We start from the raw sequence: 71149 nt of genomic DNA, 5'->3' as shown, positions 1-71149 counted from the left end.
GTGAAATATTCATCGCGTGACACACATATCAGGGCCCTTGGCAAGAAAGATCTGCCATCATAAGCAGCAGCCTAAGATGTTGATGTGCTTGTTCCCCAAGATGTACTCATTTTGCCTGAGAAATTAGACAATACTCCATCCTCCAGGTGGATTTTCTTGGGTTGGGCTGCAGGTCTCCATCCTTCCCACCCTCCCAAGCCTGAGATCCTGTTAAGATCTCAGTCTTTGAAAGCCTTGATTTGAAGAAAGCCTTTACTGATGGATGCAAGAATGTTTATAGTTGAAACTGCCAGCTTGGAAATACACACGGCGTGTGACCGAGCTTATCTATAGGTGATTCCACTTTCAGACCAAAGGTGCAACCAGCAGGGAGAAAAGGAAGTACTGTAATAATAATAATAATAATAATAATAATAATAATAATAATAATAATATATTATTTATACCCCGCCCATCTGGCTGGGTTTCCCCAGCCACTCTGGGCGGCTCCCAACAGAAAAATAAAACACAGTAATCTATTAAACATTAAAAGCCTCCCTAAACAGGGCTGCCTTCAGATGTCTTCTAAAAGTCTGGTAGTTGTTTTCCTCTTTGACATCTGTTGGGAGGGCGTTCCACAGGGCAGGCACCACCACTGAGAAGGCCCTCTGCCTAGTTCCCTGCAACTTGGCTTCTCACAATGAGGGAACCGCCAGAAGGCCCTCGGTGCTGGACCTCAGTGTCCGGGCAGAATGATGGAGGTGGAGACGCTCCTTCAGGTATACTGGACCGAGGCCATTTGTTGTATGGGGGAAACAACAGTCTTATAACACCTTAAACATTGAAACATACACACCCACTTTGTTTATGCTGCAACAGACTACTAGAAAATGAATATACAAACATGTCCAAAAGTTCTGTGTACATTGGACTGGTGGAAGCTTCTGTCACTCCACTACATCTTGGGAGGGGGGAATGAATGAATGAAGAAAACCAGCACCTTGAGCAGAATACAAGAAACAATAAAAGGCAGCAAAAAAAAAAAAAAAAACCTCAAGTTGTAGATGTCCTCCAGTGATACTGTTTAGGAGAGCAAGTGAAAAAGCAACAACCCCTCAATTAATCTATGCAGGAACTCAAAGCATTCATCCTAAGTAGGTTTACCCATCCGACGGAGAGCTGCTAATGAGGAAATTCCAGAGCCTGGGTGAAAGGGCGGTGTGTCCCATTTCGCTGCTTGAAGCAGAATGGGAAGCCCTGCCCTGCTGCCCTGCCCTGCCTGTGCGTAATGGTGGAGAAGGCTTTGATTTGCATTCACCTACTTGTGAAGACTTTGAATCCGTAGGAATGGAGAGCAAGGCCTGAGTCGGTGATCTAAGAGAGCAAGGAGGTTAATATGGGGGAAATGAAAGGGGGCTTTAGGGTCGCGAGGTCCTAAGGCCATTTGCGCTACCGCAGAATCCTATACATGTCAACCTGCTGAAGTAACGCTTGTTGGCTTTAATGGGAATACTCTACCAGGTACATGTGTATAGGATTGTAGCCTTAGCGTTTCAATAGGTTAGTCCTAGCAACTTGGCTTTTTATCAGTATTAGTTACTTCTGTTTATTTGCATTGCTTGATTTTTTTAAAAAATTGATCTGATCTTATTTATTTTTCTTGTCATTTTATGTTTAATTGGAGCTGTAAGCCTCTTTGAGGGCTAGTGTAGTGGAAAACCAAGATAGACCTCTTATAAACAATGATTTCCAAGCACTGTAGTGTCACCGAAGGCGAAGAGATGCTGAACTCTTGTCTTGAGATTTTTCAAGACAGCAATACCCACTGAGTCTTCTGGCTCCCTTTCAACTGTATGGGCTTATGGAGCCTGAGACTTGGGTATGTTGCAATACTGTAACTACAGGTGTTGGAGCAAATATCTTCTAGTAAGCAGGTTTCGGTTTGCTCTCTTGCAGACTTCCAGTGCCTCCCTTGGTAAGTCACAGAGGGATTAACCTGCAACCTCTAAATGGAAGTAATTACATTTCCTACCTCCACAGTTTGATGACATGATAATTGTATTGAAGAAGACAATGAAGTACTCCATTGCTAAGGGTTTCAGGGAGTGTATAAATGATTATTAAATTTCACAGGTGTGGTGCAAAAAAGAAAGAGATCAATAAAAACAATAACTATGCAAACATAGAGGAAACTCACAGGAGGAATGAATGAACTTTGCCTGAATGAACAGGTTCAAGCTGGCATTTTTTTTGTTGTCGTCTGGGTCACAGAGTGGGAAACATGGAATCTGGAAAGCTGACATTATTTAGTGAGCCAATTGCATTTATTTCAAGAAAGGAAGCAGCCAGGGGTGTTGCTAGGTTCTTGGAGTACAGGCCCTGACATATATTTACATAAAACTGTATAAGTATTGTCATAAATTTTGAGGGGGAAAACTCAAGTCTGGTTCTTCCAGTCAGGGCTTGCTCTGTGCCAGAGGTAGCCAATGTGGGAGCCATCCAGTTGTCACACAACTACAACTCCCATCATCCCTTACCTGTTAATTGTACTCCAGCAACCTTCGCTTCTGAGCTGTGGAGTGCCAACAAGATTTTCCTGGGTATTCTATATATGCATTGGGCCCTTTGTGCTATTCTCAATTTGTTGGCAATGCCTGTATTAAAGTATTGCCCAGTGTTTAACAGATCTCTCCCCTTCTCTCCCTCATTCACACACCCAATCACAATCACCACCCGTATCCACGTCATGGATGCTTTAGCTGTGATTCCTGCATTGCAGGGGGTTTGACTGGATGACCCTGGGGGTCCCTTCCAACTCTATTATTCTATCTGCTTCCTCACTCCATCTATCGGTCTATCTGTATGTACTTAGCTGTCCCCTGTCGCCAGTCAGTACCATCCATACACAATATTCATCAACCACATAATCTGTGCCCCAAATAGAAAGCAAATTAAGAGAGTGGGCGACCGAGGTCTCAATGAGACAGGTGGGGTTGGTCACCCTGTAAGCAAATTTCTAAACAAAGGGGGGAGGGGAAGTGGAGGAGAACCAGGATCCTTTGAATATCCTCTAACAAGTGAAGTGGGTGTTGATTCAGGCAGGAAAAGCTAATTTGTGCCCAGAGACTGGCAACTGAGGCAATTCTGTGTGTCCCACCACATTTTTAATCACAAAAAAGGTTTTCCCCACTCACAATGAGAAGATAGATAGAAAGATTTTGCCACCTGTGTACCTGGCATTCCACTAACAGTGGTTTTTGTGGATAGGCAGCGTTGTTTACCTGACCTCCTGTTGCTGGCATCATTGAGCTTTACTGGGAGGGTGAGGTGGTGTGGAGGTTGGCATGCTGTAATTTCACAGGCTGAGGAAATTTGCTGCTCCTGCCCCTCTCCTTCCCAGGAAGGCACAGCAACTCGGATGATGGGAGGTCAGGCAAATGCACTCCCCTCACCATGCTGACCATGGCAGGCTTCCACTAAACCCTACAGCCCACCAGCTGGTGGAACCCAAGTGCGGGAATTCACTCTAAGCAAAGGGAAGTGAGAAGAAGCTAAAGGATACAAGGAATCATGAAGGATGGACAGTGGTGTTGAGCTTGGAGACAGTTCTGAACACTACACCATTGGAGCTCCAATCTGTGATGCTTAAACCAGTGCATAAGAATGGTTTAGATATCATAATTAACCTATGCACTTTTGGTGTCCCTTTGTAACATTCATGTTGGTATGAGTGGGCGGTTTAAATTAGCCAGGGCCTGTACAATTAACATCTGTATTAGCTGTATTCTTCACTGTAAACATGAAAAAGGGGAAATGGTATCTTGGCTGTTGCCTTGCAACTGTTGGGCAAATATTGAAGAAACAAGAATGATTGATTTATGTTCACAGTCTTTGTTTCACTGGGCTCCTGCTACACCAGAGTGTGCCTTTGAGAAATCACCACATTATGTGCTCATATTCTCAGCGATAGCTCTGCAGGAATGGACCTTGATTCCTCCTTAAAACTCAAGCAAGCACAGTCACTTAGGCCCTTTAAATAGGTCTGCACTCTTTCCTGGTTAATATATTTTGGGGCTGTTCCACTAGAGCAGTGCTGCTGGGAGCCCTTTTTAAGCCTGATGGCCACATCGCTTTGTAGACAATCTTTCAAGGGGCCACATGGTGGGCAGTGACCAGAGACAAAAGTGAGCAGAGCAACGGTTGCAGCTCTTGCCACTATTCAGTAATTGCAGTGTTGTTTTAGTTGGATTGTTTTATCATGCATTTTAATTACGGGTGTTAAATGTTTGTCGTAACAGGTTTTTACACCAATTAGAAGCCTTTTTTCCTTCATTAAGCAACTTAGAAATGGAGCTCCGCTGTACTCTGCGATGCTCATGATAATGACTTAGATATCATAATTAACTAAGGTGTATTTGACGCAGAGAATTTAGAAAGGTTAAATATTAATTCCAGCCACACAAAAGTTAGCGGTTTCTACACAAACACACACACACACCTCCATCCTCTCTGCAGGCAAGCGAGAGGCATTTTCACAGTTGCTGCTTGGCAAATTCCAGCCTTACAAAAGTGCACTGTGTCAGGGGCAGGGGGGAATAGAGCAGGGCTGTTGGGAAGGTGGCCTGGGGAGAGTTCTGGTCTTGGGGTTCCCCACCCCTGCACGAGGGTCTCTGTGGGTTTTGTGGTTTGTCTCTGTTGGTTTTTAGGTTTTAGTATTATTATGACATGCATCTTTTCAAAGGTGTTTATATTGCATTTGGATTCGGATCTTTATGCAAGTTGCAATCTGCTTTGTGGAGCATGGTCTCCAGAAGCAGATCATAAATCCATTAAACAAATACAGTGGAACCTCGGTTTATGAACACATCGGTTTATGAATTTTCGGTTTACGAACACCGCAGACCCATCTGGAACGGATTAATTCACTTTCCATTACTTTCAATGGGAAAGTTCGCTTCAGTTTATGAACGCTTCAGTTTATGAACAGACTTCCGGAACCAATTACACCCATGCTTCGGGTTAAGTACGCTTCAGGTTGAGTACTCCGCAGACCCATCTGGAATGGATTAATCCACTTTCCATTACTTTCAATGGGAAAGTTCGCTTCAGTTTATGAACACTTGAGTTTAAGTACTCCGCAGACCGCCTGGAACAGATTAATTCACTTTCCATTACTTTCAATGGGAAAGTTTGCTTCAGTTTATGAACACTTCAGTTTAATGAACAGACTTCCGGAACCAATTGTGTTCATAAACCGAGGTACCACTGTACAGTCCTTGTTGCTTTAATCCTAGCCCCAGTGCTTTGCAATAGATAGGCTGGCTTTTACTCCAAAGAGTAAGGGACGGTGGAACCCCATGCAGCATAGAATCTTATTTCATCCCCAGGTTATGACTTCTTACACTTCCTCTTTTGCAGTCCAGAGCAAAGTCTGGAGTGTGAGAAACTCCCGAGGAAATGTTTTGTACCTCAGCCCCTTGGGTTTCAACATTTTCTTATATGCCCAATGTTACTCAGTGACTTTATGAAGAAAATCAGGAAACTGGTTTGAGATCTGCTGAGTAAGTGGTTTTTTTAATTCTATTCAAATTTATCTCCTAAGATGTCCCACAAGATACTATCCTTTCCACTGGATGCTTCCCTATCTCTTGCCATTGCACTGATGCAAACTGCAGCTAACACAGTTATGCAGTGGAGAGTGCCATGCCTAACAATTAAAATTATTGGGCAACAGCCTATAAAGTTATATGGCAGACCATTAAAAATGGTAGTATATTCCTTGGGAACTCCCAGCAGTTATGTCTCCAGCTGACCAACCAGGATCTAACAAGACGATTCTATTTTATTTTCACATGGTACGTTGTGCAAGAAGACAGACTGATGGCATCTCCGTCCTTCAATCTCAAAATGGCATAGCTGACAGCCAAGTAGAGCAGTCCTTGCCTTTCCAACGGTAGAAGAGGAACATTTGCGTGTGTTGCTTGCAAAGGATGTATTCTTTGATACACACCTGTAGATCTGGGCTATCTTTGTTTTAGCAATACACCTGCTCAAATGAGCTTTTCTGAGGTTCAACAAGATGTGGTGTATAGAGATTTGGACTCGGACAAGATCTGAATCATAGATTCTGGTTAGCTTAGAGTTCTGGTTAGAACTCTAAGAAGTTCCCTGGGCTACCCTGAGCTGGTCTCTCTTCTTTCCACAGGGTTGCTGAGAGAATAAAATGGAGAAACCTTTTCTCTGAGGGCTTCAGAGGAAGAGTGGGTTATAAATGCAACACATCTTTCTATATTATGCTTGCACTAGCCTACCATCGTACAGTCCCCATTGGAGTATTTGTAGTGCCATATCACCATAGCTGCCAAGTTTTCCCTTTTCTCGCGAGGAAGCCTATTCAGCATAAGGGAAAATCCCTTAAAAAAAGGGATAACTTGGCAGCTATGCATATCACAGACCCGGATTTGCACAAAGTCAGGTTGGGGTAGGGGAACAAAATGGGGGGTGGACACTGAGAGGAGAAAAGTGATTTAAAACAGGATTCCTCAACTTCGGCCCTCCAGATGTTTTGATACTACAATTCCTATCATCCCTGACCACTGGTCCTGTTAACTAGGGATCATGGGAGTTATAGGCCAAAAACACCTGGAGGGTCGAGGTTGAGGAAGCCTGGTTTAAATCAATGAGAGAGGTCTGAAGAGTTTCGGAAGGCAGGAACTGCCACCTTATTGAATTCCTCCCATGGATTTCAGGAGCATTGGACTCCTTTGGATTTTGGCTGCACGATGTAGAAAGCACCCAGAAAAATCATCTTTCCAAGGGCACAAGACACTCTGTTGTGTTTTGACTTTGAATGAAAAAACTAGGGGCTCATCCACATTTCCCCTTATCCCACTGCTTTGCCCTGGGGAAAACCATTCTTGAAGGCTCAATCAGAGCAAACAGCAGTCAGGTTTTCTGCAGTTTGCCATTTGTTCCGATTTAAAGCTAAAGAGTGAATTTTCTCTTGGAAAAGAGTGGTGCAAGGGATAAACCACTCAAGCCCTTGCTTTCTACGTATGGGACCAGTCAAAGTATAGATACGCTGTAGCACTGCACAGTAGGCTGGGTCATAAAAAACTTTTTCCCAGAAATGTTTCCTCCCTTGATCTTATATCAGGCGTATGGTATAAACATAGTCAAATTTCAAATTTGGGACAAATCGGTTAATATTTAGACCCTGCTCCCACAGACTGAAATTTTGCCTCACTACGAGTGATGAAAACATAGGAATTTGACTCATTCATTCTCAGTATGTTAAATTGTGAATTAATAAACATAAATATTAGATTTTATGTAGAGCAATAATAGTTGCGTACTATTATTTTCTGCAATATTTATTTATTTAAGACCCAATCTACTGCACAGGATATCCTTCCAGCAGAGCACAGATCTTGAGAAAGTTTGTGTTTGTGCCTGTATATGTTTTTGTTTTTGAGATGCTGGTTGGGAAGGTTAAGGACAAACTTGACAAGGGGTAATTAAAGCATAAATTAAAATGGAAGCAAGCAATTAGCCTTTTCTCTCTCTCCTTCCTCTCCTTTATGGAGAAATATGCAGCCGCTCAAGAAATGGCAGGTAGTTGAGGTCTCATTGGCCCTGCAGTTTACTGTGTGGCCACACACACACACACACACACACATTAAGAGGAAGGGTCAGAGATCTGGCATCCACCATAAAAATATTGCCAGCAGCACCCCTGTTAGCTGCTCAGAGCCAAATTACATATTTAAACACCGGTAAACCAACCCATGATAGACTCCCCCCCCCCTTTATGTCATGAGAAGGTGTGATGGGCAGGGAGGTAGAGGTAGGTGCTTATAATCCTTTCCCTTGGTTGCATCCAGCTAAATTTCATGCAGAGCAGTCCCACTGGACTGAAAGTTAGTCATGGCCATTAAATTCAATGGTTCTGCTCTGAGTAGGACTAAGGTTGACTACAACCCTCTGCTTGTAGCCTCAGACGGCTCTCCAGTCTACCCTGGGTGGGAGGAGTCCAACTGTGTGTGTTAGAGAGAGAGAAACCATGTGGGAAGCAATTTTGAATGGAGAAGCAGAGGGCAAGACAAATCCACAAGGTCTGATTCCTCACGGTGAACCAGGGGCGCTCCTTGTCCCAAACATCCAAAAATCTTATAGCATCTCGAAGACTACCACCTTTATTTTTGCGTGCATTTCTGTGGTGGCAATGAATAAGCCAACCATTCAGGTGTCATCATCACACTCTTGGGCACCTAGGTATGGTCTTTGTGTGGCGATGACCCTCCTTCCCATGAAATAAGACACAAGACACACTGTATAGATTTTAAATGGGCGAAAAGGCCACGACCTTATTGGTTTCGGATGTTGAGCGGTATTAGCTTAGGCATTGGAACCTAACCACTATATCTGACTGCAACCCGTGTGTTGCAGTCTGTGAGAAGTTAACTACCAGCAAGGTGCCCAGTGATGTACAGCTACCGGAACCCCCTCTGGGGCTACCGTTTGGGCGTGCATTACGGCCCTGACCTCCGCAGGCTCAGGACAAGCTCCGCCCCCGGAAACCTTTAACGGAATACTTCTCCACTCTCTGGGCAGATGATGACATAATCTGCCCCGCTTTTATTCATTTATGCAAATTTCCAATGCCTAACCGCCACTCGAGCCTCCTAAGGCTCGCCGCCAATACCCTCACACCCGCAACCGATGTCTTATTCCCCTAATTATATCGCCTAACCAAATGTCATTTCCTAGTGGTGATAGGTGTACCCCGTCATTGCGATAAAGGGCTGCTTCACTGTGTTTTATATCGGGATGCGAGATTATCTGACCCTCTAGCGACAGCACCCTGCGAACCACGGAGGAATTAAGGAGCCTCCTTGTTTTGTTCAGAACATTGGGGGCAGTGCCCATCACGCCAAATGCGCCTCTCCAGCAAAGAGGACCACAGCAACGTCATCCCAGGGAAGGAAACCAACAGCCTCTCAAAGTCCTCAAATATTTTCCATTTCAAGTCCACCGCATTGCTGTAGGCCAAATCATTTCCCCCAATCTGTATGACCAAGACATGGGGGGGGGGGTCCCAGTGAAGCAGCCCTGTCTTGGACAGCTGGCAGGAGTTCACTCCACCGCATACCCCATCTCGCAATCCATGACACATTGACGCTTTCCGTGAGGGGGAAGTGGGCAAAGAGGCCGAGTTCCCGCCTCCACCCCGTTTAAAAGGAGTGAAGCCCCGCCCCCTGGCCGACCTTACTGGTCGGCCCGGGCGTGACGTAGGCGGGAACTCCCTAGACGCGAGGGGGCTGGCTCCCAGCCCCATCGTGAGAGTACAGTTGGGTCCCGCCCACAACACCACCTCCGTTGGGATGCGGAAGTGGTTTTGTGCCTCTGCTGGGTGATCTGATTTGGGGCAGTAAGCATTTTAGATTAGGGTACAGGGTGTCTATAAGCAAGGACAAGCCTACCATCCAAGGCTTGTCGGGGTGTAATGCCATTGCCTAGACGGGCTGTGGATGATCGGTGACATGTTGGAGTGGTTTTAACTGGGAGGTGCAGGTGAGCCCTGCTGGTGCTCTGTCACCACTTGTCAGCTCTGTCAATCGGAGAATTAAAGCTCCAATTCGACAGCTTTCTGGGCTTATCACAGTGAATGAACTGTAACACTTACCTGAATAAGTGCATTGTGATTCCATGTGAATAGAATTTTCAACAGTTCATATACCATCTGTAATGCTCCGTGACTTGTGATGAGTCAAGTATCACATTGTTCTACCTTTTTTCTCCCTAACATTAGGGATGGGCAAATCTCTCTATGTTAAGTTTCTCTCAGTGTTCAGTCATAAGTGCTGTTTCCCACGTTTCTGCATCAGTTTGAATTTTTTTGTCATAACCCAAATACATTTTTTTCCCCGCATGCAGTTTTGACTGATTTGCCTATTTTGGCAAGTTATTGCCCCAATAGAACGTGCGTTTGTATGCTGTTTTTACTAACTTTTGCATTTATGCACACTTTCCTCCAGTTTATGCATTTTTTGCGCTCATCATTTGGCTGGTAAACTGCACAGCAAAATTCAGAGAAGTTCAAATGTCCAAGGGAGGTTGTGCTTCTGTTCACATATAGTTTCGAGAAGGTAGATTAATCTTTGAATGCAAACTGAAGCAAATCTCCTTCCCATCCTTAAGCCTTTCCCTCCCAGAGTACCTTACACGATAATGTATTGCTGCTTTTTCATTCTCTTAAAGAAGGCAGTTTTTCCTGCATTCCTGCCGTATCCAGGCAGATTGAAGCATATTGGGTTTTGGATTGCTTTTTCAGTGGTTACCACCCATCTTTGTCCCACTTAAATGCGAACTGTGCTGCATTTAAAATGGTAAACTCCTTGGGGCAGAGCCTTTCTGCAAAGTGACATGCACACTGATAGAGCTATATAGATAACTGTGATAAAAGAAAGATGGGATATAACATTTTAAAATAAAGAATAAATGTAGAATGAATAAATGGTTGCTGCGAGTGAGGGGAGAAAAACATCAAGCATGCCACCTTGAGCTCCTTGGAGGAAGAGCTGGATAAAAATGTTAGAAAGCCCACAAGAGGCCTTGCAAGCTACAAGTTCTTTCCTGCTTAGCTGAATATTGTCATTTGTTTGGCGTTTCAAATTGAGGTAGTGTCTTTTTCTCTACCCAACCTCCCGTCCCTTTGAGAAATCTGAAAGTCAGATTTGATGTTGCATTTATTTCCAAGAAGAAATGCCCATATGTGTGGTGCAATTGTGGGTGTGTATTTTTTTTTAAATGTGAACTCTGCATGTCAGAAGGTTAATTTTGGAACCCTCTGAAAGGAACCATCTGCCATCGAGTTTCAGAAAAGGGAGTGATGGGGATATCTCAGCCAGGGGATTATTTCCCCTGCAGGGCAAAAGAATGTCAAGGAAACCTGCCATGCCCTGCCATTCAGGCAAGGCTCATAGAGAACGCTAGTTGACAGAAGGGTGATGCAGGTAATCTGGGGTCGCCAGGAGTTCACTGTCAGGCTGCAGGTTCTTCTCCAGCTCTTTGGGGTGTGTTTCAGGGAAGGTCAGTTTCTGGCACAGAGTAAGAGGGAGGGTGCCAAGCACACCTAAGCTCAAGAATACAATATAAAAAAAATGACTACTTTCTTTCCTCCACTCCCCTGTCACCCAGCCAACTCTCCGAACGGATAAAAAGGTAGATTTTCCTCCCTCCTGCCAGAGGGGCTCAGCTTCATTCATTACTGGGAACTCTTCCTTGGAACATCACTGCTTACACTACCAGCAAGACAACCTCTCCTCTAGCCATGTCTCGCCAGTCCTGTGCCCGGAGCATTGGAGGAGGGTTTCCGAACAAGGGTTTCAGTTCCAGCTCTGTCTGCTTTGGGGGTGGAAACAAAGTCAGCTTCAACACTGCTTCCATGTCCCGTGGATGTTCTGTCCGTAGCGGAGGCGGAGGCGGAGGCTTTGGCAGCAGGAGCCTGCATAACATGGGGGGCAGCAAGAGAATCTCCTTTGGTGGATATGGTGGCGGTGGCTTTGGCGGGGGTCTCAGTGGCGCCTGTGGCCAAGGGGGTGGGGGCTTTGGAGCTGGTGGTGGCCTTGGTGGTGGCCTTGGCGGTGGCTTTGGCGGTGCAAGTTTCCCTGGACTTGCAATCTGCCCTCCATTCCCAGGATGCCCACCTGGAGGCATCAAAGAGGTGACCATCAACCAGCACCTCCTGCAGCCCCTCCACCTGGAGATAGACCCGGAGATCCAAAAAGTGAGGACAGAAGAAAGGGAGCAGATCAAGACCCTCAACAACAAGTTTGCCTCCTTCATCGACAAGGTGAAATGATTTTAGAGAGCATCTAACTTGCATGTAGCTCCAAGACTTTCTCTTTCTCTTTCCTTTTTGTTTTTCAGTATGAAGGCCTTTTGTCTTGTGTATTGTGTCTATCAGATCTGGTCTGATTTGTATTTTTTAAAACAATAACAATGAATTTCAAGGCTGAAAAATGATGAAGCCATTTAAAAAGTGTTGGTTTGCCAGTTTTGTTATGATTCTTTCTAATTTGCCTTGTTACAAAATCTCAAATCAAGAGGTTTTATATTTAACTTGCATACTTCATGGAGGTGTGGTCAAATGTGAGTCCCCAAGGGTATGCCAGTCCTGATTCTCTTAAAAATCTGTACCAAAGTAATTGCCATGGCTCCCTACAAAGGATTCTGGTTACTGCAGTTTGGTGAAGCAGATGCTTATTCTCAGAGAGCCTTCCCCATTGCAGAACTATACTTCTCAGGATGCCCTAGGCCAGGGTATGACCTGACTGTTAAACCTGTGCAAGTATGTACTATTGACATGCCCATTTGCATAATGTTGTCAGTACTAATCAATAAGCAGTGAAATATAACCTGGGGAAAGGTGGGCATACGTCGTCGTCCCCCGGACAATCCTGGACCAATACCCAGAAACTACCATGTTGATCCTGTAGTGACCCTTCTCTAACATACAGATAGGAAAGGGGAGAAGCTATTTTGAATCCCACTAAACTGAGGGTGTTAGATGTGCATTGAATGTACAGCTGACCTGCATCATACGTGCATCGGTGATGCAACAAATCCTTGTGCCTTCTTCTTTCCTTTTCTGGTCTTCTCCTCATTGCATCCCTCAGCCACCTATTGTGACTCAAGGGTCTTGGGGAGCCTTAAAAAGTAGTGGCTGCAGTACAGAACATGCAACTGGAAGGTCTCCCTGCTTGTGGGAAATGCAAAGGAAACTCTAGAATGATGGAAGGAGATGCATAAGTGGTTTTAGGAGAACTTATGGGTGTGGTTTTCTGGCAAAGCAACATCAGCAGGCAAGTTTGGACTAATGACCATGTCCAGTACAGTCATACTTCAGTTTAAGTACGCTTCAGTTTGAGTACTTTCAGTTTAAGTACTCTGCGGACCCATCTGGAACAGATTAATCCACTTTCCATTACTTTCAATGGGAAAGTTCACTTCAGGTTAAGTACGCTTCAGGTTAAGTATGGACTTCCAGAACCAATTACACTCATATTTTGAGTTAAGTACGCTTCAGGTTGAGTACTCCACGGACCCGTCTGGAACTGATTAATCCACTTTCCATTACTTTCAATGGGAAAGTTTGCTTCAGGTTAAGTACGCTTCAGGTTAAGTACAGACTTCCGGAACCAATTGTGTACTTAAACCGAGGTACCACTGTACTCCATAAGAGGACACAGGTCAAAATCCAGCACCTGTTGCTGTGGTTTCAGTTATCCAGGAGTTGAGCAATGTGAAGATTACCCGGATGCTTTTAAAAGCCCAGAAGGTGATGGTCACACCCTCATCATGATTTGCTGTATGCAAGCACATCATGCTTGCTGTATGTGCATCCATTGATTCTGCATTATCCCAAAGTTAAAAAAGCTAGCTTGTTCTTCTGGTTAAAGATATGCTAAAACAGCTTGACTTGTTTCCTATAATATATTACCTACATTTCAAAATTAAGCTTAACCAACTGCAACCTTTGAAATAGCAGGATGTGCATTATACCACTGCCAACCTTGGACAACCTGGTTCCTTCCAGATGTCCTGGACTACAACTCCCAGGACATCTGGGTGGGAGTATTAATTTAGAGCATCTGGAGGATATCAGCTTGGTGATGGCTTCTCTACACATGCACATATTATGTTAATACACAGCAGTCCCTTCTGACACTGTTGGTTAGAGCATGGTGCTGATAATGCCAAGGTTGCAGGTTCAATCCCCGTATGGGACAGCTGCAGTTGGACTAGATGGTCCTCAGGGTTCCTTCCAGCTCTACAATTCTATGATTCTTTTATTTAACTTCAAAGAAGCAGAGAAGAGAAAGCTTGCTCTATAGAAATTCACATTAGCATCATTTTTATAAAAAGGAACCCCAAACTCTTCAAAAAACCAAAAACAGGGACAGAACAGGAATAGCGATTTACCCCAGGAACTGCCCTCCCCTTTAAAGGCAATTAGAGTACATTAAAATAACCCTTTCTTTCTCTACCCTTATTCTTTGTTTGGTTCAGGTCCGTTTCCTAGAGCAGCAGAATAAGGTTCTTGAGACCAAATGGAAACTCTTACAAGAGCAGGGCCAAGGGACTGGCATTGGTCAAAAGAATCTTGATCAGTTCTTTGAGGCTTATATCAACAACCTCAGGAAGCAGCTTGAGTGTCTTCAGAATGAGAGGAGAGGCCTGGAATCAGAGCTGAAGAACTTCCAAGATCTTGTGGAGGATTACAAGAACAAGTAAGGGATTATAGAATCAAAATAATTGGGTATCAATAAATGATCTTCCCCGCCGGTGCAATTGAGGGTGGATGGGCCAGGCCAGGACCAGACTACCTATTTGAAAAACCAGACAAGGCCTTTTGATGATGCTAGGATGACAGAAAATAGAAATATTAACTATTTATTTATTTAAAATAAAAGCATATATACCCACAATTAGACAGAAGGCCTCAGATGTGTGTGTGTGTTTGGTTTGCCTCTTAGCTTGGGCACTCAACACTGAATGTTCAGTGCCAGTAAGAAGTCACAATTTAATTGTGGCATCATGCCTCTGGTGGGACCTAACTTCCTCTTGAATTTGAATTCAACCCTGGTAGAAATCTGATGGATTTGGAAAGGGATTATTCTATTTTATGCTCTCAAATCCTCTGTGAGACTGTCCCTAGAGCATTCATTCAAGCTCATGTGATTGTATCTTTTTGGGGCTCTTTGCACCTTTATAATTATTGCAGCTAAGGTGAAAAACTATGGCTGACTTCCAATAACTCCTAACGTTGAAATATATGATTTTACAAATTGTTTTGCTTTTCATTGCTCAAGACCCAATGAAGTCCAGTAACATGATTACACTACACTATAATTGGGCAGGGAATACCGTGGGCTTCAGATGTTGTACACTAGAACCTCCATATTCCCTAACCATTGGCCATGCTAGCTGAGGCTGATGGGAACTGTAGTTCAAAAAATCAGGAGGGCACCAGACTGGCTATGTCTGCTGTAAATCCTAGCAAAAATGGTGACCCACAGCTTGAATTCTGACAAACAGGTCCATTGGGCAGCCCTAAGGTATGCATTTGGTGGCACTTGAAAATAGGTACTGTAAATTAATAAACTCTTGAGCCAGGAAAGTATGTTGTAAATCAGGGTGGTGTTCAACAGAATCTTTGTTTGCTTGATGCCAAAGAATGTAGAATGCCTCTTGGCAGAGGACAGTGTCAGAAGAATGGGAACAATGAAGAATGTTCTATGAGTTATAAACCTAGGCTATCAAGTAACCCGCAAAATTGGGGATTGATCATTCCCTTTCACTTGCAGGCCAAGCAATTTCACAAGGCCTTTGATTGTTAAGAAAATCTAGAAAGAAGAAGGCAGGTCTAGATGTCCTTTGCTCAACCCCAACCCCACCTGATCTAGATTTTCTATAAAGAAAAGTCCAGACCAAGATTTTTTAATCAAACAATTCTGTGGAATAAAAAAAGCAATATTTCACATATTACTTCTATTTTATTATTTTCTGCTGCATCCAAGATTTAAGGTTCTTAAAAGAAATCGGACCCCCCCCTTTTTTACTAGAAATTGGGGAGTGTAGATAGATGTTGGAAAAGACACACAAAATTGTGCCAAAGTATTTATACCTGATGTTCTTTCTTTGCATTGACCAGATATGAGGAAGAAATTAACAAGCGCACGGCAGCAGAGAATGACTTTGTGCTCTTGAAAAAGGTAAGTGTACCACTCTTTTTGGCTCCTTTGCAGTGGTTCGGAGGTGCAAGATATGTGTGTGTGTTTGTCTCCATCATTGTGTGCGAAATACAAACGTTTCTCTGTCCTTTCCTTCAGGATGTGGATGCTGCTTACATGAACAAAGTAGAATTGCAGGCGAAACTGGACTCCTTGACAGATGAAATCAACTTCTTGAGATGCCTGTACGAAGCTGTAAGTGGTCTTGCTGAGTTTTTGCGGCCTCCTGGGAGAACACTAGAGTGATGCGAATTTGGGGGCTCTTGATTTATAGCAGGGAAGTGGGATGGAATGCTGGGTGGAGTTAAGAGTGAGTGACAGGTAGAGAGTCATTTTGGAAATGACAGTTGGAGGAAGAGATACAGAAGTGAGGGATGGAGATTAGAGAGGTAATGGAAGCATATGTATAAGAGTTGGGACTGCTGTTATGAAAGTTAGGCTACTCTAAAATGTTAGATTAGGAAATTATTCTGTGTCTGATGACTACCTGTTTTGGGTGTCACATTGCTTAATTGTGTTTTAGGGGTGTGCACAGGCCCTAAGTTTCCCCTTCTACCTGTGCCCTTGTAAAAAATACAGTCTGCCTTGAGTCACCCTGTGCTGTCTCCGCTTCGATCTGTAATTCATCTTCTGAGCTGCTGTCTAAAATGAAGCTCACAGTTTTCCCATTCACTATAATGGGAACTCTTTTATGCCCTTCATTGTTCTGCAGAAGGTTCAAAAGTGCATTGCATCCTCTCCATAAGACATCCTTGCAATGCATAAATCCACATGCACGCAACATCATCTGCTGTTATGACAGCAACTTGACTACTATAGTACTGTATATTATAACAGCTAATTTTCATGTCCAACTTTTGGGATGCCAGAAAGTTCTATGCATAGCTTTTAGAAGGACAGACCTTTTGCAGGTGTGCCAATATGGACTACCACAGCCATTAGTCACTTTTAGAAAATAATAATAATAGACAAATGCCTCTACCAAGGGGAGAGGTAAGTTATAAATCAACATTTATGGTGAAAAAACATGATGTGACCATGGCGCTGTCTACATATTTATTGATTTATTTAAGGTAGATGTACTCTACACATTAGCCAAATGAACTCCCATGGCAGCTTACAAAAATCAGTAAATCGATTTCTTTGGCAGGAATTGAGCCAGATGCAGCAGACTGTTTCTGACACCTCAGTTGTCCTCCAAATGGACAACAACCGGAATCTGGATTTGGACAGCATCATTGCAGAGGTCAAAGCTCAGTATGAGGAAATTGCTCAGAAAAGCCGAGCAGAAGCAGAGTCTTGGTACCAGTGCAAGGTGAGTTCTCAGGCCTATCAAGCCTTGCCAGTCTCAAATGACCTCCTTGAGCAAAAACCAAATCCAAACAAACAAAGAGACTCTTGTTGTTCATTAGTGGCAAAGGCCAAATGCACACAAGGCAATGTATTAAACTAGGAGTTATCTGACTTCAGCGCCGTGTGCTTTGCTTTATTTTACGGTAACTATAGAATTGCCATGGTTTTCCAATATGTTTTACATTTGCAAAGCAAGAGCGCGGGTTCAATATCTCTTGCCAGTTGAGCCATAACAACCCTGAATGAAGTGGTCCTGAGTATGCTTATGAACATACAATGTCTTCTTCTTCGGTGATCACTTGTAGCCGAGTAAGAATGTCTTCCATGAACAAGGTTTTTAACAATGAGTCCGTAAGTGACTGTGGAGGCCAGTTCTGGATCTACACGTCCTTCCACAGTGGGGACGTTGGCTTCCGCAGTTGATCACGGTGTGGATTTGCCAAGCGTGCCTTCCTCTTAGCACGTTTCTCCCTTGCGTCCTGAGTTTGAGGGTCTTCAAAGCCCCTTACACCTTTGGTAAAGGCTGTCTCCAATCGGAGTGCTCGCAGTCAAATGTTTCCCAATTTGCTGGAACAGACTAAGGCCACACAATCCAGCATTATTTACAAAGAAGCCCAGCAAACAGCAGTTGCAACATAGGAAGCTCCCTTATACTTGCTCTGACCATTGGCTCATCTGATTGAGTATTATCTATACAGAGTGGCAGCGACTCTCTCAGGCTTACAGCAGGGGTGGAGAACTTGTGGCTCTCCAGATGCTATTAGACTCCAACTTTCACGAGACCCAGCCAGCAGAGCCAGTGCTGTAGTCAAACAACATTTGGATGGTCACAGGTTCCCCACGCCTGGTTCATAGACTTCCCCAGCCCTAAATGTAGATCCTGGGATTGAACTTAGGGACCTTCCATATCCAAAGTATATGTTCTATCACTGAGCTATTGCTCTTCCCCAAGGTGCTATGTTGTCCACTGGAAACTGGCTAGTAACCTACCAGCATTGCTTCAAAATCACTTGTAGGTAAGCTTTTAATCAGGCTAGTCCACCAAGCACTGCAAAAAAAACACTCCTTTTTTGGGGGGGGGGAGACAACCTTGGAAGGATGTCAGAGGGTTTGGCAGAACCTGAGCCATTGCTCAACTGGGTTTTTGTTCGAAGAAGATTTATCTTCTTTGACATAACACAATTTAACCCCTTTCTTCTTTCTATATACCAGTACGAGGAGCTGCAGCAAACAGCTGGGAAACACGGTGACAGTCTCCGTGACACCAAGGCCGAGATCTCTGAACTGAACCGGATGATTCAGAGGATACGATCTGAAATAGAGAATGTGAAGAAGCAGGTAGGGCTGGAGGAATATATGCAAGATTAACCCAAGGGTGGAGGGGGGGGCAGAGATTTTTATTGGAATTTCACAATCTGGTCATCTTTAGTCCTGTTCTGTTGCCTGAACTGCAGCAATTCATTTAGTAACACAACTAACGGCAAGCCAAGAGATATCAGGCTGAAGTAGGATGGCCTCTTTGATTGGATGTTACCTCCTGACCTTGCACTTCAAAATAAAAATAAAAAAGGCACTCACAAATGGTTCCCAGTGACTGTAGGGGGCTGCTGCATCCAGGAGGAATGGTGCTGCTGGTATTAAAAATAAAAATGATATTTCAATAATCAGTTTTTTGGATGTCTCTCTTGCCTTTCAGTGTGAGAAGCTGCAGGCTTCCATTGCAGAAGCTGAGGAACGTGGTGAGCTGGCCCTCAAGGACGCCAGGGACAAATTGAATGAACTGGAGGGGGCCCTGCAGAAGGCCAAGGAAGAAATGACCCGTCTCTTGAGGGAGTACCAGGAGCTGATGAATGTCAAGCTGGCACTTGATATTGAAATTGCCACCTACAGGAAATTGCTGGAAGGAGAGGAGAGCAGGTGAGTGTGATGCACAGGAAGGAGATGCGTATTTGGGCTTTGCCGAAGAGAAGACAAAAAAAGAAAGAAAATCAAACTGGAGCTTCCTCTTGGGGGCAGGGGGGCGGGGAGGGAAGGCCATGAAATGTTTGACTGAGTCTCCAGCAGTTAAATTCTAAAAAGGTGAGGTGCCAAGCCTGAAGCCCACTAGGCCTGTCCACGAGATCAGAAATGTAAGGGTGGGCATTGCAATGTATACCCATTGGCGAGGAACATAGGTGCCACAAGTTCTGGATTGAAAGATCCAGGATCAGCAGCGCCGCAGCACTGGAAGTTGCTTCTACGCACTTCCGGACATGGATAGAAGCGACTTCCGATGCCGCTGTGCCCATTTCCAAAATGTCCGCAACTCCAGAAGTCGCTTCTACGCATTTCCGGACATGCGTAGAAGCGGCTCCTGGCACTGCAGACATTTTGGAAATGGGCACAGCGGCATTGGAAGTCGCTTCCATGCATGTCCGGAAGTGCGTAGAAGCGACTTCCGGTGCCGGCGTGGCACCAGAAGAACATGGCAGGAGCTCTGTAATCCGGGGGGAATACAGGGTATTTTGCCATTCGGGACACCTGCGGGAAATGGTAAGAAAATACGGGGGTTTCCCGGGGAAAACGGGGTACTTGGCAGCTATGGCGAGGAAAGCATGTACTGCAGTGATGGGGGATTGTAGGATCTACAAACGTTGCTGGGCTACAACTCCCACCATCCCTGATGGTTCTCCATGCTGAGAACTGTAGTCCAGCAACATCTGGAGGGCCATTGTTTGCCCATCCCTGTGGTACTGCATTACAGTGGTACCTCGGGTTAAGAACTTAATTTGTTCTGGAGGTCCGTTCTTAACCTGAAACTGTTCTTAACCTGAGGTACCACTTTAGCTAATGGGGCCTCCTCCTGCTGCCGCACCTCCGCCGCACGATTTCTGTTCTCATCCCGAAGCAAAGTTCTTAACCCGAGGTACTATTTCTGGGTTAGCGGAGTCTGTAACCTGAAGCGCCTGTAACCTGAAGCGTCTGTAACCCGAGGTACCACTGTATTGTTCAGTATTTTGTGTATGAATGCCCAATTGGATCTCATCTCTTGCCTAAACACCAGGTTTTTCCTCTCCTTCACAGGATGTCTGGAGAGTGTCAGAGCACCGTGAGCATCTGTAAGTAGTGACTCTGTACTCAACTTTTAAAATTAGTGGCACTATCCTATAACCAGCTGCTCTGGAAAATGGCATGCGCTGGCACCACTGTGTCTTGATGTGGTTTTGACAACAGTAGTCATAGTAAATATGCACCAAGCTCTTAAGCACCGTAAATATGGACATAGAAGGAAAGTTGTGGAGGCAGAATGTGGAATCAGGGCTGTGGAAGATCCCCCCTTGCACTATCCTGAACACCACCACAAATGCAACTGTGTTGGTGAAACTCCAGTGTGCTGTAGCAACATGCCAGAAGGAGGTTGAAACTCAAGAAAGTCAGGGATGATGGGAGTTGTTGTCCAACAACACCTGGAGAGCCACAGGTTCCCTGTCCCTGATTTTAAATGTTACAAAAATACCATGTGGGAACAACCTTTGTATGTGATGCTGGGTTTGCATTGCTTCATGCTCATGGGTTGATAACATTTGTAACTCATTCAAAGCAAGCCAATAAACTTCATGGCTGAATAGGGATCGTTTGGAACCCAGCATCCCTTTAGTGCAAGGATGGAGAACTTGTGGCCCTCCAGCTGCTGCTGGACTGTAACGCCCATCATTCTTGACGATTGGCCATGCAGGCAAGGACTGATGGCATCTGGAGTTCAGCAACATTTGGAAGGCCACAGGTTCCCTGCTTTAGTTCGAGTTCAGTGCTTAAGCCCTTACACGCCACACACTTTCTCAAATGACTCTCATTACATGGATGACTCCTTGGCCCTGGAAGTTTCACTTGTCTTATTTTAAGATGCAAAGTAGCTGGAAGTTCTTTCTTTCCCTTTCTTTCTTTCTTTTACAACGACTTGCCATCTCTTCAGGCAATGGCTTGCATGCTCCACTGGTGCATTCCTTGGACAGAATGCCCTGGGACAGAGACAAAGTAGTGCCACCCCCATGCTCAGTGCTAGAGAACTACATTCCAGGCATTAATTGGCCTTATTAGTCCATAAAACCACCGCAATGCTAACTATGCTTGTGTTCCTTTCCAGCTATGGTTGGCTCCTCCTCTACTACTTCTGGCGGTGGATATGGTGGCGGATTTGGAGGTGGATTTGGAGGTGGAATGTGCTATGGAGGAGGATCTGGTGGCCTTGGTGGATTCAGCTCTGGAAGCGGAAGAGGTGTTTGCAGCATAGGAGGTGGAGGAGCTTGCTCTGTCGGCGGAGGATATGGAGGAGGATATAGTTCCGGAGGCACCATTGTGAAAAAAACCACCACATCCTCTCATTCCATCAAGTCTTCAAGCAGGAAATAAGAAGCAACAGGTGCAGGGATGACAACATCAGCATGGATGAAAGAACCGTTTTTCTGAAGACTTCTGCAAAGCCACCCTGAACAGAATCTTGGCGCCTTTCAGAAAAAATGGACTGTGCCCCTTATGGCCATTATGGCTGCTCTTCCAGGATATTTTTTAAGTCTTGCATTGTTTGGGTGGGATACAGACTCAATTAGCTGAACTTCAGTACCATTGAGTTCTGTGAGACCTGTCATTGCTAACTTGTCTCATTTATGTCAGTGGGACCTTAGTTCATCTAACGTAGTCGGTATCCAACCCAACCCAAACTTAGTCTGTAGCCCACCCTTTGTTGTTGACACATTTCATGCCCCTAACATAATTAGGTCTAGTCAACAGATGTGTAATATGCGAAGGCTGTGTTTGCATGAACAAGGGCAAACAGTATTAGGTAGTTCTATAGAGGTTATTCTAGGCAATGTGTGCATTGTCTTTGCACCATTCACACATCTTTTATGTAGAGCAGCACCCTCTGTCCTAGATAGCCCAGAATTCTCACTGGCTGTGCTTCAACTGAGGATACACTTTTATCTCTTTGGTGGATTGAAACACCGGGGGCAGGCTTCACTCTGGATAGGTACGGTTCACACGAGAAAACAATTCTAGGAGTCAGGTTATTTGAGTCTCATAACGTTTAAAGAGTACTGCTGTTTTGTCTACATTCTAACTCCTCTGAATGAAACCTGATGGAGAAAGAATGTGAATTACATCAAAAACTGCTTATGTGAGCACAGCCTTCATGTTTTGCTCATTCAATCAAATCAGTGCTATTTTTCTAGAAAAAAGAGGTGCTGGAACTCACCACAAGCACCTCCCTCATTCTCTTAAATGGCAATGGCGCCCACCTGAGAGGTGCCAGAACTGAGTTCTGGAGAGTTCTGGCTGGAAAAAAAAGCCCTGATACAAATGAATATCTTTCCAGCTACTCTCCTGTGATTACCTGCCTGTGGTTTTGCTGAGTAATAATGGTTACTTACTTAAATGAATATGCAAAATACCAGCAGCTAAAAGGTAGGGGCATGTGATCTTGCCAAAGTCACACTCCTTTAAGTCCCATTGACTCCAATGAGAGAGCTTAAGCAGAGGCTTAAGTCATTCCTATTGAAAGCAAGACGGCTTATCCAGATTTAACTTTAGCCGCTTTGTGCTCCACATTCTGTCTTTCTTTTTGTAATGGTCTTGAAAATCTTTTTGTTTTGGTGGTGATTCCTTTTCTCTCGCGTGTGATCACTTGCAGCTCATTAAACTCTAAGTGAAGAGAACAATGGTGTCTTCTGGATTTTTGCCAAGAGCTTTTATGCTGGGATAATAATCATGAAAGCCTTATGATGGAGGATAAGGCTATCAATGACTACAGTGGTGCCTTGACCATAGCTGCCAAGTTTTCCCTTTTCTCACGAGGAAGCCTATTCAGCATAAGGGAAAATCCCTTTTAAAAAGGGATAACTTGGCAGCTATGGCCTTGACTTATGAAGACGATCCATTCCGCGGCGCTCTTCATAAGTCGAAGCCTTTGGTTGTTGAAGTGCCCATTGTACGCATGCGTGAAACGCAATTTTGCGCATGCACAGAATGGGCGCGTGGCAAAAAGACTTCCAGGTTTGCTGACTTCATAAGTCGAAACCTTTGAAAGTCGAGGCATTCGTATGTCGAGGTACCACTGTAGTAGCCATGAAGACTCTCTTCTGCCTCCATTGTGAGAGATAATGTGTCTCTATATACCAGTAAGAGGCAATTACAAGAGAGGAAAGTGTTCTTGCACTCAGGTCCCATAAGCAACTGTGAGAACAGTCCCTCTCTCTCTCTGTGTGTGTCTCCATTCTGCGCTGAAACAGAATATGGGGTTGGGGTCCATTCCCATTGCAGGTGTGAACTTCACAGCCAAAACTTCCAGTAACAGGCCAAGAAAGGCAGAGGGAGGTGGAGAAAGGGCTTTAGAGGAGGATGGCAGAATGGGAGGCTTTGGAGAAGGAGGAGGAGGAGGAGAGTTTGGATTGGATATTCCGCTTTATCACTACCCTAAGGAGTCTCAAAGCGCGGCTAACATTCTCATTTCCCTTCCTCCCCCACAACAAACACTCTGTGAGGTGAGTGAGGCTGAGAGACTTCAGAGAAGTGTGACTAGCCCAAGGTAACCCAGCAGCTGCATGTGGAGGAGCGGGGAAGCAAACCTGGTTCACCAGATTACGAGTCTACCGCTCTAAACCACTACACCACACTGGCTCTGGAGGGAGAGGGCAGGGAAGTGGAGGCAGATGTAAAACTGGGAGGGCAGGCAAGGAATTGATGGTGGAGGGGACGGGGCAAGATAGACTGAAAGGGACTGACACATGGCTCAGAGCTTGACAACTGGAGCATCCTCTAATCTGGAGTATATATAGACCACAAGCATTGGACCTGGGCCTGTCTGTGACTCCAGATTCCTTGATGCCCTTTAATCACCCTGTTCAAAAAAAGGTGCAAATTAGGTAGTTTCTCATTAAAATGCAATAATAACAATAATATTCAAATTTTCCCCTCTATTCCTAATTTTCAGAACCCTCTCAAACATCAGTTTCCAGGATTCTTTGAGAATAGCAATGAAAGTTAAACTTGTGGAAAACTTTGTAGTGTAAATGGCCCCCAAAGTTGAAGGGCATTTCCATTCAAATGGTGTTTGTCTGCCATGTCATGTGATCAATTATATGGGGTGGGACTTACCTGCTCCCCACATACTTTATTCAAGGTGGCACCCCTGGTCGAACACCTGAGATTGCAGCAGCATGACTGAAGTAGAGTCATGTACACAGGATTGCGTATGCGTATGCAAGTGAGACCTTCCCTTAAGTGGGGTGGTAAAACCTCATGCTGATTCACCTTCTGCTGAGACGGCCAAATGAACGGCTAGTGTCTCGCCTGAGTTTTGTAACTTTATGCTCCCAAGCGCTTCACCACCACCCACAAGGAGCAATGAAAGATGTGCTGCTTCCCTCATGGAACTCCTCCCACTGGCTTTGCAAACCTAGATTTCAGTTTCCTTTTACACCAGGTACACAATGTTCTTGCTCTGTTAGATAATGAGATAGAAGCAAGAAAAATGGGACAGTGACAAACCACTGGATTTTCTCTTAGCAGAACTATGGAATAGAGCAAGGCTCAGCAAACTTTTTCAGCAGGGGGCCAGTCCGCTGTCCCTCAAACCTTGTGGGGGGGCCAGACTATATTTCATGAAGTGTACACTAGTTGCGATAATATTATGGGTCTTCTTCATTTTCTCCCACGTGAGCAACAATGGAGGACTGGGATTGAATTGACTGCCCCACTCACAACTTTCACATGTACATTGGCTTTGGGAAACAGGTGGAATGGTCAATCAATGGCTAATTAATCTTGAAGGCTGAAAAACAGAGCCTCCATATTTCAAGGCAGTGTATGTGGAATTCAATGTCACACTGCGCTGAACATTGTGTCAGCGCAAACATTGCACTTTGCCAGATGGAATTATCCCCCTTTCCTTCCCTCACATTGTTCTGGGAAAATAAAAAAATTCCTTCAGTAGCACCTTAAAGACCAACTAAGTGTTTATTTTGGTATGAGCTTTCGTGTGCATGCACACTTCTTCAGATACACTTGAAACAGAAGCAACCAGACCCTTATATATATTCAGAGGGTGGGGTGGGGGTGATGGGAATGGGTGATGGGCTGTAAGAGTGGTAAACCTGTTGATGGCTGTTAACGACTGCTCATTACTGCAATAGGTCCTGCGGGGGAAAAACAAGGGAATTCTCCTGACCCACAAACTTGTTTGGGGGGCATCAGAGGGGCACAGGGAGGGAAAAGTGGTGGAAGCCGTTTTATATCTTTGAGTACTAAATATGAAGTTTTGTGTGGTCACTTTCTAAGAAGCCTTATCTGTCTCTGGGCAACTTGAAGCCCTAGGTTTGATGAGAGAGAGAAGAAAGGTTTCTCACGCAGCTTAACTGTTGGGATGCAGAACATTGTGTAGCTTTTTGCAGTGCCTTTGAGCTATGGAAACACTAAACTAAACTAAACTAAACTAAAAACTAAACTAAACTAAACGATATGGCCTTTGTGTTGTACTTTGAAGGTCATCTATTGCATTTAGCTGCACATAGGATAGGTGTTAGGGACACGGGTGGCACTGTGGTGTAAACCACTGAGCCTTGGGCTTGCCGGTCGGAAGGTCGGCGGTTTGAATCCCCACGATGGGGTGAGCTCCCGTTGCTCAGTCCGTGCTCCTGCCAACCTAGCAGTTCAAAAGCATGTCAAAATGCAAGTATATAAATAGGTACCGCTCTGGCGGGAAGGTAAACGGCATTTCCATGTGCTGCTCTGGTTTCTCCAGAAGCGGCTTAGTCATGCTGGCTACATGACCCGGAAAAACTGTCTGTGAACAAAGGTCAGCTCCCTCGGCCAGTAAAGCAAGATAAGTGCCACAACCCTAGAGTTGTTCACGACTGGACTTAACTGTCAGGGGTCCTTTACCTTTACATTTTAGGATAGGTGTTACCAGGTTAAGTGATTTATTTACAGCATCCTGGCAGGGCTCATAATGAAGGCTCATAATGAAGGCCTCTCTAATTGAGAAGGGGGTCCCTGGCTGAAGGCTGAATTGTCCTTAAGTGAACTCACAAGGTCTGAAATACAGTTTTCTTAGGAAACTAGGAAGACAAGGAGGGCCTGGGGCAATAATGGGAATATACTAAGGAGCTCTCTCTCTCTCTCTCTTTTGCAGAAGTAGCATGTTACTTTCCATGTCCTCCTTGTAGATCTGCATTTGTATCCTACCAATTCTTCCATTGTTTGGTACAAAACATCCAAATCAAGGTTGAGCCTTAAGGCTGATAATCGTAATAAAATCTGGAGTTGTCTGGACTTACCTCGTGTGATGCAAGAGACACATTATCTCTAAGTAGATTCATTGGCTTCCTTTGATATAGAGTTCTTGCTGACTTAACACCTTCCATGTTCTCTAAGGTACAGTGCCTGGGAAATGAGTGTTGCTGTTTGTTTGTTTTTTTAAGAAATTAGTGAATCACTTACATGTTCTTGGTTGTTGGCTTTTTTTTGCACCTGTAGTTGGGTGCGACAGCATTGTTACACTGGAACAATGCCATTCACATGTTAGGAAAAAAATTGGATGGTTTCCTATGAAAATAATGGTAAGTGTATGTGTATTAAGGGAGCAGGGGCTCCCTCAGTCCTCCTCATATACACAAGAGCTGCATTTGCATAACCATACTTCTGCTTGTCCTGCACCACAAAATCATGGGTTTGATAGGTTTTCTAGAAGTGTGGCTGAGCCCTAAGTGTACCTTTACCGAAGGTGTCATGGGCTTTGAAGACACTCGAACTCAGGACGCAAGGGAGAAACGTGCTAAGAGGAAGGCACGCTTGGCAAATCCGCACTGTGATCAACTCCCGCCCGGAAACCAATGTCCCCACTGTGGAAGGATGTGTGTATCCAGAATTGGTGTCCACAGTCACTTATGGATTCATTGTTAAAACCATGTTTATGGAAGACAATCTTACTCGGCTATGAGGGATTGCCAAAGAAAGAAGAAAGTACATGGGAAACATCTGCTGCCAATAAAAAAATTCCTTCAGTAGCACCTTAAAGACCAACTAAGTTTATATTTTGGTATGAGCTTTCGTGTGCATGCACACTTCTTCAGATTATCTGAAGAAGTCTTTAAGGTGCTACTGAAGGAATTTTTTTATTTTGCTTCTACTCAGACCAACACAGCTACCTACCTGTAACTATCTGCTGCCAATATGAGCTAAGGGTTCTCCACATGTTCCCTGGAGCCTGTGGATAGGGCTGTCAGTCTAGAAACCCATTATACAGACATTAAAACTCACTGTACATATCCATAATTAAAATACACAATACAAACATCTCATTAAAATATCAAAATATAAGTATCCATAATAAAAGCCCACAATAAAACAATCCAATTAAAACAAGATGGCTTTTAAAACAGGAGACTCAGGTTGAGTTCAGGTAGCTAAATATAGCTGTAGTCCTAAGGTCAGGGAGGGGAATTTGGAGGTGGTTCAACCATTGCATTCTGTGCCCTAGCTGGTCTTGAACTGTCAGGGCAGAAATGAAGGTAGAGGAAAGCTCTGTGTGCTTTTGCCCATTTCCTGAAGTCAAATTTTAAAACATTAAATATATATATATATATATGTATTTTCTCCACCCATTGGAAACAGTAGGAGGAAAAGATGCCCCCATTACTTCCCCATTTGGAGAGGCTCAATGAATGTCAGGATGCTGTCTCCCGGCTGGTTGACCAGTAAAGTATAAAGACAAGGAATAGTTTATTATTGTCCTTTTCTATTTCAATCTTTACAGAGAGAGGCTATAGACCCCAGCCTCTTGGATAAAGGCGTTGTCCAGAGTGAATCTCCACCTCCTGTCTTTCCCACTTCCTCATTCGTCATCATCATCATCTACGGGTGCTGCTATGTGCCCTCTGCCTTTGAGCTCTTTGCTCTCCTACTTTTAAGGCTTGTCGGGTTCTGGGAGATGGAGGGTCTAGAATGCTTTCTAATGAGAAAGTCAGTTGGGTGTTGTCCCTGCTCTCCCATGATTTCACATCTTTCCCCTCATCTGCCTCTGAGCTGCTACTTTCCTCAAACCCCTGTTGTAAATTCATATTATCTTCTTCCTCCTCCTCCCTGGTTTGGTCAGGATGCCTCCACCATTCCTCCTCTTCCCAGTAGCTTCATAAAGGTAAAGGGACCCCTGACCATTAGGTCCAGTCGCGGACGACTCTGGGGTTGAAGTGCTCATCTCGCTTTACTTGGTGAGGAAGCCGGCGTACAGCTTCCAGGTCATGTGGCCAGCATGACTAAGCCGCTTCTGGCAAACCAGAGCAGCTCACGGAAACACCGTTTTCCTTCCCACTGGAGTGGTACCTATTTATCTACTTGCACTTTGATGTGCTTTCGAACTGCTTCATATCCTTCACTAAAGGGGAATATGAACATTTGGCTTATATAGTCAATAAAGTCTTCATAGGGTTGCATTGAAAGACCCCACTTTTAATATTTTAATATGCCCTGTGGAATATTCATCCAGAAAAACTTGGAAAGATGAACTTCAAAATACAGTAAGCTCGCAACGTATGTGGGGGTTACGTTCTGGGGGTCATGCCTAAAGCCAAAACTGCATATAGTCAAAACACATGGGGTTCAATGGTGGGTGGTATTGCCAAAGTCTTTTTCCCTGGGTGCCTGCCTCCCCTCCCCCCTGCCTGTTTGTATGAGAGGAAAAGTCCAAAATATAATACTGTAATTGGACCAAGGTAGTTTCCAGAAATGCAAAGAAGGTGCAAATCCTATACACACATTTTGGGAATTGGGATGCCCCCAAACAAATAATCTGCTGGAAATTGAAGTGGAAGATATTATTGGATACAGGATACCAAAAGGACTACTCCCAGTGTCCTTCCTTCCTTCCTTCCTTCCTTCCTTCCTTCCTTCCTTCCTTCCTTCCTTCCTTCCTTCCTTCCTTCCTTCCTTCGACTACAGTATTTGGTGATGTGAGAAAGCTTGGAAATATTTTTTCACTTATTAAGAGCTGCAAGGACAGACGTTGCCCTGGGATTAAAAAAGGCAAATATGTGATCATTATTATGGACAGGTTATGTGCAGCCTGGGATGTGGGTTGTCTCTTGATCAAATTAACAAATGTTGTATGGATTAGAGAAGCAAGACAAATGGAAACTGTCAATTTTGTGGCAATACATTGAAGCACAAGAGGAATGAAGAATTCAGCCATAGACATTTTTACAATCCAAAAGGAAATAGATAACCTAGATCCGTTGTAATTTCTGATTCATCTATTGGAAAATAATATATATATATATATAAGAATAATATTGGAGAAAACTGGGTATTGAAACTTGCTTAACCTAAATCATATATCCCTGTTTCCAGCGGCCCTTGAAAGTATGCTTCACGCAGAGTATACACAGTCAGAAGTTGACCTGGCTAAGAAAACACCACCAAGAGCGTAGGGTATTATCTCCCTTATATGAAACCCCTTACTAGCTGTACGCTTGTAAAAGCATACAGAAGAAAATACAAACTGTTGGGTTTCTTTAACTGAAAAACAAACTGACTCTAAAGAAACTTTAAACTAAAGATAAATGCTTTCTCTCTTAGCAATGTTATCTACCCACTTTCAAAAACTCCCACAAACCTCCCATTAAACTATCCGAGAATTAACAGCAAACTAGCATTATAACTAAGCAACTCTCATACTAAGATTCAACTGAGGAATCTCTTAAACTGAGAGAGTGATCTACTGCGAGATGAATCAAACTGAAAGATCTAACTAAGAGATACAGAAGGCTTTCTGGCAGAGCCTTATATACAAGAAGCAGAGCCCACGCCTGTGAGCAATTAACAGAAACACCGGCATCTGTTTCTCTTAAACAGACAGTATTTACATTAGACTGGCTCTAAAGTAACTTGACTATTCAAAAAATCCAACATCATCACCATCATTTCCACAATCAATTTATTGTGTATTTTCAAAAGCACTTAATATGGAGTATTGATGCGGTAAAAAAACAGAGGGGGAATTCTGATTTCTCTGTGCAGGCTCACAATCTGAAAAGAATGGCATGGGACCAAATGAGAAGAGAGCAGGACAAAATGAGGAAAACTTGGAGAAAGCTTGGAGAAAGAGAGAGGAAAAGAAAGGGAAAGTGTTAAAAATATAGCCTTTCCCTCAATGCTAACCCAATCATAGTAGACCTATGGAAATTAAAGGCCTTGAGTTAGGCATTTTATTTATTTGTTTTACGAAATGTATATACCTCTTGATTGTAATAAAACCTCTGAGTAGGATTAACATGGGATACAACCCAAAAAACCCACCCCATTTTTTTTAAAAAAAATTGACAATTTATTAGCTCTCTGATGCACAAGGATGCTATCTTAGAGCACTGAAAGGAATCAAACAACGTATAATTGCTTACATGGTTTAGTGATAGGATTGATTGCATGTAGACTGTGTTTGTTATTGCTTGCTTGAGATACACTGTATTGTTGAACAAAGTGGGTAGTATTTGACTAGGTTTTACACAGAGTAGACACACTGAAATTAGGGAACATGATCAAGTTAAGTCTATTAATTTCAGTGGGTCTACTATGAGTAACACTTAGTTGACTACCACCCAGATTTCTACACCTCCCCCCCAAAACCAACAACAATGTACAGTGGAACCTCGATTTATGAACACCTCGGTTTACGAATATTCAGTTTCCGAACGCCGCGGACCCATCTGGAACGGATTAATTCACTTTCCATTACTTTCAATGGGTACGTTCGTTTCAGTTTATGAACGCTTCAGTTTATGAACAGACTTCCGGAACCAATTACACCCATGCTTCGGGTTAAGTACGCTTCAGGTTGAGTACTCTGCGGACCCGTCTGGAACGGATTAATCCACTTTCCATTACTTTCAATGGGAAAGTTCGCTTCAGTTTATGAACGCTTCAGTTTATGAACAGACTTCCGGAACCAATTGTGTTCATAAACCGAGGTACCAATTTACACATCTTATCTACTTAACACAAAGATGCTCCCATATGCCCAGATGCAGAATATTATGTATGTCTAGCACAAATTGGAGAGGTGTTTCAACTCTTTTTAGGGCTCCAAATACTCTCCTGTTATTGGAAATGTAACATTTATCCTCCCATGCAGAGCACCCCCTATGTGCCAGGTTCCATAGAGCTCCTGTGCAGGTGGAAAGGGCACCTCTAGAGGCATGGCCCATGATATTGAAATGCACTGGAAGGAAATGCAAATGAAGGTATTATATGTGCATCTGCAAGAAATGGATGGGTGTATTAATCATCAAGGATAGAGAAGAAGCACTGACCTGTTCATTCATGTACAAACAAGGCTTCAAAGAGTCTGATTGGCTCAACAGAAAATGATGCCAAGAAATTCTTTCTTTCTTTTTTAAAGGACAATATTTTTAAAATGGTTATTTTCTTAAATCTGCATTATTATTATTAGGGGAGCTATAGCAAAAACGCTATTTGGTGAACTCAGTCATTATTACCTAAGAAATAATGTCTGGCAAATTTTAATGGGTATATTTAATGGAGGGTAGTAAAAAGGAAAAAGAAGATGAAGACAGGGCTCATGTCCTCGAAAAATGATAACTCAGCTTGTTACAGCTTAGCTCCTGCGTGATGAATGCATTTCATAATAATAAAAAAATACATTTCACAATGACTATCTTCACAATGTTGTCTTAATAATAATAATAATTATTATTATTATTAAAGCCACTCTGAGCGGCTTTAGCAGAAATATTAAAATACAATAATTTATTAAACATTAAAAGCTTCAGATGTCCTCTAAAAGTCTGGTAGTTATTTTTCACTACTGAGAAGGCCCTCTGCCCTTTTCGCTGTAACTTGGCTTCTCGCAGTGAGGGAACCGCCAGAAGGCCCCCGGCACTGGACCCCAGTGTCTGGGCAGAATGATGGGGGTGGAGACGCTCCTTCAGGTATACTGGACAGAGGCCGTTTAGGGCTTTAAAGGTCGGCAGCAACACTTTGAATTGTGCTTAGAAACGTACTGGGAGCCAATGTAGGTCTTTCAAGACCGGTGTTATGTGGTCTCGGTGGCTGCTCTCAGTAACCAGTCTAGCTGCCACATTCTGGATTAATTGTAGTTTCCAGGTCACCTTCAAAGGTAGCCCCACGTAGAGCTCTTTGCAGTAGTCCAAGCGAGAGATAACTAGAGCATGCACCACTCTGGTGAGACAGTCCATGGGCAGGTAGGGTCTCAGCCTGTGTACCAAATGGAGCTGATAAACAGTATAGATGTGAATGTGTTTTTGTATGCCACAACTGCGGCGAGAGTATTATTAGCAAAGTACTGGAAGACACTGAAGATACCTACAGTGGAGGAATGGCAGATGAAGATGTTGGACTATATGGAACTTGCTGACCTGACTGGAAGGCTACGCGACCGGGGAGAGGAAAAGATGGAAGAGGAGTGGAAGAAATTCATAATTTATTCTAAAAAATATTGTAGAATTGATATTTGAAGAGGATTATAAGCAATTGTGTAGGTTGTAGGTTAGGAATTAAGGGTGTAAAATTATATAGGTTAGAAATGTAAGTCGGACAGTTGAATTTAAGGAAAAAATGTAATTACTATTAAAAAAAGAAGATGAAAATTTGATTAGAACCTGCTAAGTTAGAGATGTAATGAACCGTTAAAAGGAATTCTCGTGGAGGTCTATTATTGAACTATGAAATTAGGATATTGGAATGCTGATCTTTATTCTTATTTTTATTGTTAATTATTCTTTTTTTCTTTTTTTCTTAAAGTTGGATGGTTGAAGATGATATATGTTATAGGAGAATATTGTTTCTTTTTTCTCTTTTTTCTTGTTTATATGTTGGAAAATCTTAATAAAAATATTTTTTTAAAAAAAAGATAAACAGCTGCCCTGGATACAGAATTAACCTGCGCCTCCATGGACAGCTGTGAGTCCAAAATGACTCCCAGGCTGCGCACCTGGTCCTTCAGGGGCACAGTTACCCCATTCAGGACCAGGGAGTCCTCCACACCTGCCCGCCTCCTGTCCCCCACAAACAGTACTCCTGTCTTGTCAGGATTCAACCTGCTTCATAAGCAGCTAGGTGACTGCTAGGTCCCATTTTCATGTGGCCTGAATAGCAATTTCTTTAAGCTGGAAGTTTACCATCCAATCTGTTTCACAATTGTTTGCCCATCTCTCCATCAATGACCCATCCAATCTTTCTAATCTACCTTCACACATTTGACTGCCTCTTTTCTCTCTCTGTGACACATATACACTCATTTATATGTATCTTTTAAAAACCCTTTTAAAGGTTTGTTTGGTTTCCCCCCATAATCAAGTGGTATATAAATTTTATGAAACAAGCTAACTCAGATTCTAAAGCCTCTAAATTGGCTGAGCACAGCATGTATCTTATGGGATTCCTACATGTGACCTAGAAGGAGACAGAGACAGACAGAGAGAAGAAGTAGAAACAGTTTTGTTCTTATTGCATGGAAGTTCATGCTGCAATCAATCAGTCAATCTAGAAGGTCCTGCAGAACAGTCAGTCCTTTCCCTTCTGCTGTTTTAGCCCATCCATTCTTCTTGAGCTTTGCCATCCACAGCCTACCATCTCCACCAAAGCACAGAGTTGCATGCCTCAGTCGCCTCTTTGTTTCCTTATGCCCACCATCCAAAGTAAAACGAGAAGTGTCCTCCATGGATGTCCACCATTTGTTCATCAGCATGTGATCTCCATTCTCTTTTAGCTGGTGTTGCCCGTCCTAAGATTCATTCAGTGTTGTTGCTAGCTCCTTGGTGTAAAGGAAGCGCTGCTGTTCCAAGTTTTAGGGATGCCCATGCGAGAAGAGCCCAGACAGATCTGCTCTGACAAAGCATTCTGTTTACCAAGGTGATGAAGATCCTCCGTGAACTTCAAGTTGAGAAACTGCTCTTAGGGAGCCAAAGGCAATTTTCCACATAGAGGCAGATTTAGGGTGTAATTGCAGGCGTGCTTTGGGGATTGTGAAAGGCGTGCTAATGCTTTGCATGCTGCAAAGCGGCTGCCTGCCATGGAGCTTTGCAATTAGAAATGCAGATGAAGATACTGATAGATAAGACCTCCATTGAGAATAAAGAGTGATGCACTGTGTCAATTAAAGGGCCTACTCCCCAGACAAAATAATCAAGCTTAAGGTATCTTAGTCACTGAAAAGACATTGTGCCATCATTGGTCATCATCGGCATCTTCTCTTCCTTTGGCAGTGAAGGGGTGTGCTAATGGGTAGGGTCAGTGTTTGGAAAAATGAAGATGAAGATCTGTCAACCACACCAAGTTCATGAACACAATACAATGATATCCTTCTTCCCGCCCATGCAAACTCAAGCCCAGCTCCTCCCTAAAGCAGATATAAGGGAGGCTCTTTCCAACTCCGGATCCAGAGGGATTTTGCTTCCCTTGGGCTCTGCATACATCTCTTCCTCTCCTTTTTTTGCATTGCAACTTCTGGGCTTGATCATTTTCTCTGCTCTTCATTCAACTCTGACACAGTGATGTCTGTCAAAACCTGCAACGTGAGCCGCAGAGGCTATAGCTCAACATCTGTTATTGGCGGTGGTGGAGGTGGAGGAGGAGGAAGTAGAATTGGCTATGCTTCATCATCCAGGGGATATGGTGGCGGCATAAGAGGCCAATATGGCAGCAGGAGCCTCCATAACTATGGCAGTAGAGGAACAAGAATTTCCTATGGACGAGGCTATGGCGGTGGAATGGGTGGCGGCTATGGTGGTGGGATCTGTGGTGGAGGAATAGGTGGTGGTTATGGTGGTGGAGGAATGGGCGGTGGTTATGGTGGCGGAGGAATGGGCGGTGGTTATGGTGGCGGAGGAATGGGTGGTGGTTATGGTGGCGGAGGAATGGGCGGTGGTCCTTTTGGTGGAGGAATGGGTGGTGGTTATGGTGGCGGAGGAATGGGTGGTGGTCCTTTTGGTGGAGGAATGGGTGGTGGTCCTTTTGGTGGGGGAATGGGCCCTGGTGTTAGTGGCGGAGGCATTGGCAGTGTCCAAATAGACCCAAGTCTTCTGAGACCAGTTCGTGTAGATATTGATCCCCAGATCCAGCAAGTGAAAAATCAGGAGAAAGAGCAAATCAAGAATCTCAACAATCAATTTGCTAGCTTCATTGACAAGGTAAGCTACCAGAGCAGGAAGTGATGCAGTTTGACTGATTTCATGTTGTCTGGGGAAATGCAGTTAATTTTTGCTGTGAATGGTTGGGTAACGTCTGAAAATATGAAAGCTTGAAATTTGAGGTTTACATTTGTTTGTTTATCACTAATTATGGATTAGATGGGATTTAATTTCCACAGAATATTTTATTTAAATTCTGAAATTATGAGTTCTTTGCTTTATTCATTTATACCAGCATTTATATCCCACCCTTCTACATGCATATGCATCACTCAGGGCGGTGATACTTACAGTATATATCACAATATCTGTAACAACCTCCTAGTTAACTGTTTACAAGCCATTAATGTCAGTTGAGGCCATTTGCAATGGAAGATGATCAGTGTGTTGGATATGTTTGTGGCATAAAACAGAGGGAAGAACATTTGCTCTGTTCCTCCCACCCACCTAATATTAAGAAAATTAAGCGGAAGCAGATGTCTGGTGTCTTTGCATTAACCAGCAGATTCGCCAAGGGACTCCAGGATAGCAATAATATGTTGCTACTTTTTTTAAATTGGTGTTGGCTAAGACACAAGTGAGATTTATTGGGAGAAATGTTTGTGTTATAGGTAAAGGTAAGGGAACCCCTGACCATTAGGTCCAGTCGTGACTGACTCTGGGGTTGTGGCGCTCATCTCGCATTATTGGTTGAGGGAGCCGGCGTACAGCTTCCAGGTCATGTGGCCAGCATGACAAAGCCGCTTCTGGCGAACCAGAGCAGCACACGGAAATGCTGTTTACCTTCCTGCTGTAGCGGTACCTATTTATCTACTTGCACTTTGACGTGCTTTCGAACAGCTAGGTTGGCAGGAGCTGGGACCAAGCAATGGGAGCTCACCCCGTTGCGGGGATTCGAACAGCCGACCTTCTGATTGGCAAGCCCTAGGCTCTGTGGTTTAAACCACAGTGCCACCCGCACCCCTGTGTTATAGGTACATGGATGTATATGGTTTCACAAAGCATGTGAAATGAAAAAAGTTTAATGAAGTGTTAAGAGTTGTCCAAAGCCCAATGAAGTGTGCAGAATTGGCCCAATTGGATGCATTGAGGCTTGACACACAGGACAACATGCCAATTAAAATTGCTGTTGCTTGAAACTTGGCTTCAAGTAAAATTCAAAGGGATTTTGGGGAGCTCCTTTGCTGAAACATTGGATTGTATCCAATGATATTCCTGCTCAGGGTAGATCCATTTAAGTCAATAGATATGACTAACCTAGGTCCATTAAATTCAATGGATCTACTCTGAGTATGACTAGCACTGGATACACCCAAAGCAAGGATTCTAAGGAAGCAAAAAATATTTTGGTATGACTAGCAAAACTTCTCAGCTGCGAGTTGCATGGCCGTTAAAACTAAAGTAGCTTTTTTGTATTTATCAGGGGAACCTGGTGTCCTTCAGATGATGTTTGACTTCATCTCCTATCAGCCCCAGCTAGCATGGCTAGTGTGAGGGATGGTGGGAGTTGCAGTCCATCAACTTCAGTCCTAATATATGTCATATGAAGCTGCTGCTGACTCAGACCATTGGTCTATCTGGCCTAGTGTTGTCTATTTTGATTGGCAGAGGCTCTCCAGGATCTCAAGTAGGGGTCTCCCCAGTCCTCCTACCTGATATACATTAATTACAGATGGCAACCTTTGACTGTCTTACATGCAATGCCATTTCCCCAGCATTAATCAGGGGTGAGTTCCCCCGCTGCTCCTGGATTGAATGAAGAGGGTAGTATGCTACATCTTCCCGATGACTCAGGAATGACCCTTCACATGACCCTATCATAAGGCAACACTGCCTGGAACTCTTCTATCCCTTTGGTGCAGCTACCCACCTACCTAGTCATCCTGGGGCTGGTAGCCAGGGCTGTGGTGGGCTGTTATTTGTGTGGTCAGAATAGGATTTATCTGGGGTGGGCTTAAGATCCACCTCTGTGCACATCTTTTCCATCTGTTCCTCACTGTCATGTCTCTTTTTTGGTGTGCTTCTCTTGTGGCTGATTTGCTTTCTGGTTAGTTTAAGGGTGGGTATGGTAGACATAAGTGTAGAATATTTGGTGAGCACCTTGAGGCATGTGGGGTGAGGGAACATAGGAAACTGCCTTGCACTCAATCAGACCATTGATCCATCACACTCAGTATTGTCCACATTGACTGGCTGAGACTCTCTAGTTATTCAGACAGGAGTCTCACCTAGTCTTACCTGGAGATGCCAGTGATCTTTTGCATGCAAAGCAGATGCTTTATACTGAGCTATCACTTCTTGAAAGTTTGAGGTGATGCAGAAATCGGTCTAGGTGGTCCTCTTCCTGATGTATGCAGACCGGAGAGCAAGTATGGACTCCTCAGGCTGCCTTTAGGACATTGTGGCTGTGACAAGAGCTGATCCACTCTGGTGGGTTGGTACTGGAAGCCAGGGTGGTGTTGCCCAGATAGAGGCAACTGCAGTTTACAGTGCCAGCACTGGTTTATTATTGCACAGCTACATTTTATGGTCACCATAAAAATGACCTTTCAGGAAGGAAGGAAGGACACAGTTTCCTATGTTGTACCATCACTTGGGGAGCAGGCACTGATCTGTGGCCCTGCTATGAGAACCACAAAGCATAGTTCTAAGGAAATGGGAAGGTTCCACTGGCCCCCAGAAACTGAAAATTGCCAGTGTCCAATTCTGCAATTATTAATTCAGAGTAACAACAAACAGGGGGAGCAAAGTGCAGTTTGGGGCTCAGCCAGGTTGCCTTCATGTGGATCCATTAACCTGTGAAAGAATGGACTTTGCTGTTAGCACCCATCTCCAATGTGCTATGATGCTGAACCTCTTCAATGTCTTATACATCTTCCATTTCTTGGGTTTCAGGTCCGGTTCCTAGAGCAACAAAACAAGGTTCTGCAAACCAAATGGCAGATCTTACAGCAGCAAACCCAGGGCCGAGGCCCACATCAGAACCTGGATGGTGAATTCCAGCAATTCATCAACGGCCTGAGAAACCAAATTGAACGAATCCGTATGCAGAAGTCACAGCTGGCATCGGAACTTCAGAACATGCAGCACCTTGTAGAAGACTACAAGAACAAGTAAGGAACAACCAAAAGTGAAAGATGCTTTGTCACCACTATTTGTGCATCTGCCATTAATCATCAAGTGACTTTGGTTCAGAACAATGAAATTGTCTTCAGCTCCAGGGCATTCCAAATGAGTTCAGGTTGCACTAAGCATTACAACCTTCTGCAATACAACAGAAGGTTGGAAACACTAATCTGAGTAGTTTGTGTGTGTTTCTCTGGGGCATTTGCAATGTTCAGCTTGTGTGGTTTATTTTAATACACTTGCAGTAGTCTATCTCAGTGAGCTCTTTGTGACCTCTCTTTTCTGGTTTAAACAGGTATGAAGAAGAGATCAGCAGGCGCACATCTGCTGAGAATGAATTTGTGGTGCTGAAAAAGGTGAGGAGTGGTGCTTGGCAGCATACTATAAATAGAGAAGGCATCGCGGTGGGATAGAATTGAATCAGGCATCGGAATGTTTTCAAGCTATACAAAGCCAAACCATTGCAGAGAAATGTTGTTTTCTCCCATCTGTCAGGGGGAAGTCTAGGCTATAAGTATAGGCCTTCTTCCTAACATGTTAGCACAAGTTGGCAAATGCACTTCCCCCTTCCCCATTTTATCCTCACAGCATCCCTGTGAGGTAGGTTAGACTGAGAATCTGTGACTGGTCCAAGGTCACCCAGCAAGCTTCATGGCTGAGTGCGGATCGGAACCCTTTTCTCCCAGGTCCTGATCTGACACTTTAACCACTGCACCACCTCTGGTTCTCTTGGGCCTGCCTACATGTTTAATGGCCTTTTGGAGAACAACTGAACCCCACAAGACACCTATCACTCATCCTTAGCTCTCACTGGAGAGCTCATAGTAGCAAATTATACTGGATCTATAGCAGTTCAAAAGGGCAATCATAGAAATTGCAGGGGCACACTGCAAAACACGGCAGTGTCGATTAAACTGCTGCTTCCTATGTGTCCATGTTAGTTTGTTTAAAATCCATTGTTTCATTATTAAATTTAGTGGAGCTGTTGAATTAAGCCTGACCCAGAAGCCCTTTCCCCCTGCAGCCAGATGTATGGGGAATTCCTGGGGTTTCTTGGTGAAGAGGGAGAGAGAAATCTGTGCATGCTAGGAACATCCTGTCTTTAATTACATCTTCATATGGGAAGCAGAGTCCCTGTTGAGTCATCACAGCTAAACGTCCCAACAGGAAGGGAGACTAAATGTTATGTATGTGGAGATGCCTAAACTCTTGTATGTGGCGCCTCAGTCAGTGATAACAATCTGTGAAGCTTTAAAGTTTGCATTCCCCATAATCTCTCTTCTAGGATGTGGATTGTGCCTACATGACCAAGGTTGACTTGGAAGCCAAAGTGGGCGCTCTAGCTGAGCAGATCCAATTCCTTAGACGTATCTTCCAACAGGTAAGGAGTCTATCCATTCCATTTGCTAGCTAAGAATACTCTCTCTTCTACCATCACTCAGAACCCAAATTCAAAGGAACTGAATTCTCTCTCCTTAAAATAGATGAAGGAATACATGGGAATGTTACTTACCACTCCACATAGTTTTGAGGGAGGGATGCAGAGGAAAGTATGTGATAGTCACTGAGGACTAAAGGACTAAGATGGATTGGCCACAGAAGCCTCACTCCATCCTGGTGATTCTGTACTTCCTTTGACTGTGCTGAACTTCCTCCCAGCCACCAAAATTAAACTGGGATGGAGACATCTGTATTCACCTTAGGGTGGGTTGCTCCATGCCCTGCACCTGAAACAAAAAGCTTAATCAGTGTAACAGTATGACAAGTTTCAGCCCCCCTTTCCTCTCTGAGATCTAGAAACTTGAATTCTTTTTTTTTAAGTGAAAGCTATGAAAAAGCATGAAAGCAATTACAACCCAGACACAACAAAAATTATGCTTTAGGAGACATAATTTATATTAATTAGTTTTTTTTTCCATGAGTGGTGAATCGGGGCAGAAATGGCAGAAATGAGGCAGATTGCAAATCTTACTGATTGATGTCTTTGTGGTCCTTTAACAGGAACTGTCTCAGGTCCAGACAGGTGGCCATGACACCTCTGTGGTGGTGAGTATGGATAACAGCAGCCACTTCAACTTGGAAGGCATCATTGATGAAGTACGATCCCAATATGAAGAGATTGCCCGCAGCAGCCGAGCTGAGGCTGAAAGTTGGTACCATAGCCAGGTAAGTAATCAAGCAACGAGGATACCTGACATGCCTTGTGGTTTCCTGGGTTTTCTTTCTATTGCAAGGGACCTGAGGGCAGATCACTTTCTCCATGGGACCCCTGTGAAGGAAGGAAAGTCATTGCAAATCTTGAACCAAGAATTCTTAGCTCCTTAGCCAAACTAGAATATTATTTGGAGGTGGGGGAAGCCATGAAATTTAAAATGGCAGCCACAATTCCTAGTCCTTTGGTGAAGCCATGACAGTCAAACTGGTATAATGAAATCAACATAGGCTTATAGCATAGTGAGACGCTCTCTGCAGTTTGCGGCTTCCATCATGAACCAGGGATGGATTTAGGGCTGTGTGAGTGGTGTGCCTGCGCTGAGACGATGGTGTGCCGGGCTTTAGGAAGGAGTCATGAGGCACCTTCATGATTTTGGGAAGGAGTTAGCACCTTCATGATTTTGAGAAGGAGGTAGGAGGACCCTGGGATCCCGCCAGAGCCCTCACACCTCCTTCCCAAAGCTGGGCACCTCCTCGCCTACCTTTGGAAAGGCACTGCAAGGACTGAAGGGGGCACCAAATATTGGCCTTGCACAGGGCACCATAGTACCCATATCTGCCCCTGCATGACCCCTGTGCTTGAGGCTAATGTGTTGTGGCAGAGGGACCTTTGCATGTTATCCATGATTAGAATATTGCTGGAGGAGCTTTCGTTTTGTTTCTAAAACACTACACTGTTTCTGCCCAACAGTATGAAGCTCTGCAAAACACAGCTGGAAGACATGGGGACAGCCTGACTAACACCAGACATGAGATCCAAGAGCTGACCAGGAACATCCAGAGACTGCGTGGGGAGATTGACCGTGTCAAGAAGCAGGTATGGGACATGAACATTCCATTTGGGCAAAGGCTGGAAAGTGTCTTCTTTTTCAGGAGATCCACGTAACACTACATGGATGTACAGTTCATCTCAGCTGTGAGATGGGCTTTAGCTCAACGATAGCTTGTGCGAAGCTCCTAATCCAATCCTCAATAATTTCAGGTCTAAGTATTACATTGTTGTCTTAGACCTTGGAAGAGACCAAATGCCTCTCTTGAAATCGATGGTATTCTGACTCAGCAACTTCATGCATTTATCTCTGGAAGATGCCTGATTCCCATTATTCTCTTTTGGAATTGCCCTTCCACTCTCTCAACACCCTGCAATCTATTAAGGATGGCGGTGGCTTTGTTCAGCCGTTGCATCAGATCAGGCAAGCACACGATGCAAATTGCATTGCCTGTATGCAAATTCAGGCGTGACAGTGATTGAAGTTACATTTCCCTGTGAAGCCTGGGTGGTTCAAGGGACATCATGTTGCAATTTGAACATGAGAGAGGCCTTTAGGGTGGAAACGTTTTGGCATTAAACCAAGTCTGTAAATCCTGGGGAGCTGCAGTCAGTCAATTTAGACCAGCCTGCATATTCTGGACTACAATTCCCATAAACCCCAGCCAGCATAGCTAATGGTTGTGGATAATGGGAACTGTAGTCTAAACCATGTTAGGGAAGGCTTGTGTAAGCAATACTGACCTGGATGATCAAATGATCTGAGTCTGTATAAGGGAGTTTCCTATGCTCCTCAGCTTTTAATATCTGAGCGAGAAGGGATGCTGACTCGTCACTCAATGGATTGTGCAGGCAGCAGCTGTCATTCTGTTCTGAGTCTTGCCTCCTGCCTAAAAGGAATCTGGCAGAAGCTCTGCCCCACTGCACCCATACTGTACCCACTGCCTTGGAGAGGAAGAGCTCCTTTCTGGGGAGGACCTTTGCTTACAACTGTTGCTCAGCAATGGACTCATGATACTCTAATTCAAGATGCATGAATGTTGGCAATGAGGGATCAGCACATTCACCTTGGCCCCATGGAGGCCACGTGGAATAGCCTCTGTGTGGTGCCCTCTCCAAGCTGCTGCCTTAATGTGCAGTATAATGTGAGAAGTGTTGCTCCACATTCTACAGAGAGTTCTCAGTCTCTCACACATCAACTGTTGCTAGAAGCTTCCACTCTTCGGTGGAAATGTACTATGGTGGCAAGTGTCAGCTGAGATCTCTTAGTACAGGAAGACTGGAAAAAGCACCTGGAGGTAGACTTACCAAAAAAACCCCCCACCAAATATTGCTTAATTTTCTCCATTAAATAATGATTTCTAACATACCAAGAAGTAGGAAAGACATGTGTTGGGAGAGTTGAACTTCATCCCAGGCTTACCTGGACTCAGCCTCTGAACCTGTTTGGAACATCAGGATTCAGACTTGAAAGAGATGGCTCAGTTCAGGCAACGTGTTGGTCCCCTGCTGAGCACTCACAAGAAGTCCAGATGTCATTTGACTCCAACTCTCATCAGTTTCATTCAGCATGGCCAATGGCCAGTCCAGCAACATCTGGAGGGCAACACGTTGGGAAAGGATGCTCATGGCACCTTGAATGCATCTTTCAGGGCAGCGACGAAGGCTCCTATGCAGTTTTGAGCCTCAGCATCTTTCTTTTTCTAAGATCATTAACATGGCCATATACCTTGGCACTATGGGTACAGGCTGGCCTATAAATCCAATTCTTTGACCTGGAAACAATTATCCCTGATGGGTGCTCAGATCAGGGATAGATCAGTCTGTTCCCAGCCTTCATTCCTAAATTCGGGGTTTGAGGTGCTAGACAGGAATAATGAGACAGATATTCAGAGATTGGACCGAACAGCTGTCAGAAAAACCTGGGCTTCTGATGCAATCCCTGCCCAGGAGGCTTGTTAAATAGCTGGGCAGGTAAACAAAGCAACAAGGAAGGCTGGGATTCCAGTAGGAACAGTGTCCAAAAAGTCCACCCCAAGGTCTCAGTCGTACTGGAAATAAGTTCATTGTGGAAACAGAAAAGTTTTTATCTTTCCCTTCTTCTTGTCTTGCAGTGTGCCCAACTGCAGTCGGCCATTGCTGAAGCTGAGGAGCGTGGCGAGATGGCCCTCCGGGATGCTAGGCAGAAACTGGAAGAATTGGAATGTGCCCTGACAAAGGACAAGGAAGAGTTGGCTCGCCTATTGAAAGAGTACCAAGACCTGCTGAACATCAAGCTTGCTCTGGACATTGAGATTGCCATGTACAGGAAACTGCTGGAAGGAGAAGAGAGCAGGTGGGTGACCTTTGCAACCTTCCACATAGGAATTTTTTTTTCTTTGTAGGTTAACTGGGCCAAGTGTCCGTAAGCAGCATCTGCCTTGATTTCAAATATTGCTGGGTTCAGGAAGGATTCTGCATTCATAGAATTGGACACCCATGTTTTGGGGAGCAAATTTGTTATGGCTCCAGAAGGAATGTCCTTGGTGGTGGTGTTTTTTGTTTCTTTTCTTTATTTTGTTATGCCTCCTTGGTTTATTGTGTGCTTTCCTTTCCTTATTTGGATCACGCTGGGTAGCTCTCTGCCTTCTCTGCTTGCTTCTCATTGGTCCGGATTATATGGATTGATTTGTGGGAGGGGTGTTGGAGGATGCAAGGTCTAGCCTTGTAAAATGGGCATAGGACTACATGGCTTTTGGGTCACTTGTAAGTCAGGCCTAGTAATTCTATGACTCACAGATGCTAGGCAGGACTACTATTATCTGCAGATACCACTCGGCCTATTAAGTCAGGCTTCCTCAACCTCGACCCTCCATTTGTTTTTGGCCTACAACTCCCATGATCCTTAGCTAGCAGGACCAGTGGTCAGGGATGATGGGAACTGTAGTCTCAAAACATCTGGATTAAGTGATCATACTTGTAGTGAAAATAAGGTTTTGTTTCATTTTGTGACCAGTTTTTCTTGTTCCTAAACAGGCTGAGTGGCCAAGGATCCCAAGTCCATGTCTGTAAGTAGCTTCCATTTTCACCTTCACTGTTTCAAAAACGAATTATTTCCAACATGAAAGTGTATGTACTGAACCTGTGTTTCCTTTGCAGCTGTGAGGAGTTCCCAATATGGCGGCGGCATGGGAGGAATTGGCGGCGGCATGGGAGGAATTGGCGGCGGCGGCATGGGCGGCATGGGCAGCATGGGCGGCGGCGGCGGCATGAGCGGCGGCGGCATCAGCGTTGGTAGCATGGGAGGTGGTATTAGCGGTGGCAGCATTGTAGGAGGAGGCTATGGCGGTGGAAGCGGAGGTTATGGCGGTGGAAGCGGAGGTTACGGCAGTGGAAGTGGAGGTTATGGAGGTGGAAGCGGAAGTTACGGAGGTGGAATGATAGGAGGAGGAGGCTCTGGAGGCTCCTGCATAGGCGGTGGTGGATACTCTCAGGGTTCAGGATCCGGCTCTAGCACGATCATTAGGAGAACCACCACAAGCAGCTCATCCATCAAAGGCGGAAGGCATTAAATGTCCCAGCTGGTCCCTAAAAGGAAATAAACATCTTCTAGCTTCTTGTGGCAGCAGCACAGCATCTTCAACCCCACCCTGGCCATACAGAAAAGAACAAACGGTGTCCTCTAAACACAATGTTGTATCTATTTTGCTCCCCAAAGCAAACCTGCAAGAAAGCAACATTAAGCTTACCATCTTCCATCTTGCTTCTGTCACCTGTTGCTTAGTTGTTTAATGGTGGAAGAGCTCTGGTAGAGAATGCTAATGAAATATGTTGTGATGGTGTTGCATTTTAGGATATCAGTTAGCAGAGAGCAGCTGGAAGGGGGAAGGGGAGGACTGTGTTTCTTTCGGAGTGTGCTGTACATTTTTTTGGCTTTTTATGGTGGCTGCCAGTTCATGGCATTCTGTATTGAAGTGGCCTTTTTCCTTCTCTTTCTTGAGGCTTCTTCCAGTTGGTTGTTTCTCTCCAGGTGTTGTTGTAGTTCCTTGCTTCCCCAAAGACATAATTTGTCCCCACTGTATTTGACTGTGCTGATGTTGGACAAGGCAACATTGATAATGCTGAGTTAAGATTGCTCTTATCTGCCTAGAAAGAGAAAGGAAAACAGAGCATTTCCTCCCTTGAATCAAAGTCATGATTTAATCAATGACCAGGCAGCCTGATCGAGGCTACAGAGCAACAAGGCCCTGTACAACACTGAGTATACAATCATTTACTATAATTGTGTCATTGGAAAAGCTATCTCATTATCAAAAGTACATTCTTGTGTCAGTTTTGTGAATTACATTGCACCTGTCTTTATTTCCCATGGTTTGCTTCCCAGGTTGTTGGGAGGTGGCCATTTTCAATAAACTGCAGTCAAGTCATATGTGGTCTTGATGATTCTTATTTACTTATTGGTACATTTAACTTAATTTAAGGCCAAAACAACTTTGGGGGGGGGATCTTGTACTCTGCCAGTTTTCAGCTGGTAGATTGGGGCCACAGCTTGATGGTCATGGCCTGATCTAAAGTGGATCGCAAAAGCAGTACTGCCACTATACAAATCTATGGCAAGAAGTTAAGAAAAGGGTCTCCAAATGCAGGTTAAAAGGTGGGTTCCTGGCCAGAAAAGGCTGGAGATATGGCATCTCTGAAGCTGAATTAGCTTTCAAAAAAACTCTTGCAATCAAATCCTGTGCATGTTTACTTAGGAATTAAGGCCCATTAAGTTTCATGGGACAAACCTGAACAAGTGTTTATAGGATTGCAGCTTCAAGTCAGTTCCTTTGTCCAGCATTCATAAATGTGGGTGATGTTTGGGTTACACAGGGATTTAGTTTGGCCAATTACTACTTTGGTGTCTTAAAATTAAGCAATACAATTAATGATTTAAGAACACAATCCAACTCAGAGTGGCAGAAACAATACTATCAAGCGTTGACCCAAGGATAGGAATCCACCTTCCAGCCTGTCATTGCAGTTAAAACAAGTCTCTGGTTCACAGCATGCTTCATTACATTAGTTCACAAGAGTCACAGGTGAGACTAAGAGGTGTTCCTAATGCTGGTTGTGAATATGTCCTGGGGGAGAGCAATCTAAATAAATTAAGCATTCCTTTTTTAAAAAATGAAACAATAGTAGCTACTTAAAGAACTGCTTGCTGCTCACGGGCCCTTAAATGTTTCCTGATAGGAAGAGGCTGGTTATGGAATAGAGCAGGCACCGCCAACCTTCGGCCCTCCAGACATTTTGGACTACAATTCCCATTATTCCTGACCACTGGTCCTGTTAGCTAGGGATCATGGGAGTTGTAGGCCAAAACATTTGGAGGGCCACAGGTTGGGGATGCCTGGAATAGAGGCTTTGGCTTTGCTTTGTCTGTGCAAAAAGGGAGATCTGAACCCCCATGAACACCCTTTTACATGCCCTTGCCTTTCAAAATTGACAGTGGGAGGGTGTCACCATGAGCCAGCAGGATCTAGCGGAAAGAGAATCCTGGAAGAAACCCTTGAGTCATTCCTTGAACTATGAAAAATACCATGTGTGCCAAATTCTTCCTTTTGAATAAATTATGCAGGCTGCTACATTTTGCATAAATGTTGCAAAGCATATTTTTTTCTAAATTTGCTTTCTGAAGAATTTCTTCTGAAGTTTTTTTTGGTAAAGAATAGGGTGGTGGGGGTAGGCAATAGTATGTAGGTGGAGACTCAGAGCCAAGGGAAAGGGACCAAGAACTATGGGGGGCTATGAAGGCTGACCCTCCAATCACTGGAACCTCTTCCCAGCTTCTGGGAGTCTATTCACATAGATTAGATGGCAAACATCTAATGTATGTGTCACGCACAATTGTGAGCACACAGGGAAAGCCTATGTCTGGAAACAGACATTACACTTTACTGTAATGGGTGGAGGCTTGCTGATGTCATCATGGTAAGTGTGAATGAGAAATAAGTTTGCCTGTCTCCTAGGTAAGAAAGGCAGCTGCAATACACCCTCCTGGTTTAAACTGAAACTGGCTAAAAGCACACACACACACACACACACACACACACACACACACACACACACTGAAAAAGGGGGAATGCAATTGTTACAGAGTTTTCTTTTTGTACTACAACCACTACAACAATTTTTTTCTTCTTTTAAAGTTAACCACTAAAAGTAAGCAATTATGCTTATAGCATAATAATAAAGCCATCCTATAAACAATACAAAGCATTATTATTATTATTATTATTATTATTATTATTATTTATTGACATGGGTGGTGCTGTGGTCTAAACCACAGAGCCTAGGCTTGCCGATTAGAAGGTCGCCAGTTCGAATCCCCACAATGGAGTGAGTTCCCGTTGTTTGGTCCCAGCTCCTGCCAACCTAGCAGTTCAAAAGCACGTCAAAGTGCAAGTAGATAAATAGGGACCGCTCCTGCGGGAAGGTAAACAGTGTTTTTGTGGACTGCTCTGGTTTCGCCAGAAGCGGCTTAGTCATGCTGGCCACATGACCCGGAAAAACTGTCTGCGGACAAACACCTGCTCCCTCGGCTAATAGAGTGAGATGAGCGCTGCAACCCCAGAGTCGTCCATGACTGGACCTAGCGGTCAGGGGTACCTTTACCTTTATTATTATTATTATTAATTTTGATTTCTTGCTCATGCTTCACCGTAAGGTCGCAGTACAACTGTAACAAACATTTTCTAAAATCAATAACAAGCACTTTTACCAGCATTTGAAAACAAACCAGAAAAACCTGCTTGGAAGGTGCCCTCTATTTGCAGATCTTTTCTGGTCCAGGTCTGGTGTAAAGAAAGGAAAGGAGTGGCCTTGAAGTTGTCCACCAACATTTATTCCGAGCAGGCACCCAGGTCACTTGGCAACAGTTTCCCCCACTATGGTGAGATGTACCTATTCCCACAGGAGGCAGTGATGGCTGCCAACTTGGATTAATCTAATCTTTTAAAAGAATTAGCTTTAGTCTCCCTTAATTTATCTAATTCTTTCAAAAGATTAGATTAATCCACTGGCAATTTTGCTCGGCCTCTGCAATTTATAAATGTGCATCTATTCATCTAAATCAGCACCTGACATTTTGATGCAAATCTGTGTCCTCTCTTGCCCACTCTTTGTGATGATGCATAATTGGCCACACCCTAACAGGTTACACCTCTGCAATACTGTTTTCTGCAATAGATAAATTCTAGGCCCCACCCTAATGAATCCAGCCTGCTTATCCTGTCTCTTACCACACTTCTCCTATATATACACCTACACCCTCAAGTTGCAGTTAAGCCTGCGTGGTTCTCTAAATTTCTACTGGTTCATGTGGTTCAGTGTGCCCAGATCTTTACTGCTCAGACTCAGTGATCTTTCCCATCACTTTCCCATCTTGCTCACAAACTGTCCTGGTTCATAGAGTCCCAGGATGACACAGAGAGAAGGAAGCAACATACCACATAATATTCAATCTTAATGTCACAAAGACTCAGCATTTTTGCCTCCTCCTTGGACTCTTAAGTAAATGATGTCTCATCCACACTACACATTTAAATCTTAGTTAAACCTCAGATTGAGGGGGTCAAGCTTTTCTATATGGTTCATTCCCAGGCTTCTCCTCTGTTCTAGAATTTAAATTGGTTCCTTGGTGTAGAATACCTAAACCAGGCATGTCCAAAGTCTGTTTTGGGGGTCTAATGTTGTCCGCCGGTTGGTTTAATCCAGCCCCTAAAGCAGTTTATTTCCTGGGGTAAAAGCCTAAACAAACCTCAACAACTTCAATCCTAAAAAAAAAAGGTCAACAACTTTGGCTGGCCCTTTGGTCAGTCCCCACGGCTAAGGCCACAGGTCCCCCCTTTTCTGAAGTAAGGGATACTGCCTGATAGGTTATGGAGTGGAGCCTAGTGGAATGGGGCAGAAGCCTAGCCTAACCTGACAGGAAAGAGAACCTGGTAGATCAAGGGAACAGATTCTGGCTGTGTCTGGGGCATCAGAGGTTGGAGACTGATGAGCATGTGGTGAAAGCTAACAGCAAAGGTTATAAAAGCCAAGCAGAAATGATCCAACTCTGCAATTCTATGAAATTGGTTTGCCCTCTCTGGTTTTGTTCTCTTGCCCAAATACTTTAGCTTTGATCCTCTGACAGTTTGCAGCCGTGATAATCTCCTTGTCCCAAGGGTGGGGATGCTTTCCTAGCTTTCGGAATGATGCTGCAACTGCAGCACAGAGTGCGAAGAATTTGGCAATCCACCCCCCCCCACCATGTTGCCTAAGTACCTGCACAACACTTGCCAAATGAAAGCAAGCATTTCCCAGTTGCCTAGGCATCACAGGCACACACCCTACTTTTTGCACTATGCTGTAAGGATGCTGTGCAGCCTACTGAACTACATGGACCATTAGTCTGACCCAACAGAACGCAGCTTCCTATGTTCCTTAGTCAAGCTCTAAACTCTTACCTGGCCTTTCAAATGTTCTAGGGCAGGGCCAGATTTGATGAAGTGAACATGCATGAGGGCCAACTAAATGGACTTTGGACATGCCTGTTCTAGGGTCAGATGAGCTATCCCAGGCATGTCCAACAGGTAGATCGTGATCTACTGATAGATCATTGGATGTCTGTGGTAGATCACCAGTAGATCAGTGGCTACCCCCAAAGAAGCTAAAAAACTTTGGCTCCCCTAAAAAAAGCTCAACATCTTTGCCCTGCACCCCTAAAATGACCGGAACCACCCAAAACAGGGCTTTCCTTCTTAAAAAAAAAAGCTTAACATCACTTTCCTCTTCTCTAAAGAAGTTCAACCATTTTTACATGAACCCCCCCCCCCCAAAAAAACAGGGCTTTCTTCCTAAAAAAAGCTCAACAACTTTGACCTGAACCCCCCAAAAGGGGGTAGATTACTGCCAGTAGACCACAGTCTCTTGGAAGTTGGCCACCCCTGAGCTATCCAAAGTCCAGAATGGGGTCAGACTAGAGTTGCAGGACCTTGGATAGCTCCAATCTGACTACCTGCCTGACTAACCACCACCAAGTGTTTGTCAGAGTAGTGGTGGTAGGTAATTTTTAGATTCTGGACTTAGTGATCTTATGAGAAGGCCATTTGTAGTTGGTCTTATGACGGTTGCACCTCTTTATGTGGTTATGTGTATTACTTCATTGACTTTAGAACTGTGTTAAGCCAATCCCTCTGCACCAGGGGCCTTCCTGCTCATTCTCTTGAATGGGACCCTGGACTCCTGCCCCAAAGTTCTACCCTGTTGTCACTACAGCCTGTGGTCCTGTGGGGTCCTGCTTGTGGTCAAACAGAACACAGACCAACCTCGTTTCAAATCCAAATCATGACATATTTGGGTTCAATTAAACTCTACTGAATGGGACCATAGCTTTCTTTGTACAAGGTTAAAGGTTCAGTCCTTGACCTTCTGCCTTGTTAAAGCATCTCCGAGGAATTGCACCAAAAACATGAGGCCACCTGCCAAACAGGAAACACAATTTAGACCTATGGTTTGACCCAAGGGAGCGTGTATCCTTTCTGATTGCATTATGGTGGTGGTGATGGTAGTGGTGACCAGTCCTTCCCTCTTCCTTGATAGCAGGAATAATAATAAATTCTGAAAATGTGTGTTGAAACAAGACTCCAGAATACTGTGAGGAGCCAAGGAAGACAATTCAATTCAGCCTTCAAATATACTGTACTTCACATTTAAAAAATAATATGGCGAGGATCCACCCTGAGATAACATTTGGAAATTCCAGAGAAGTACAAACTAAGCTAAGTAACTATATTCTGATCCACGAAATGATCAGGTCAGTTCACTCTGAAATTAACAATGAACAAATTCTTCCAGTATCTTTCATGAACTTTTTTGGGCCCATGGGCCCATTTACAAACATGAGAAACCAGTGCTGTTTTTCTAGAAAAAGAGGTGCAGAACTCACTACGAATGTCTCCCTTGTGGCCTTATAACAACCGAGAGGTGCCAGAACTGAGTTCTGGTGAGTTCCAGCTGAAAATTGCCTTGGGAGAAACTGCAATGGGCACTGCATACCTGCAAGCTGTGCTTTTGGCTACAGTAGAATGTTTGTTTCAAGCCTAATTTCAGCAAGGTGGAAGGAGGGGGTCCCGTGGGCAAAGGCTTTGATGGGCCCATGTGTGCCCATGAGCACCATGTTGGCAACCTCTGCTGAAATATTATAATATTAAAAGAAACCCAAACAATTCATTTCTACATTTACCACACACACACATGTACAATACCAATACAAAAAACTCACAAAATTATCATTCATTATTATAGGATCATCCTATAATAACAGTCCCTTAAAATAAGTTATAGCAATTTATTATTATTATTATTATTTCCTGATCATATTCTTTTTCAGTGATGGCTCCGACCTGGTGGGGGGGGGCAATATACTTCACAAATTGTCAACCACTCCCATAAATTACCAATGTGGGAGGGATAGATTTACTTGACTGCAGTAAATAGTACATTTACTAAAGGGGGGCGGAATAAAAGCTTTCTGAATGTTTATAGCTGACAATTTAATACCTGTGTTGGTCATGAGTGACAAGGATGATGAAATATGGATTTCAACTAGAGGCAGATACTGTGTTAATTATATAGGGGTAGCCTTCTGGAGTTAAAATGTTTGCAAGGTGAACATTTGATAATCTCAATGAAAGTCATTTTTTGCATTTCACCCAGACCCACTAGGTGTAAACATATTATTTAGTGGGTTTCAAGATAGGATGGGCTGGTGCCAGACGAACCAAGCCTGTGAATAGTTCGAATATCTTTCATTTCACTTCTCCAACCAAGCCCAGCTTCTGAAAGCCATATAAAGGAAGACTTGGAGAGGATTTTGGACTGTTCATATCTATCTCTCTACGCCACCACCTTTATGCTGCAATGAGCCGACAGCTGAATGCCAGATCTTTGAATGGAGGGAGGGGGTTTAGTGCTGGTTCTGCAATTGTTTTCGGAGGGGGCAGGATCAATGCCTCCTCTCCCAGCCGAAGAAGCACCGGAACAGCAAGTGGAATTGGTGGCGTTTACAGTAGAAGCCTCTACAACCTGGGGGGTACTAAGCGCATTTCCCAGAGTGTGGTTCCTGGAGGTGCACATCGTGGAGGTGGATTTGGTAACAATGCTGGGGTTAGTTTTGGTGGATTTCCTGGTGGTGGATGGGCCAATGGCAACTTTGGCAATGGAAGAAATGGCCTTGGGTTTCTTTCCCATCCTCCGGGTAGCATCCCAGAAGTCATCATTAACCAGAGCCTCCTGGCGCCACTTAACCTGGAAATTGATCCTGAGATCCAGAAAGTGCGCAGAGAAGAAAGAGAGCAGATCAAGAACCTCAATGACAAATTTGCTTCCTTTATAGACAAGGTAGGATTTTGAGCTGCTCTGTTAACTAACTGCTTCTTACTGTCGTTACATATTTCTAAATTGTTACTAAATTCCTTTGTCAAACAGGAAATATTTAGCAGTACTCCAAATTGATATGCCTGGGATTATGTTAGTTCATACAGTTTTGAATTATATATAATTTATCTGCCTCTTTCCCCCTTCGTGCAAACACTGTACAATTCTTAGCTCACTTGTCACCACCAATGGACATACTGATGATTATATAGGCACCTACTTTGGCCAGTTATTATCTAAATCTGGGAATGGGTCAGATTTCTTGGATTCTGCCTGTCTTTTCATTCTGGCAAATTAAAATCAATGAAAAACAGACATTTTAGTAGAAACATTACGCTACACTGAACCTTAAGCCACAGAATGTGGACAAGTGGATGATTTAATAAGACTGTCCTTTTTGAAATTAATTTGGAAATCTTCTAATGAAGTTTGGTGACGTTAAGGAAATGGGCTCTTTTCAGTTAGCCTTTACATTTGTAAGAAGATCTTCTAACAATGTATTCTGCCTACATCACCTGTTTCCATTTGAGAAAAAACAGCATGTGATAATATCATGGCATGATGCATTTGGGTTGAACTTACTTTTTGGGCAATTCTTAAGACCTGCTGTGATAGGTAGATAGATAGATAGATAGATAGATAGACAGTTAGATATAGAATATTGAAAGGCAACTCTATAATGTTACACCACTCCATAACACATATATTGACAAGTCTTGTGGGAGCCCAACGAACTCTCAGCATTGTTCTTGATTGGGGGGAAAAAACCAGGCGCAAGCCCAAGGAGGATAAAGAAACAAAAGGTAGAGCAGGTTCTTGTTGTCCAGGAAGAATGTCTGAATCAAATTCCATACTCAGATTTGTAAATTTAAATCCATACTTTTCCACCTAAGCCAGGGAAATTTAGCTGGTCATTTTAGTGTAGGGGAACATGGGTTGCAAGCTATATAGTAAAGCGATCAGGAGATTTCTTCATTGTAGACTGGGTGGGACACACAATACACCACCAGACTGTCTGTGATGCTGCTTCCTATGTGTTAGAGAAGAAATAAAATTGAAAAGAAAACTCAAGGAAATTTTCCTAATTTGATTCTCTTCCCCCAATTTGAACAATAGTTTTATGATTGCTATGATGGCAAGTGTCTCCATCTAGCAAGTGATATCCATTTGCGGAAGTAGACATTTGTGTCTGCAGCCAGTCAATGGATATTGACGTCTTATTGCTCATGCATACTGCAGTGTTTATCCAAATCATATTGAATGGGCTGGCTGGATGAACTTATTGATGCAGAGAGTGAGACCACTTTCCATCCAAGGCCAACAATTGTTTCTGCAACTACAGCTGAATCAGGACCAGGGTGTTTAGAAAACGTCTTTTATGTACAGGATTTGGGAAGGAAAATATTAATAGAATGTTAAGCATTATCATCCAGACTTACCATTTATAGAGTCAGTCATGCATCCAATGTCACAGTGTGGAGGTTCCAGCCAGCCAGCCAGCCAGCCAGTCAGCCATGCCCTTTTCCAGGAGTCCATTCTATTTCTCTCCTCTTAGGAAGTTTTCCATGCTCTCCCTCAATAGCCAGCATTTTGTGGTCACTCAGCATACTGTCCTCAATGTGCTGCTTTGGAAGTTCCCCTTTCCACAGGGTGTTCTGGTGTGTGTGTGTGTGTGTGCTTTTGCAAAATTGGGGTTTCCCTCGTGAGTGCAGATACTACCATCTACAGCATGGGCAGAATTGTTTTGACTACATAAGGATCCATACCTTTGCAATTAATATCAGGAATAGCCAATATTGTACCCTCCAGTCAGATGTTGCTGAACCACAACTCCTATCATCCCCGACCATCGACTGTGCTGGCTGGAACTTATGGGAGCTGTGGTCCAACAACTTCTGAAGGGCATCACATTGGCGGGTCTGAAAGAGAGTGCCCTGTCCTTTACAGTCGAAACTTGAATTTGAGCATTTTGGACTTCAAAATTTGCACTCAAAAATTCAACAGTTCAGTTTCTTTTCTTTTATGTCATGTGACATTTTAGTACAGTTGCTCTCCATGCTATGCCTGGAAGGGCTTAGAGTTGCAGTGTGGCTACCCTTGGCCAACTATATACATGTTGAAGTTGCTCACCAGTGATCTGTTGGGTACTTGCCAAGACACTCAGCCCCCCTTTCAATCTGTTTGATCCTCAGGTTCGATTCCTCGAGCAGCAGAACAAAGTCCTAGAGACCAAATGGAACCTCCTGCAGCAGCAACCCATCTCCCATGCGAAGAGCAACATGGATTCCCTCTTTGAGGCCTATACCAACAGCCTGAGGAAACATCTAGACTCTCTAAAGGGTGAAAGAGGGAGGCTGGGTTCAGAACTGAAGAACATGCAAGATCTAGTGGAAGACTTTAAGCGCAGGTAGGTGAGGAAAGGCAAGGCCAGCGCTCAGTTCTTCCCACCTGGAGTGCCATTCCCCAGTGATGGAGATGTACATTTTGAAGTTCAGGAGCTCATCATGACAGCCTTCATAGCTACGATCTGAGCAGCAGCTCTCAAATGCAGGCAGCTGTGTTATCCATATCTTCACAGACACTTCCCTGCACCAAAGCAACAGTAAATTTAATTAGGAACAACTGACAAGTCATAGATGTTAAAGAACAAATTTATCTGGTAAAGCACATCAGGCTTGAACCAAAGATCTTCAGCCCACTGAAATGCAACCTTTAGCTTTTAATTAGAAATGTAAACAATCTTGCAAAAGTACCCAGCTTCTCCTTGACCATTTCCCTCATTCTCTGCATCTCTAAGCTAATCAGTCACAAATAAACTAGCAATCCTCATCAGCACCACATTCACTTGCCAGCGCATTTGCCTGGCACTCTTTGCTCCTGTTTTGAGAAAGGTCTCCTATCATCGTTTACACATTTGATGGAAAGTGCCATTGTAGAATAGAAATTAGTAGAGCCCCTTACTCTCTATTTCACCTTGCCAGTGGCGTTTCCCCTGGTTTGTGCCACTTCTTCTTCTTCTTCTTCTTCTTCTTCTTCTTCTTCTTCTTCTTCTTCTTCCTCCTCCTCCTCCTCCTCCTCCTCCTCCTCCTCCTCCTCCTCCTCCTCTTCCCCTTCCCCTTCCTCTTCCTCTTCCTCTTCTTCTTCTTCTCTTTAAACAGATATTGAACAGATTATGGCCACAAATCCATCACAATATTTGGTTTTGTTTTCATTTACTCTCAAAAGGTACGAGGATGAAATCAACAAGCGCACCACTGCTGAGAATGAATTTGTACTGCTAAAAAAGGCAAGTCTTGAAGCGCACGCAAAGTGATGACACTCGTTATAAATTGGGGTGAAATCCCTCAGGCCTGAGGTCTGAATATAGCTCTGCCCAGGGCCGTCTTAAGCATATCCGGTGCCCTGGTGCCGTAGTGCGAAGATCCCTCCGGTGACCCCCCCCGCCCCGTTTCACAGCGCGGCTGTCTGGCGGGTGCAGCGCGGTGCCCCCCAGGTGGCCCAGTGCCCTGGCACCCTGCGCCACCCAGCCTTGCCATAAGGCCGGCCCTGGCTCTGCCCAGGCCTCTTTCTGGCTCTGGGGAATCTTCCTGCACAACCACACACACACTCTCCTCACTGGCCTGGCTTCATAGCCTCCGGGCTGAAATGTCCATGAACTCTAATAATGACTCTTGTGTGTCCAGGTGGAGGCTAGTGTGTGTGTAGTGTGTGTGTGTGTGTGTGTGTGTGTGTGTGTGTGCGTGTGTGTATAAGCCAACCTTCTGTACAAATGTAAAATCTACCTTCCTTTCCCTGCCCACACGGGCCTCTGGCCCTACCCACTACTGCCATGGGGCCCTTGGGGGGCTGCACAGAAGGGAATGTGGCCTTTGCTCTGAAAAAGGTTCTGCACACCTATTCCAAATGGAGGTAAATGAAGGGGAATGTGAGAATATGTAAATATACAGACAACCTACCCATCAACTGCCCTGCTTTAAGTGGAACATCCTGGAATTACAGGCTCTTCTGATTGGATCCCATGATGTCCTGTTTTGGCTCACACGAGAGCACAGCCCTGAAAGATGTGCATTGTGGGGGCCACACTCTCACACAAGTCACATGACTCGTGTAGGAGCTGCTCTCCCAATTTTCCTCTGTGGCATGTTGGTGGCTATGCAACTAGTGGATAAGAGGTTCTATTTACAATTAAAGCAGTGCATGAATTTTGTTAAATAAAAACAAACGAATGAATGAATGAATGAACGAACACATATGATTAGAATGAGCTCCATATTCGAGTGGGCACTGGAAAAAAAAAGCCCTCTGGTGTGCCTCCTCTCATGTTGATCTCTCCTGGTGGGCTTACCTGTTAGAGATTATGGTGGCAGCAGTGGCAGGCAGCTGTAGCAGGACTGGTGGAAGTAGCAGCATGGTAAGTCATCTGCCATGTAGATTTTCCACAGTGCTCTAGAATGATGCTACGCTGGGGATGCTATGAGTATCCACCAACATCTGTACTGGGCTCTGCCACAGCATTGGAGCCCTAGCAGCTGCTCAAGGATACCAACTGCTGATGCCATAGATAGATATAGATAGATAGATAGATAGATAGATAGATAGATAGATAGACTGATAGATAGATGAAGAATTGGTGCTTTTGAATTGTGGTGCTGGAGGAGACTCTTGAGAGTCCCATGGACTGCAAGAAGATCAAACCTATCCATTCTTAAGGAAATCAGCCCTGAGTGCTCCCTGGAAGGACAGATCGTGAAGCTGAGGCTCCAATACTTTGGCCACCTCATGAGAAGAGAAGAATCCTTGGAAAAGTCCCTGATGTTGGGAAAGATTGAGGGCACTAGGAGAAGGGGACGTCAGAGGACAAGATGGTTGGACAGTGTTCTTGAGGCTACGAACATGAGTTTGACCAAACTGCGGGAGGCAGTGCAAGACAGGAGTGCCTGGCGTGCTGTGGTCCATGGGGTCACGAAGAGTCGGACACGACTAAACGACTAAACAACAACAACAACAACAGATAGATAGATAGATAGATAGATAGATAGATATAGATAGATAGATGATAGATGCACAATCTCTTCCATTCAACATAGGATTTAAGTTTGGGAGAGTGGAGGGCACAAATCTGAGATCTAAGATGGTAATTTCAGGGCTTTTAGCGCTTAAAATGAAGGCCTATGTTTGGAAGGTGGGATGCAACGTGTTTGCATTTTTACCTCCCTGCTCCAACTGGATTCACCTTTTTTTTGGCAGAGGGAGGTGTGTTTTCAATGCTCTTCCCTTGCCCAGGACCTTGCATTGTAGATTTGGAAGGACTCTAGAGTAAAGCAGGAATGCCCTGCAGTTTGTGATTTACTCCCTGCAGTTACATCAAATACTTAACTTAGGCTAGACCTTCACTGCTGTGTGTTCATTTGACTGGCTCTTAACCCTTTATGATCTTCAATGTAATTTCCCCCTCCCAGGATGTGGATGCTGCCTACATGAACAAGGTGGAGCTGGAGACCAGGGTGGCTTCTCTGACAGATGAACTCAACTTCTTGAGATCCCTGTATGAAGTGGTGAGGATACTTTGTGTTCTCCTAAGGACCACCTGAGATTCCCTGCATGAAATAAACTGATTGCAAACATTCCTACCCTTATCGGGAGTCCATAGAGCAATAGCTACCCGTTGATTAAGATTTTTGTGTGACTTACAGGAGTTATCACAGATGCAAGGGCAGCTAAGTGACACCAGCATCATCCTCTCAATGGACAACAACCGTGACCTGGACTTGGACAGCATCATTGCAGAAGTCAAAGCTCAGTATGAAGATATGGCCAACAGGAGCCGAGCAGAAGCAGATGCCATGTACCAAAGCAAGGTGTGTACATCTGGCTTGGACAAGTAACATGGCAAGCAATGCAAAATGTGGCCGTTAAAATGCCACTCGAATCCATATGAAACTTGACAAATTCATCAGAAGAAATTTGGACACCTGTAGCAGATTGAAGCTATCCTTTTTAGGAAGGATCTCTATAACAAAAATGAATGTGCTCCCCAAACTATTGTTTCTCTTTCAATCGATCCCGATACTGGGTGGGACGGACCGTCTTCAGGGAATGGCAATGATAAATTTCAAAATTCATTTGGCAGGGGAAGAGACCCAGAACAAAACACCTAGTCTTAATTGATATTAAGGACAGAGGAGGCTTCTCACTGCCAGATAGAAGTCTATACTATGAGGCTGTCTGTCTCACCTGGTTGAGGGATTGGTGTTCATTGGGGAACCCAGACATATTAGATCTTGAAGGATTTAATATCAGGCACAGTTGGCATGCGTACCTGACCTATGGAAAGTACATAAGGACTTTACCAATCATATTATCAGAAAATCCTTATTTAAAGTCTGGGAGAAATACAGAGACCTCCTAGAACAGAAGATGCCATGGTGGATCTCACCAATTGAGGCAGTGGCTGCAAGGAGGGAAAACTCAAGTGGAAAGTGATCCACCTATCGAACATTACTTAAAGAAACTTGACAAATTCAAAACAGGAGAGTTAATGAGAATTTCTCACCTAAAAATAATCCCTGCAGTTAGAGCACTGTAGTACTTTTCTATTCATATGCTTTCTAGTTGCAAAGAAGAGCTCAAAACAATAAAAATCTATTGGCTTGCTTCTAAAAAAAACAATCTAGCCCACTCTTGTCTACTCTGGCTGGCTGCTATGGTCTTGGGCATAGAGAGGGAGAGGGCTTTCTCATCACATGCCACTCCTGTATGTAAACACATGCTTTGCCACTGATCTATGATCCTTCTTGTCTGGGAATTTCTGCATTCAAAAGCCAAAGTTGAAAATCTGAGGGACACTTGAGACTCAGAGGGTTTTTTGTTTTATGGCTTCTTGCTTTTGCAATTGTATGCTGAAACATGCCATTGAACTAATGGATGGAATTCAGCTTAGTGCTAGGTGGGGTATGCACTTGTGGATCAAGGTCTGCTTGCACAATGAGCCACCCACACCCCTACTCTACTCCACCTGCATGCCCCCTAAACCTATTTTGGGGGCATAGTGCTTCCCTCCAACTCCTCTCCCACCTTCAGCCACTGGCAGCTTCAGGCAGCTGCAACTGGTGATGGATTTGGCCTAAGGACTGGCAGCTGCTGTTATGCTTTATGGTGTCACATAAAATCAGTTTCAGGAACTTCAGCTCACAGCTGGGAAACATGACGATGCCTTGAAAAATTCCAAGATGGAGATTTCTGAATTGAATCGACTCATCCACAGACTAAGATCAGAAACGGAAAGTGTGAAGAAACAAGTAAGATGCATGTTCCTTTAGCAGATATGCATAGCAGAGGTTGTTTGTTTGCATCCAGTGATTGCTCTTCTCCATAAGTTGTTGGAATTCAGTTCCTATCAGCCTCAGCTAGCAAAATCAGAGGTCATGGGTGATGTGAGTTGTAGTCCAGCAACACCTGGAGAGTCACATGGTTCTCATCCATGGTCTAATAATGTTACAGTGAGTAGTACACATTGCAGTGACTTTTAATGGAGTGAATGTATTGCTAGCTAATTTAATAGCAGTAATGCTTTCTGGAAAAGAACTCAATCCAGCACTACTTAGCTCCAGCAGTTTTCCTATGGTTTTGCAATATTTGGGGTCAGTTTATATACACCCAAGGGTGGGAAAACTGTGGCCTTCCAGATTCTATTGGACTCCAACTCCCATCAGCTCCAGACAGCCTGGCCAATGGTCAATGATGATGGGAGTTGTAGTCCATCAAGATCTGAAGTGCCACAGATTCCCCACCTGTGATATTCACCCTGCTTTCAGGGTGTTTTAGCATCATCTTGTGAAGAAATGATCTTGAGTTAAGCCCAAGGCTGGCAATAATATTTATGTTTGATTCTACAAATATGCCCTGAATCCATTTCAACTAAATAATTCAGTTCCTAGTTTATGAATAGATTTGCTGCTTTCACAACACAATGGGGTTCTCTCATTTACCTGTTTAGCATTCCATAGATACAGGTGTGTCACGAATCCTTTAAATTACGACTGCTACAAACTTCAAAATGTAAACATGAATTTTTGAGTTGTGAACATTTCCTAAGTTGTTTTTGACTTACTGCATAGCTGCACCTGAGAGTTAAGGGCATAAAAATGGACCCCAGGAATCCAAATGAATGAATCATTCATTTAGAGGCAGAAAGAAGCATTCGAAACATACAAAGCACTTTCACTTGTGGTGCAAATTCTTAAAGCCCCAATTATTAAATTGATGGGTAGACCTATTGCAAAGACATTTCCTAAGTTGCATCACTTGTACTTGACAATGAAATGGAGATTGTGACTGTGTAAGACTTTTGTGACTTTTGCCTATGGCGCTGTTATTTCAGTTTGTTAAAAAGCTGTGCACTATGTTCCTACAGTTAAGTTAGTGTTCTTGTATCGGTTTGAGACTGTACTGGGCATATGGAAAATTTCTGAAATGACTGCTCCCCACATCAAATGGGGGGCACCTTTTGTGCTGTTGTGTGCAGTACCACCCCCCGATCCTATACGGCTCCTGGCAGTACAGCGTGGATATGTCCCCCCCCCAGGCTGGACACCTGGAGGCAGCCGCCTACCTCTGCCAGCTGGGGAGGCGTTGCCAGGAGAGAGTTGGCCAGGTAAGGGGAGGGATCACCCAGCCCACACAATAGCGGGCAAAACTTACCTGGGAGTTCTCAGTCGGCTTCAGAGCTTCTCCCACCCTGCCCTCCCTCAGTTAAGCCTTCTTTTGCAGGTTAACCTCTTCTTCACAGGTACGCAGGCACTGCTATGTTAGGGTCACTGTTGAAGGGCCGGAAATGGAATTTCCCTGCATTGGCAGGTTTTGCTTTCCCCGTAGCAAAACGTCAGAACTTTGGCGGTTTCAGGCCTTGGGCGGAATCCTTTAGTCTATCTTCCCTAAATACGTGTGCGGGTGTGTGTGTGAAGTGGTGACCCCCCCCTTCAGCGGTGATCCCACGGTTCCCTGTTAAAGGGGTTGTTTTGAGAGGAGGCACTGGCTATACGCCATTAGGTTGTCATTGCTCTCCCCTGCAATGGTGGTGAAATGGGGGGGGGGCTCTCTGCTTGAACAGATGATCTCCAGAGACAGCCCAATCCCCACACATGCTGGATAACCCTGATGTTCCCCAGATCCCCGGCCGGGGATTGGGGGGGATAAACACCCAATGCCTCAGCCAAGGTCTCCCCGCATCTGAACTTTTAATAAAGTTGTGTCCAAATTTTAACCCCATAACACATTGTCGGATATTGCCCAGGGTCGGGGGGGGGGGTTTCTCCACCTGTCCACCCAAATAAATCATAAATACTAATTAAAAAGGCTAATGTTTGCTCTGAAAAAAGGAGGAAAAGAGAGCTCTGGTTATATGAGCTGATTTCTATGTGAGCCGATTTCTATTCTTTGCATTTTCTCCATAGTGTGTCCATCTTCAGTCATCTATTGCTGAAGCTGAAGAACGTGGAGAGATAGCCCTCAAAGATGCAAGGGAGAAACTGTTGGAACTGGAGAATGCCATGCAGAAGGCTAAGGAGGAGTTGGCCCGCCTTTTGCGTGATTATCAGGAACTTTTGAATATTAAGCTAGCCCTGGATATTGAGATTGCCACCTACAGGACCCTCCTGGAAGGAGAAGAATGGAGGTGGGTGTGATGAAAACCAATGACATGGCTGACAGGCTGTCCACACTAGGACTAGTTGTTTCCATATTTACCATTTTCTCTGGAATTGATGTGTTTCACTCCTCAATTTATTCTTGAGAAACCAGGAACTGATCTCAAAAGGTTCTGTTCTCATTTTCCCTGTTGCCCTGTCTTATTCAAGTGTTGATTTGTTGTTGTTGTTGTTGTTGTTGTTGTTGTTGTTGTTGTTTAAACCCCATCACAATCTTCTGAGATCAGAACAAACTCTGGACTCAGCTAGGTAAGGGTAAAGGGACCCCTGACCATTAGGTCCAGTCGTGACCGACTCTGGGGTTGTGCGTTCATCTCGCATTATTGGCCGAGGGAGCCGGCATATAGCTTCCAGGTCATGTGGCCAGCATGACAAAGCCGCTTCTGGCAAACCAGAGCAGCACATGGAAACGCCGTTTACCTTCCCGCTGTAGCGGTTCCTATTTATCTACTTGCATTTTGACGTGCTTTCGAACTGCTAGGTTGGCAGGAGCTGGGACCGAGCAACGGGAGCTCACCCCGTCACAGGGATTCGAACCGCTGACCTTCTGATCAGCAAGCCCTAGGCTCAGTGGTTTAACCCACAGCTCAGCTATACAGCTGCAAATAAAATGTTTTAAGTGCAATATGCAATGTGACACTGGGTGGCGATGGTGAGCCTTATGGAAAATTCAATGTACTGTATTTTTAAAAATGCCTTTTACAAAAAATCTTCAGAACGCTTTTAATATGTGTGTAGAGTCAACCACTATTGTCTCATGTAACGACAAGCAATTTTACATTGTTAATGCTGCCTCCTACATCCCCCATCTTCATCCTCCTGTACATTTAGTGTTGGAGATAATAATAAGAATAATAATAATAATAATAATAATAGCAATAATAATAAATAAGCCTGGGTGATACTAACAAGTTTCTAGCTGATGAAGTTCAGTGCTATTGGGGTAGGGGAAGCCAGTTTTGCCAGCAAATCCTGAAGAGGGCACACGATCAGTTTCATTCAGTGCTGCTTGAAAAAATAATGGAAAATGTTGCTTGCCTCTTTATATAAAGACTAGATAATGCAATCACCCAGTGAACAGTGGCAGTACAAGTATAGCACTAATGCTTGTTTGCTGGTTTGCTTGTTTTAAAAAGTTGTCTGGCAGTATTAAATGTATGGTGGATACAATTTTCAAAATGTAAGTAGATTATCAAGCAATTTGCTTTGCTAACAATAATGCTAGCAAGTAAAAATGAATTCAGGCTAGCAATGTTCATATTCAGAATGGGAATCCTGTGGTCCTCCAGGTGCCGATGATCTACAGTTCTCATCATCCCTGATTGTTGGTCATGCTGGCTAGGAGTTTGATTCTGACAATGTCTGGAGGGCCATGGGATCCTCATCCCTGTACGGAGGTGATGATTTGCCACATTTATCAGCCATAAGCAATACACTCAATGGGGTGTACTTGACTGTTGCAGAAATCGAGTTTTCATTCAAACTTAACCAAATTCCCTTGACGAAGAACATCAGCAACTGCTGCCGAATCGATACTGCACTCTGAGCCGTTTTTCGCTATTTATCAGAACCTATTCCTGCAACTGCTGCAAAAAGAATGACTTGGACTGGGTTTTAGTAAATGCAGCGACTCAAATCGCACCACCAATTTCTGTGTCAACTCTGTTTTCCCCACTGAAGCGCATTTATTAAAAATATATCTTAAACTACAATTCTAAAACAACAGCAACAAACAACTGGCAGATTTAAACTTTTCAAGCTGAGAGAGGCAACCAGTCTTTTGTGGAGAAGAAAGCAAGTTGCAGGCAGGTGTAATTACTGAGAGAAGTGTAAGGTGGGAAAAAAGGTTTGTTTTGCTGAGAACAAAGACACCACAAGAGCCTGGGAGCACAATACCGTAGTGTCCCTGGAGATGGCAGCCCAGAATAATTAACATGCTGTTAATGTTAGCTGCGCCATCAGTTGCAACTGGCATTTTAAGAAACAAAGAGACAATTGAAATCAATTTTGCAATGGACAATTTCAGGTGGATTTACAAGGCCTTTTGTTAGCTGGATGATTTTATGAGCCAGTTTTGGGCAAGGTAATTTCAGCAGCCAACAAACACCAAAAAACCAGTGAGCTCAATCCCTGCTCAACAGTAAGATCCGTTGAACCCTATATACTCTTACTTGGGAGTAAGTCCTATTGAATTCAGTGGGGCTCAGTTTGGAGTAGACCTGAAAGTGTGCATGATGCAATAGTATCTGCAGACTTGCTTGAGAAGAAGGAGGATGTGGAGGACTGAATTGCTCACTTTTTATTTCTTTATTTTTTCTGCTTTTCCCAAACAGGATGTCTGGAGAATATGGCAGTGCTGTAAACATATGTAAGTAGTCAAAGATTTTGTGCTGGCATTCTGAGTTTGCAATGACAGCATGTTTCTGAAACACCTGGGCCAGATTCAAGTACCCGATTCCACTGGAAGCCAGAGCAAGGACTGTTGCTGGTCGGTGCAGTGAAGCTTTCCCTCTCTCCTCTCTCTGTGCCTCACCAAATCCACTCTCCAGAGGCAGGAGAAGCCCAGTACAGCATATGGGGGCAGGAGAGGGGATATTGATATTGCCTTATACTGCAGTGGACCATTGGTCCATTAGCTCAGCACTGTCTACTCTGACTGGCAGTAGCTCTCCTGGGTTTCAGGCAGAAATCTTTTTACTGTGGGTTAAACCACAGAGTCTAGGGCTTGTTGATCAGAAGGTCGGCGGTTCGAATCCCTGCAATGGGGTGAGCTCCCGTTGCTCGGTCCCAGCTCCTGCCCACCTAGCAGTTCGAAAGCACGCCAAAAAGTGCAAGTAGATAAATAGGTACCGCTCTGGCGGGAAGGTAAACGGCATTTCCGTGCGCTGCTCTGGTTCACCAGAAGCAGCTTTGTCATGCTGGCCACATGACCCGGAAGCTGTCTGCGGACAAACGCCGGCTCCCTCGGCCTATAGAGCGAGATGAGCGCCGCAACCCCAGAGTCGGACATGACTGGACCTGATGGTCAGGGGCCCCTTTACTTGGGGATACCTGAGGTTGAAGCTAGGACCTTCCATGTAAAGCAGTTACTGTACCACTAAGCTGTGAACCTTCCCCAAGTTACAGCCCCTAATGAATAAGGATTCAGATTGTTTGCACATTAAATGTTCCGAACATTTCCAAAGCTTTTAAGTGTGAATATCATATACTAACAGGGAACTCTTTCTCCTAAAGTGGACCCTTAGTTATCTGAAGTACTTAAAAAAAAAAAGCAGGCGGACAAGACCAAAAACAACTCAGTGGGGACTGAACATCCTCAGATGGTGCAGAATAGTGACTGAGTGTTAGGAGAAAAATGGGAAAGACTGGATGAGGGGAGGTGGGTGAAGTGGAGTTTCTTAGAAAAGGACCCGGCTGGCTGGCTAGCTAGCTGCTGGATTTTTAGAAAAAAAGGAACTCCTCTCTACAATGTTTTGATGCATGGGCAATTTTTATTATGCCAAATTGTATCAGGCTTAACTGAATGAGTGTCTCACTTGGTTATCTCTCTAAAATTAGTGTGCCACAATTAAAATGATCTTCTTCTTCTTCTTCTTCTTCTTCTTCTTCTTCTTCTTCTTCTTCTTCTTCCTCTTCCTCTTCCTCTTCCTCTTCCTCTTCCTCTTCCTCTTCCTCTTCCTCTTCCTGAAGCTGTAGTTAGCAACAGTGGCATGGCAGGAGGAAGTGGACTGAGCCACAGAGAAGGGCTCAGCATCAGAAGTTGCTCAAGTTCTGGAAGCGGCAGAGGCGTTGTGGGATATGGCTCTGGAGGTGGAGGAAGTTGCTCCGGCCTGAAAATCATATCAACAACCTCTACGAGCAAAAGGACAACCGCCAGATGAACCATAATCATAATGTACTGAAGGACCAAACTGACCACTTGCAAAGCCTATAGGCTGTCAACACTAAATAACTGCTGTGAAGAAACTTGCCCTTTGTGTGCAACAACTCTTTTTCATGGCTTCAGAGCTGGGGTGGGAAACCTGTGGCACTCTACATGTTGCTAGACTATATCTCTCAGCATCCTTGGCCACTGACCATGTTGGCTGGCGGTGATATATATAAAATCTCCTACAAGCATTTAATTTTAACTGCTATGGCTCCCCACTCCTCCAAATCCTGAGAACAGCACAATGCTGAGAAGCCTCTAGTTAGGCTTCGCTAACCACCCTTGCACAATGAACTACAATTCCCAAGGTTCCCTTCAAAGAGGGGGTGACAGTTAATTCAATACAGTGGTACCTCTAGTTATGGACTCGAACCGTTCTGGGGTGCCGTTCGCACCCTGAAAAGTCCGCAACTAGAGCACCACTTCTGCGCATGTGCGTGGCATGATAGAGTGCTTCTGCACATGCACGAGGTGTGTGGAGCGTTTCTGCGCGCATGTGCGCATGGGGAAACCCAGAAGTATACACTTCCGGGTTTGCCATATTCGTATCCTGAAAAAACGCAACCAGAGACTGACGTAACAAGAGGTATAACTGTATAAATCTGTGGTGTGCTGGGCTGTTAATATGCTGTCAATATTATTCTGCACTGTTGCTTTGTGTTGCAAAAAATGGTTTGTGACACAGCAGCTCAGAATGGCACACTAACAAACATTCTCTCTCTGCTTCCCCCATTCAAGCAGTTTGATCTTGCAAGTTTGAGTTCATCTTAAGTGTGCCTGGCTACCACTATAGCCCTTTAGGTGAGGGGCTCAATGCCCAATCACCCATCACTTGCTCCCACTGTGCTTTCTAAGGTCCTTCTGTGATGTCAGGACCTCCCCCAAAGCACTGATATTTCACTTTACTGATGGGCTCGTATGGCACAATCCCAGAATGAGAAAAGAATCACAGGCCCACCAATGCTTGTTTGTGAGAACATACTATCTCCAAGGTTTTTTGAGGAGGGGGCGGTTGGGGACTGATGGGACATCCTATCTATAGCTCCCATCCCCAAACAGAAAGCCCCTGGAGGACAGAAAGTTAGCAACAATGCACTTTTCTGCAATGACTAATGAGAAAACATCCCCAGTGGAATCCTATTTCCTCATTGGCTGTGAGCAGAGCATATGTTAACTCAACAGTGAGCAAAGGGCATGAACCTCCTGAGCTACCTGGTTGTGCTACACTAATACTAATACTACTAATAATAATATTTATACCCCGCCCTTCCCAGTCAAGACCGGGCTCAGGGCAGCTAACAACAAAAATATCAACGCAAGTATAAAAGAAACAATTCAATTAAAATGCAGGTTAACACAATGTTAAAATTCTATTTTAAAATTAAAAATCTACAAGCAAGATAAAACCATTATAAGATAAAACCTTAGGGGAGGGTAACCCCGGGGTCAGACTGCGTCAGTCCAAAGGCCAAGCGGAACAGCTCTGTCTTGCAAGCCCTACAAAAAGATGACGAATCCCGCAGGGCCCTAGTCTCCTGAGACAGAGCGTTCCACCAGGTCGGAGCCAGTACTGAGAAGGCCCTGGTCCTGGTCGAGGCCAGCCTAACCACCTTGTGACTCGGGATCTCCAGTATGTTATTATTTGTGGACCTTAATGTCCTCTGCGGGGCATACCGGGAGAGGCGATCCCATAGGTATGAGGGTCCTAAGCCGCATAAGGCTTTAAAGGTCAAAACCAGCACCTTAAACCTGATCCTGTACTCCACCGGGAGCCAGTGCACTAAAGGTGGGGACTGCCTGCTGACCCAGACAATAAGCCCTAGCCAGGCATTACATGGGTGTTGGGCATTCACCTTTTGGAAGTAGGAATGCTCAATGGGTGGATGTCGGGGGGATTTCAGGGACGGGGCTTGTGATATTAGGGACTGTAGTGCAAGACTGCTTCCCCTTCAACACAGGAGTGCCTTGTTGTTGTTTAGTCATTTAGTCGTGTCCAACTCTTCGTGACCCCATGGACCATAGCACACCAGGCACTCCTGTCTTCCACTGCCTCCTACAGTTTGGTCAGACTCATGTTGGTAGCTTCGGGAACACTGTCCAGCCACCTCGTCCTCTGCTGTCCCCTTCTCCTTGTGCCCTCAATTTTCCCCAACATCAGGGTCTTTTCCAGGGAGTCTTCTCTTCTCAATAAGGTGGCCAAAGTATTGGAGCCTCAGCTTCAGGATCTGTCCTTCCAGTGAGCACTCAGGGCTGATTTCCTTCAGAATGGATAGGTTTGATCTTCTTGAAGTCCATGGGACTCTCAAGAGTCTCCTCCAGCACCATAATTCAAAAGCATCAATTCTTCGGCGATCAACCTTCTTTATGGTTCAGCTCTCACTTCCATACATCACTACTGGGAAAACCATAGCTTTAACTATACGGGCCTTTGTCGGCAAGATCAGGAGTGCCCTTCATGTCTGTAATAGATGAACAGGGCTACTCAGAAGTTGGTGTCTGGAGTTCAGGGTGGGGCTTGAACCTCACTGGATAAGGTACTGAGCACTGGGCACTTCTCACCATCACAAATATACTGTGGAAGAAAGTCTTTGAGCTCATGGGCAATTATAAGTTACTGTGAAATCTCACCATTTTTATTATGGCATCTTTTTCATCTATCCATACATTAGCTAGGAAAAAGGCATGTCACACTCACATATACAGTGGTATGTCGCTTAACGAATGCCCTGCTTAACGAAATTTCCACTTAACGAAAGGTTTTTTCTAGTGGAGGTTGCCTCGCTAGACAAATTCGTTTCATGAAAATTTCATCTAGCGAATTGCGGTTTCCCATAGGAATGCATTGAAATTCTATTAATGCGTTCCTATGGGGAAAAAAAATTCAAAAAAATTCAATGCATTCCTATGGGATTCGCTAGACGAATTTTTCGTTATAAGAGAAGATCCGTGGAATGAATTAAATTCATCTAGCGAGGCACCACTGTAGTCCTGGCATCTGTGTTCTATGTACATCATAGGCACCAACTCCTTGAGGCCGAGGGGTCTTTGCCCCCCTCAATAAAATATTTGAGGGTGCCAGGATCCCCCCATCAATGGGCATTGCTATTCAAATGGTGTGCATGTGATCTATTATGTGGGGCATGGCTTACCTGGCCCCCTCAATATTTTATGCAAGTTGGCTTCCCTGATGTACAGTGAGATGAGGAGGAGTCTGTGGTTCACATACAACTTTCCTTCTCTCCCACATAGAGTAGGGGTAGGGAATGGCCCTCTAGATGCAGTTCGACGACAACCCCCATCAGCCCTGACCATTGGCCATATTGCAACATAGCTTGAACTGCAGAAAGGTGACATACCCTTGCAGGTATGGTGCAAGTTAGAGTCTACCAATATATGGTGGGTCACAGGTTTCTTATCCCTGACACAGAACATAGGGAAGGGACCATAGTTCAGCAGCAGAGCACATGTTTTCATGCAGAAAGTCCTGGGTTTAACTCCCATCTCCATTTCCAAAAGAAGAAATATTCATGTAGCAGGTGATGTGAAAGACCTCTGACTGAGGAACAGTTGGGCCCATCAGAGTAGACAATATTGGGCTAGATGGACAAATAATCTGACCTCATGCTGGGTGGCTTCTTATGTTCCTATAGTGTGTGATGTGAAGCATGCATGCTTACACCTCTTTGGATAGATGGATTAAATGCATGGAATCTGCACACATGCACAAGCCTGAGGGTGAACATCACATGATTATTTCCTGCATGTTCCTTATGTTTAAAGACCATCACTGCCAGAGTTGTATGTGAGCCAGCCCTACATTTATCACTCACCAACCCCCGGACCAGAACTCCTGATACACAATTCCAGAATGGAACTTGTTCTGTACTTGGGGAGAAGAAAGGCATCTGGTCCTCTGGACTGGTGACAGCAGTCACATTTGAGCGTTTTCCTACATAAAAAAGTCTCTGCTTATTAAAAAGTTATCATTGCCAACACATGTTTTATAGCCTTAATCATCCCGAAATCTTAATTTACTATGAGCAAGTAGTTATTGCATTGGGGAGAATTCATATATGTGACCCCCTTCCCTTCCATCATGCATTTGAGTCCAAAGTGGTACAGTCTGTGGAAAGTTGTACTATGCGCTTGTGGCGATCAGCCTAAAGTTAAGCCAGGTTACTAAGGATTAAATAAAATAGACCTGTTAGAACCCAAGGGGGAGGGCTCTGGCTGAGTATAAAAACCCCACCCCTGGAGTCAGTTAGTCAGTTTTGTGAGGGAGTTTGTGAGGGAGTTAGTTGGTAGTCAGTTGGTGAGAGTTCGTGAGGTAGTTGGTTGGTTATTGGTAGAGAGAGAGCTGTTTTAAATATTGAGGTGGAGAATAGATGGTGGAATATAGTCAGACAGGATACAGAGTTCTAGTTACAGCTAGGTAGCCGTGTTGGTCTGAGTCAAAGCAAAATAAAAAAATTCCTTCAGTAGCACCTTAAAGACCAACTAAGTTTTTCTTTTGGTATGAGCTTTCGTGTGCATGCACGTAAGTGTGCATGCACATGAAAGCTCATACCAAAATAAAAACTTAGTTGGTCTTTAAGGTGCTACTGAAAGAATTTTTTTATTTAGGATACAGAGTTGTGAGTTTATTT

At 44.2% G+C, this 71149-nt stretch overlaps 3 protein-coding genes across 4 annotated transcripts; all 3 read left to right on the top strand.

The window, feature by feature from the left end:
• Positions 1-11191: 11191 nt before the first annotated feature.
• On the top strand, positions 11192-22216 carry LOC118077285 (keratin, type II cytoskeletal 4-like). 2 transcript variants are annotated; one of them, XM_060272113.1, is made up of 10 exons: positions 11192-11833; positions 14053-14273; positions 15698-15758; positions 15876-15971; positions 16927-17091; positions 18342-18467; positions 18826-19046; positions 20193-20227; positions 21253-21402; positions 21439-22216. In XM_060272113.1, the coding sequence occupies exons 1-10, from the start codon at positions 11312-11314 to the stop codon at positions 21516-21518; spliced, it is 1677 nt and encodes a 558-aa protein (XP_060128096.1). In that variant the 5' UTR covers positions 11192-11311; the 3' UTR covers positions 21519-22216. The 2 variants fall into 2 exon arrangements, with proteins under 2 accessions (XP_060128096.1, XP_060128095.1); XM_060272112.1 differs by having other exon boundaries at positions 21253-22216.
• Positions 22217-34562: 12346 nt separating this feature from the next.
• Positions 34563-45835, top strand: LOC118077274 (keratin, type II cytoskeletal 1). Its single transcript, XM_035100831.2, has 9 exons — positions 34563-35320; positions 38216-38433; positions 38742-38802; positions 39732-39827; positions 40448-40612; positions 41352-41477; positions 43544-43764; positions 44445-44476; positions 44568-45835. The coding sequence occupies exons 1-9, from the start codon at positions 34685-34687 to the stop codon at positions 44978-44980; spliced, it is 1968 nt and encodes a 655-aa protein (XP_034956722.2). The 5' UTR covers positions 34563-34684; the 3' UTR covers positions 44981-45835.
• Positions 45836-52330: 6495 nt separating this feature from the next.
• On the top strand, positions 52331-66663 carry LOC132591766 (keratin, type II cytoskeletal 5-like). The gene is made up of 9 exons (XM_060272111.1): positions 52331-52835; positions 55064-55278; positions 56097-56157; positions 58331-58426; positions 58565-58729; positions 60044-60169; positions 62324-62544; positions 64909-64943; positions 66266-66663. The coding sequence occupies exons 1-9, from the start codon at positions 52356-52358 to the stop codon at positions 66454-66456; spliced, it is 1590 nt and encodes a 529-aa protein (XP_060128094.1). The 5' UTR covers positions 52331-52355; the 3' UTR covers positions 66457-66663.
• Positions 66664-71149: the final 4486 nt, after the last annotated feature.

The sequence above is a fragment of the Zootoca vivipara genome, chromosome 2 (assembly GCF_963506605.1).
Source record: "Zootoca vivipara chromosome 2, rZooViv1.1, whole genome shotgun sequence".
Taxonomy (NCBI): domain Eukaryota; kingdom Metazoa; phylum Chordata; class Lepidosauria; order Squamata; family Lacertidae; genus Zootoca; species Zootoca vivipara.
This window is presented reverse-complemented; position numbering and strand designations above follow the sequence as displayed.

Coding starts and splice junctions, on each gene's coding strand:
- LOC118077274 (XM_035100831.2), top strand. CDS start 34,685: ATGTCTGTCAAAACCTGCAACGTGAGCCGCAGAGGCTATAGCTCAACA. Junction 38,803..39,731: donor AATTTGTGGTGCTGAAAAAG/GTGAGGAGTGGT, acceptor TCTCTCTTCTAG/GATGTGGATTGTGCCTACAT. Junction 43,765..44,444: donor CTGGAAGGAGAAGAGAGCAG/GTGGGTGACCTT, acceptor GTTCCTAAACAG/GCTGAGTGGCCAAGGATCCC.
- LOC132591766 (XM_060272111.1), top strand. CDS start 52,356: ATGAGCCGACAGCTGAATGCCAGATCTTTGAATGGAGGGAGGGGGTTT. Junction 52,836..55,063: donor TTGCTTCCTTTATAGACAAG/GTAGGATTTTGA, acceptor TTTGATCCTCAG/GTTCGATTCCTCGAGCAGCA. Junction 58,730..60,043: donor ATGCCATGTACCAAAGCAAG/GTGTGTACATCT, acceptor ACATAAAATCAG/TTTCAGGAACTTCAGCTCAC.
- LOC118077285 (XM_060272112.1), top strand. CDS start 11,312: ATGTCTCGCCAGTCCTGTGCCCGGAGCATTGGAGGAGGGTTTCCGAAC. Junction 14,274..15,697: donor GTGGAGGATTACAAGAACAA/GTAAGGGATTAT, acceptor TGCATTGACCAG/ATATGAGGAAGAAATTAACA. Junction 15,759..15,875: donor ACTTTGTGCTCTTGAAAAAG/GTAAGTGTACCA, acceptor CCTTTCCTTCAG/GATGTGGATGCTGCTTACAT.